This window comes from Aphidius gifuensis, linkage group LG2, assembly GCF_014905175.1.
Source record: "Aphidius gifuensis isolate YNYX2018 linkage group LG2, ASM1490517v1, whole genome shotgun sequence".
Lineage (NCBI taxonomy): Eukaryota > Metazoa > Arthropoda > Insecta > Hymenoptera > Braconidae > Aphidius > Aphidius gifuensis.
The window spans coordinates 19,481,020-19,553,108 of record NC_057789.1 but is presented as its reverse complement, the minus strand read 5'-3'; the positions used below and the strand labels follow the sequence as shown (position 1 = coordinate 19,553,108).

Genomic DNA, 72,089 nt, shown 5'->3' with positions numbered 1-72,089 from the left:
GAAAAAAACGATAAATATGGGAAAATATCAGTAAATATAAAGAAGAATATAGGAAAATATCAAAGAAAAATCGGTAAATATAAACAAAAATATAGAAAAGTGACTGAATATAAAAAAAAAAAACGATAAATAAAGGAACATATCAATTATGCCCCCCCCCCCCGAACATTTTCTAAGTCCCTTAATTAATCTAAACAAGATGAATATGGAAAATAAAGAAAAATATAGAAAAATAAAGAATATATAAACGAATAAATGAAAATATAGAAAAAACACTGAATATAAAGAAAAATACGATAATTATAGGAAAATATTAGGAAAATATGAGTAAACAAAAAGAAAAGTATAGCAGAATATCATGGAAAAATCATATTTAACAACAAGATTTTTCAACAAAAAGATTTAAAAAAAAATTATTAACATGATAAATTATTAAATATTCAAGTTAAACAAAATATATACGATCATTGGAGGATTAGTGAGAAAAATTAATGAAAAATACCCATCAATAAATAATAAAGAAATCATGATACCAGTAGAAGCTAATATAAAATTCGATGACGATGAGGAAAATGAAAATATACCAAAAATTAATTTCGAGATTAAAAAAATACAAGAAATTGTACATCTACCAATTAAATCATTTGCAGGCAAAATAATTTTAGCGAAAAAAAAAAAAAAAAAAGAGAACTATTCAATAATAATAATGACATTATTTAGATATCATCGCAATCATAATAGCAATAAATAAAGTGGAATTTATATATGCAATGTCAGTACGGTTATTAAAATAAAGAACAATAACATTAGAAGACGACAGTGATTATGAAGTAAAATAAAATTTAAATGAAAAAAAGTTTGATAAAACAAAGATAATAATTTTACCAAAGGAAATATATTTTAGATTGGACTAACTTTATGGAATGAAGAGGCAGAAAATTTCTAGCGAAAAAAGGGTGATGTGATAGCATCAAAGGAATTGAAAATAAATGAATATAAAAAAATTAAAAAAATAACGACGACTTCAGCAACAACTAAAACGTTAAATCCTTATTCAACCGAGAGAAAAAAGTAAATAAAATAAATACAATCAAACTCGACAATTTTGTAATAAATATTTAACATTGACAGGCTAAAATCATAGTACAACAAAATGAATAAAAACGGAGAGTTTAAAAGGTTAGAAGAAAGCGATTCTGGACATGGAGAGTAGTATAGTTATACGGGTTCTGGACCACGAATTAATTTAATCGGCGTTTGATAACAGCGGGTGGTCTCGCGGATTAAATTCGTGGTCTGAGCGGCTAGTGGTGTCATTCGGTGGTGGGGATTTGTTTTGTCGCCATCTTGGATTTTCTGTCATAGAGGCCATTTTGAATTTGGGATCGTTGCGCCCTCTCGTTGTTATTTTTATTATTAATATTATTTTTTTTTATTTTTGCAAAAAATTTTTCCCAAGCGAGATTTGAACCCGGGTCTCCAGCTTGGGAATCCATTACCTTACCTTCTTGACCAAAGAGTCATTATACTTTTGCTGTGTATGTAATTTGAATTTACGTTGTTGGTATTTGAATTGTTTATAATAATTAAATAATATTATTAACAAATATGTCACCTTCAGTAGCTTCTCATAAATTAATAATAAATGATTAAATTTAATATAAGTATATTCTGAGTATTTTTTAATATTTATCTAAATATTCATCTAAATAGCATGCGCATACGCATGCGTAGAAGGTTAAAATGTATCACTTCTATCATAAATAATCAACAAACCCCTCCCCCACCAACCAAAAAAAATCATACCATTTGCGTAGATCTTTTTAAAATTTTTTTCCCTGAGAAAATTTTCCTGAAAATCTTACATCATGTTCTAGAATATGCGCAGAACATATACAATTGTAATTTTGTGGAAAATTCCCCTCAAAAACATACGATCTGCGCAGTGAACAAAAACTTACGTTTTGAGTTGAAAATCGAGTATTCTTTTCCAAATAATTTTCTTCTCACATTTAATATTTTATTCTTTTACATTTGTCTGTTCTTCTGTAAAGGTTGAAAAATATTAAAACAAAAAAAAACAAAAAATGGCTTCCAAAGTGAATAAAAAAATTTTATCAAGAATTAACAAAAAAAATAAAAAAATAGACAAAGTGTTATTACCACGTAAAATGTTTTTAACAAAAAAAGTAAGTTATATTGTTGAGAGATTATTATATAATTTAACATTGTTGAAATAAATCAAATAATTAATTTTTTTGTTTTTTTTTTTTGCTTCAGATGAATACTGAAATTACTCTTCTGGAGGAACGGATTGCAAAGCATAGAAAAAGAAATGCTCCATTCAAATATCATTCTTTGATAGGTGAATATAAATTAGAAGATGATGTGTTATCCATTCCTCCTGTTTATAGTGTAAGTATTTTATTTTTTTCAATCAAGCAAATAATTTAAAAATTGGCCAATTTTTTCATAAAAAAAAAAAAAAAAACGTCCTAACCTCTTAATTTTTTTGTTTTCAAGGTTGAATATCATTGCAGTAATATCAAGGAAATACTTCGAGAGATGAGAATTATTAGACAAGCTGAAGTTACCCTCAAGGATCTAACCTCACAAATGGAAATGGAGAGCATAAAAAATCCTGACCACAATCCTGAAGATGATGATAATGATTGGGAAAGTGATAATGACTGGCATCTCATGGTTAAGGTAACGAGCATTGTATGATGGAGAAGAAATAATAAAATGTAATAAAAAAAATGATTAAAATAAATAAAATGACTGAATTATAATTTTTTTATGTAGTTGAATTATTAATTAATAAAACCATTTATTATTGAATTTAATTTTTTTAATTATATGACGAAATTCCATTTTTACAATTAAAAAAAAAAAATATATATCACAATCGTTGTATTATTTTATTTTATTTAAAATTATCAACACAAAAATTAATAATACAAAAATTATCAACAAAATTTCAATACTCATTTTTGAGAAGATGTATTTTAAAGACGACTTCCATGCAAAACTCATTATGATCTTCAGGATTATGCAAACTATTCAAAAAAATTAAAAAAAATAAAAAAAACACAAATTCTTCATTTAAAAAATATTTTTTTTTTTATTATTCTTCATTAACATGATTATCAATGAAATCAGCATTACCAGAAGCAGCTATTTGACCAGGAAAATTAACTTCTTCATCAGGAACGAAATCATTGGTGCTGCTTATTGCTGTAGGTCTTATTCCAACTCTATGAATACCAGCACGGTTCCATTTAGCTAAAACTGATAAAAATGAAATCAATTAAAATTTTGAATATATTAAATTGTTTAATAACACTTTTTTTTTATTTAAAATTATACATATTCAGAGATAAAAACTTATATATATATATATATATTGAATTAATGATAAATTAATGGAAACTTTTTTTTTATTTATAAATAAATCAATTTACCTGTCTTTGATATCTTCCAATTGTTATATTGTACGGCCTCTCTCGTACTAGAGCAAGTGCCTGTGCATGACTAATTCTCCTTCTTAATATATCAATTGCATCCATGTTTTTTTCATTCTAAAAAAAATAAAATAATAAAAAATTAAAGAAAACAATAAAGAATATAAACATTTTAAAGAAATGAGTGCAAAGAAGTGATAAAAGAAGCAAAGATTATTTAATCTATATGCAAAGTTATATTAGAGTTTATTTAACAATTTAAAACATAAGCGAAAATGCAAAAATTCAAGATGCATAAGAAAAATATAACCCATGATAAGAAAATTAAGTAACCGCATGCAGTAAAACATGTGCAAATAAATTATAACCTTCAACGGTTCAATTAAGTTACATCATGCAAAAAAAGAATAGAAAAAATATAAACCATACTAATTATTAATAAAATTAAATAAAACACTGAGAAAAAAGATTGAGAAAATAGAATGATAAAACATTTAAATAATTATGATGAACCAAATAGAAGAAATAGTTTGTACTTACTCTTTTTATCAATCCTTCTCTAATTTCTGGTAAATTCCGTTGATATGCGATTTTCATGATTGATTAATTTATTTTTTAAATTTATTTAATTAAATTTTATAATAATTTACAAAAATAACACACAAAAAAACTAACAAAAAAAAAAATGAGGATGATGCAAGCACACTGTTTGTGAACGTAAAAAAAAAACGTGTCTTAAGCTTGATTCGAAAATCTGAAAGACCGAAAAATACTAGATAAGTTTCTATGGAAGTTGCGAATTTTGCTACCAATTTCTGATTGGTTGATTCATTTTGTAGTGTGAACAGACTTAAACTAGCAAGTCTACCCATCCATTATTCTATGTAAGATACATGTAAAATACATGTAATATACATGGTAATGTAATAAACTAACGCTACTGCACTCGTATTCACGGAGCATTACAATTTAGGGCTTTTTTCCTCCACCAGTGGCGCTTGTGAAGCTTCCAGATGTAAAATCTATATAAAAAATTTTGACAAGCGCCATCAGTGGCAAAAAAGAAGCCCTAAATTGTATAAAATTTGCCCTGCGAATACGGGTGTTGTAAAAAAGGCCACAATTTATGTGAGGAATCTGTGTTACCGATGTGTAATGATCTGATTGGTCAAATTTTCCTCTGCTGATCAACAGCTGCGCACTTATAGCCAATGAAAACTCTAGAATAATTTATTTTTCGCAGGATTTTGAATATTTTCTCGGAATATTTTCTCCCCTCGATTATATTTTTTTTTCTAGATGTCAAGTTTTTTTCCAGGCATTTTGCTTCTAGCACTCTACGAATAAACAACAGGTTAGTTGAGTGTAATTTGACATTTCTTTTTTCTTAACCTAACTTTTACAAAGAAATTTTTTTATTTTTTAATGTTTACATTTTTTTATTTCATACAGTTGACAATAAAAGCATAATTTTAACGGAGAAAAAAATGGATAGACGAACGTCACATACGATTCTACGAGAAAAATATAATAAAATCCTACGATCAATTGAAATAAATAACGATCAATCAGAAATTCAGTCAACAATTATTGATATTAGACGGGAAATTTCCAACTTCAATTCTCAGCTTCGGGATTTGCCAAGTGCACATCGAAAATTAACACAAACAACGGTTATCATATTAACAAGAATTTTAATAAAAATTGAAAACTATCAAAGACGTGGTGCAGGTGCAAGATCAAACGCAGTTGTGAGTCAATCACTTCAGTCAAATGAAGCAAAAATTCAGTGGGTTGAACAAGAAAGTGTGTTTAATAACCGTATGTCAACAGCTGCAATTATTAATCTAAATCACAAAGATGTCACTACTTTTCTAGATGATGCAAAAGGTCTTCTTATTCAGAAGGTAAATGCACATTTACATGAAAAAAATTCACTTAAAATTAATACAGTATTAGCTGCTAATTTTGAGATGATAAAAGATGATGTTATTCAAACTGTCACTAAATATTTTAGTGATGGTAGTATAACGATTTTGCAGTCAACAGATCTTGACAGTCAATCTTCTGAAAACTTTGAAATATTGAAAACTGATTTAGAAAATATGGAAGATAAAGGCTCTGGTTGGACATTGAAAGAGATTATTCATTTGGAAGCAAACATGAATATATTCCACTGCAGGAGGAAATTCATCATACATTGATCTTCCACAGTGGATTATAAATACACGCCTGTTGTTAATATTCAAAATTTAGACAATATGTGCTTCTGTTTGGTCTGTATTAGCTGGATTGTACAATGTTAAAGAACATGCCAACAGGGTTAGCAATATACCATCAGCCATATTTAAAAATTTAAATTTGGTTGACTAAATTTCCCCTTATCATGGAAACAAATTCCTCAATTTGAAAAAATGAATAACCTGAAAGTTAATATATACGGAATTGAATCCGATCTTAATATTGATGATGATGAAAATAATGAATCCGATCTTAACCAAAAAAAAAAAGGATTCAAGCGAAGATCAAAAAGGATAGTTCCTTTTTATATTAGTAAAAATGAATCAGATAAAAATACAATTCATTTGTTAATGATTGAACGAGTTGATTCTACTGATGAATCTGATGATGATGATGATGATAATGAATTATTTGAAGATAATATAAATCTAAAATCACAGATTGATTTATCTTTATATCATTTCGCAAGTGGACCAGAAATCTTCAAGATTAGTTTCTCGCAAATTTTGGTACGAAAGGAAAAAATAATTTGATCGTTGTTTATGTTATTTTCTATACAGAAAAAGCACAAATAAATCATTCAGTGCAATGTAACAAGAAAAGCAGCGAAGCAATGTCATTACCATCTCAAAAAAATAAAATTTTAAAGTTTAAAAATTATAAACATCAATTGAATGTACCATTTATAGTATATGCTGACAGTGAAAGTATTCTAGAAAAAATTGATGATACAAATGGATTAAAACAAAACACATAGTTATCAAAAGCATATTCCCAGCAGTATTGTATATTATTTAAAATGTAGCTACGATAATTCACTCTACAAAGTTTGAGCTTAAACGTAGTTCAGATTGTATTGATTGGTTTTGGAAGAGCTAAAATATAGCCTTTACTGTTGATAAAATAATACAAGACATCAAACCATTGTCTTTGACATATGATGAAAAAAACAGAAATTTTGAATGAAACTAAATGTCATATTTGCGAGAAAAAGTTACGTGATTGATGACGTTAGATGTCGTGACCACTGTCATATCAGTGGAGCATACAGAGGTTCTGCGCATGCGTCATGCAATATCAATTATCAGGACTCATGTACAATTCCTGTGGTATTTCATTCTTTGCGCACATATGACGGTCATCATATTATTAAACGTCTCCAGAATAAATTTGTAAAGAATTGATTTATTAGCTTTAAATAAAGAAAGTTACATTTCTTTTACTAAGTGGGTTGACGGAACAAGAATTAAGTTAAGATTCATCGACTCATATCGTTTTTTGGCCAGTTCCATTGATTCATTGTCAAAAAATTTAGATAATGCTAAGAAAGAAATAACAAAAAGTTTTTGTAAAAGTGAAGAAGAATTCAAATTGATAACAAAAAAAGGAGTGTTCCCCTATGACTATGTTGATAGTTGGGAAAAATTTGATGAAACAACACTGCCATCTAAGAATCACTTTTATTCACAACTTAATGAAGAAGATATTTCAGATGAAGCATATGAGCATGCGCATAATGTTTGGCAAACGTTTCATATAAAATCATTGGGGGAGTATTCAGATTTATATTTGCAGACAGATGTCGCTCTGTTAGCAGACATATTCGAGAGTTTCAGAACCGATTGTTTACAAACATATAAACTGGATCCTGCGCACTACTATACGCTCCCAGGGTTGAGTTTCATTACGTATTGCTGATATACACAGATTGAATTAGAATTACTATGATCCAGAAATGATGTTTTATTGAGCAAGGCATACGTGGTGGGTTATCTCAGTGCTCAAATCGTTATGGAAAAGTAAAATAACCGATTTATGGGCAACGAGTATGATCCTGAAAGAAGAAGAGTCATTTTAATGTACTTTGATTTAAACAATATGTATGGAGCTGCAATGATGGAAGAAGTCTTCCTACACATAACTTTAAATGGGAAAAATTTTTGACCCAGCGATCCTCTGATTCAATTTCTGACGACTCAAAAGATTGGTTATATTCTTGAAGTAGATTTGGAATATCCTTCATATTTACATCATCATCATAAAGATTTTCCGTTAGCACCGGTTCATGAGGAAACCACCATAAAACTAGTAAAACAGAAAAATTATTAGCGACTTTGAACTCAAAGAAAAATATGGTATACACTATCGTAATAACAATATATTTCATTGGGAATGAAATTAATAAAATTCATAGAGTTTTGAAATTTGAGCAAAACAATGAAACAAACCATACATTGAATTAAATACAGAGTTAAGAAAACAAGCTCGTACTGCATTTGAAAAGATCTTCGTAAATTATTTATCAATGCAATATATGGAAAAACTTGAAACAGTTACGAAATAGAAAACAAATAAAAAGTAGTATCGAAATATGGCGGCAGAGGGAGCTAGATCATTAATTTCCAAACCAAATTTCCATAGTGCATTAATTAATTGAAGATTTCGTTATATAGTGAGATGTTTCTAATGGATAATGTTTGGTAAACCAATATGTATTGGAACTTTCCAATATTGGAAATTTCTAAAACTTTATGTATGATTTTCATTATAATTTTACATAAAAAAAGGAATATGGTGATAAGGTCAAATATTTTATATGGTGACACTGATTCAGCAATATATCATATTTTTAGTAATAATCATATATGAATTAATTCGTAAGGCACAGCAAAATTTGATACTTCAGATTATCCTGAAAATAATATATATGATTCCGCTCAAAAATAAAAAGTTATTGGCATCATGAAAGATGAAAACAATGGAAAAATAATGAAAAGAATTTATTATTGGTCTACAGAGTAAACTATATACATATATAGTAGATAAGAAAATAACTCTTCAACAGATGGCGTTCATAAACGAGCTAAAGGTGTCAAAAAGATCAACCCTTCGACAAATTACGTTTTGAAGATTATAAAAATTGTCTTGAAGATCATGTTATTCTTTCAAAAAACAAAAACTCTGATTAGATCAAAAACATGACATTTATACCATAAATACAGAAAAATTGCATTAAGTTGGAACGATGACAAAGCGTCGTTTAAAGAAGCAGGAGAAACAGACACATTACCATGGGGTTATATAAGTATAATCAACAAATGTGTCTTAGTAGTAAGTATTTTCAAAATAAAATTTGTATAAAACGATTAAAAACTGGTTTCTTTGTAAATAAATGAAATTTTTCACTAAATCTTATTACTTTCAGACTTTATATTTTTTATCCTGTCAAATAATATGTATAATATGTCTAATACGTTTATTTTCAGCAGTCCAAACTTAGAGACTTTTTTTTTTTGCCGCTGATGGCGCTTGTAAAATTTTTTTATATAGATTTCACATACAAAAGCTTCACAAGCGCCGCTAGTGGAAGAAAAAAGCCCTAAATTGTAATGCTCTGAGTAGAAGGTGGCTCTTCTGGGCGAATTCCGGGAATTTGGTTCCCCCTCCTTTCCCCCTCGTGTGTGTTGTGCATTAAAAATAAAATAGCATAGGAGTGAGTGAGAGGTATGTGTGTGAGAGAGAGGTATGTGTGTGAATGTATATAGGCATAGGTTGTATATAGAATGAATAAGCGTAGTAAAAATGCATGGGTGACGTCACGGGGCAACGGTGAAGTACATAAGGACTCGGATAGAAAAACGTCTTATGGAAAAAGCAATGCGTGGGAGTGAGAGGTTTTTATAGTTACATAGTTGGGTCAGTTTCAGACATGGTGTATAGAACTTTTCTTAAAATCTTTTTTGGTTGAAAACAAAACTTAAATATAAAATAGAATATATAATGCTATTCTTAACCTATGGAAATAAATTTCAAGACTTTTTTTTTTTTTTTAAATATAAATTAAATTTTTATTTTCTCAAATTTTTATTTTTTACAATTTTTATTTCAAACATCAGTTTCATCCACACTGTGTATGTTTCCAGGATAATCTATTTCAGGCTCACGAGGTGTACGTAAATGTTCTGGTATAGCAGCAGCCTCCTCATAATTTCTTTGTTTAACAAATTCATATCTATTGTTCATCCACTTTTTTATTTGTCGCGCAACTTGGAGGGCGCATCCTGTTTCTTGCTGTAACCCATGGTGAATACAGGTTGTTGACGGTGGTAATTGTTTGATAAATTCAGGCCAAAATTTCTCTTTATCAACATCTCTGATTGCCGTGCATAGTACTCTCTCGAGATATTCACAGGATTCATTGCCAGAACTCAAAATAATTCTGCTTTTTGAGGCAAGGGTCCTTAAAACTTTGATGACTTGTGCTTCCTCAGACTCACCATCGAACCAATTTATTTTTAGTCTACGGGTACGCTTCAGGTTTTCATAACGACCATACGCTGAGAGTGTTGTAAAGTCGCAAGGTGGCGTTAATAGCCAATGACCAGCTATTTTTTCATTTATACCAATCACAGAAATTTCTTTTGGTGAAAAAGTAAAATCTTTTTCTACAAAACCAAGAACAACAATAGCGATATCCATGACGACCAAATAAAGACTGAAGTAGTTTTTCGAAAACACAGATAAATCCAAAATTCTTATTATTATTATTATAGAGGTGGGGGGAAAAATATATACAAGTCAAATTATTTTCAAATACAAGGAATTAATTATTATTATTATTTTTTTCTTTATTTATTTATTTTTTTAAATACAATCATTTATTATTATTTATTTATTTATTTATTTATTTAAAATACAAGGAATTTATTATTTTTTTTTTTAAATACAAATCATTTATTATTATTATTATTTATTTATTTATTTGGAATACAAGGCAATATTTTTATTTATTTATTTTTTTTCAAATACAATTCATTCATACATTATTTAAAATTATTTTTTTATTTTATTCAGCGTCGTTCTCCATATGGTCTACATAATGGGAAGGTGTTGGTCCACGATACTCCACAGGATTTAAACTGTTCGGTGCAGTTGCCGGATAAATAAAGTCGTATAACTGATCAAAATTCTTGACTAAAATATCATTATACAATAAAGGCAAACATGGGTCCATAAAACCCGGCTCAAGTTTTGTGTCGTCTTCAACGGATTGCTGTATTTCCACAAATAAATGGTTCCTAACAGTCATCTGTAAAAAATGCTGAAGAGTTTCTTTATGAATACGTACACCTCCAAAGTTTTTTCGTAGATATTTTATAATGGCATCTGAGTAAATATCTGCAGGATAATGAGTCAATATTTTTTGACAAGCTGCTACCCATGTTCCGAGAGAGGATAATGTCCTCAAAGTTTTTTTCATAAATAATAAACGGACATTCCCTTGTTCAAAAAGAATACCTCGCTCGCGTTTATGGTCTGTGGCTGGAAAACTTATAGTTAAATCTCCAAGATGTACTGGTTGAGTGTAGTTGAGTTTGAAGTCCGGTCTCGAATCGTCACCATCATAATAATATGAAAATGATCTACACATTTTCGTCAACGGTATCCATTGCGTCTCGTTATCCAAAAAAATACTTCTTTTGGTATCACTGGCTATAATTTGTATTGCAGATTTAAAATACTCGCCACTTGTCCACTCAAGACCAACACACAATGATTTTGTATTAGATTTATTAAGAGCCGTTGTATATGGTAAAACGAGAACCCTGTCGTATTGAGCCATGTTGAATAACTGATGAAATAAACTTTTTTTCGAAAGCTTTTATACTTTTTTAAAAATAAGAGTGGGAGAGCTTACAGATTTTAGTAGATGTCGGTGTTGGTTGGTCTGTCTGAGGATCCAACATCATTTTCAACTTTTATGTCGTTGAATTTTTTAATTTTTTTTCTTATTGTGTAAAAACAATTCAATGTTGGTTTTTTTAAAATATGGTACAAAAGAACAAGTCCTAATAATATTTGACCCAGTAAAATTTTTAGGTGTGTATCGTGAATTTTTTCTTTTTCAGTCACAGTAAATTTCACCGCATTTAATGTTTTCACAATTTCTTTAAGACTCAGAGGACTTGAGTTGACAATCATTTTTTCAATCGCTTTTTTCTTAGTTTCATTTATACCTTCAACTAAATTTAAAAAATCATATCCACCAATATAAAGGTGGAGGACTTTATCATTATTTTGGGATATGCCGGGAACACCGACTAATGTCACAGAGTCGATACGAGCTCTACATCCACTATTGACTGATTATTTCTGTGTAATTTAGTTTGCGGGTTTTCACGTCATCACCACAAATAACTCGTAACTCAGTATTTTCAACCATGCTATATAACCATTTTTTATTATATAATTGAATAAAATTTGGTTGAGGATTTTCATAAAATTGAATATCACAATCTAACATATTATCTTGTTTGTTTGTCATTAATAAATTAATTTCACATGAATTTATATTTCTTGTATCTTGTAAAGAAAAAGAGTGAGTACAAAAAGATGTTAGTACGACTGGGGGAAATTGACATGCCTGGATATTAACGTCGGTACTGTATTCACTTTCATCTTGGGCTATAAGAATCAAAGAACTTTTAGGTTTAATGTATGCCGCAATATGTGATTGGAAAGTATGTTGTTTTATCGGTGATGGATGGATTTCATATATTGAATAAATTTTTGGTGATAGTAGAAGTATCATAATACTCAGTAAAATTCGCCTCTCATGGTAGGCAATAGATATTTTTGCAATTTTCCGCAGACCATCAATACCCGCTTCATTTATTGATAATGGTAGTACAGACTGATTATTATTATTTTGTAAAAAAAGACGCAAAGAATCTTCAATTTTCTTACTAGACATTATTCGAGGGATTAATCCGAGTCTAGTAAAATAGTCGATTTGAATTACGAGTTCTGAATTGTATATTTCATCATAACTCAGCTCTATATATTCTGAAGCCAGGTACGACCGAGGGTTTACCATAGTTTCAAAGTGAACTTTCCATAAAAGTGTATCCTTGCTTTTCCATCAACACTAAATTCTTCCATTTGTGCACGAAAATAATTGATAAGTCCGTCATTGTTTTTTAATCGAGTCTGCACTGTATGTAGCTCTGTTTGTAATAGATGGGTTGTATTATTTAAAACAGAAATTGTTTTTTTATTATCACGTTTTAATTTATTGATTTCTTCGTTAATCATCTTGGCATCGTCTTTATTCAGAATCCCAAATAAAGAGCTTGATATTGCACCCACGATAGGGTAGATCGGTTCATTACGTTTTGTTTTTATAACGTCTTTATGAAATAATGAATTAATTTGTTCTGTATACATTGCGATTTTTTTTCGTTGCTGCTCCAAAAAAGGAAGGCGTCGTGATACAAAGTCACAATTATTTTCTACAATTTTATCTGCGTCATACTTTTGACATATTTTATGTAGACCAGCCAATCCTGGGTCTTCTTTAGTATAATTACCTCCCCCGCCCAAATCAGCATCAAAGTAGCGCAAGGTAAATATTCGGTAAAAATGAGAAGATCGTCAACATCGATATACGTTGTAAGTTGCAGACTATTACTCGTTAGACGCACGTTTTCGATATGATCATAATACAAACCCGTGTTTGTATTCTCGATTCAATTATCTTCACAACTACAGAAAAAATCAAAATGCTGTAAACGCCATGGTATTGACTGAATCACGGCTTGTGATTGACTAAGTCGATTAATTTACAACATGGGTATATGAATAGGTAAAATAATTTACAAGACAGGTTATATTTGTTTAAAAAATTATTTTTATTTTTATATTTATGAAATAATTGGTCGTACAACTTTTTCAATATCTGCTCTACATATAACACATTTTTTTAAATCAGTTGAACAATTTCCACAAGAAACAAAATGTCTACATGGTAAAAATAATATACCTAAATTTTTCAAAACAAATTTTACATTTGAATTCAATATCTTCATCTATACTGTGGTAATCCGTAGGTATATTTCTCATAATGACTATTGAGTTCGATTCGATTGTCAAACTTTCTGCTTCCTCATCGTCTGATGGTTGATCATCGGTTTGAGGTATTTTAAAATGATCAATAAATTCTTGTCCTTTGATAACACGTACAAAATAACATTCTTTAAAATAACGTGCATGTTCTTCCCATGGATCTTCATTTGGGAGCCAATCTTTTATACCATTACCACAGTGATAACACTGAACGTAGTCACCAATACCAGTGTAGAAAAATCCGGCCTCAGCTAGCTTTTCTTTTGTCTGGCTCATGTGCAGGCCAATATCCATATGATTTCAGGCGTACGTCATAAGTCAAGTATTGTCGAACCTTGGCAGTTTTAACATCAATCTCAGGGTGTGGATCAGGGTACGGTGGTGGTACATAATCAAAAGACTTAAAATTCTCGATGTTCAAGTCTTGATACCGCCGCTGAATAATATGAATAACGGAATGACGGTGAAATTACAGGAGAAATATTTTTCCGATAAGGGTAGAAAGTAGGTACACCACGGTGTCAGGGGTGGATGCCCACAGGGACATTTCCACATGGTATTCGGCGTACAAATCTACAGCTTGGTTTGTTTCGATGATGTTCAAGCCAAGGATTATCACCCAAAGTCAATCGTTAATTTTAACTCCACATTCAAAACAACATACAAAGTTACCAACTCCGGTATAATAGAATCCCGCAGAAGCCAATTCAAAAATATCTAAAAGATGAGCTAACGGCCATGTTTCAAAACTTTCACGGCGATTGGATTCTACACGATACAATAATCTTTCACCACGTTCAAACCAAGTACGTTTTTCGATGTGTTCTGCCATCACCATGCTTGTTGATGAAGCCATTTTTTTAAACTAAACATCAATTTTAAAATTCTCTTTATATATATTTTTTTAAAATTAAGGAGAATAATTCAAACAAAAAAACAATTTTATTTATTTTATTTATTTATTTATTTATTCAACGAAATTTACAATAAGAATGTTGTACAGTTGCACCACTACCTCGGAGAAAATGGAAACGCTTATTTTTAAATATATTTTTTTTTTGAATCAGTTTTTTATACATTGTCATTATAGTATTGTCGTTGAGTTTAGTATCGTCGCCAAACAGGCGTTGGAAACTCGAAAGATTTCCGCCATTGGAAAACCAATGTAGAGCAACAATGCAATAGCAACCACACACATTAGACGAAAAATCTTGAAGCCTTTTATTATTATACTCGTAACAGACAGTGTTCCTTCTAAGGACATAGCTGAAGCGTGGATCGGTAGGTCTTTGTCCAAAACTATCGAAGTATATTCCATAGCCAAAATGATCGATAAATAATGCGACCCAATGAGATCCTGGCTGGTTATGATTGTCTGTATTTGCAATTATTGCACACGGCTTTGGCCAGACAAAAGGAAGTTTGTCTACAGGATAAATTCCACCAACAGAGATATCTGTATACGGTAAAGCTCTCTAGCTAGCTGTTGAGTATCCATGAGATGAATCACGCTATCCTGCGCTGCTTAGACTAATATATATTTTTATTTTCACTCTTCTTTATATTTAATTACTATAATCCATTATAACTTGACGGCTGGAGTCTATTTCGATAATATTATCATATTCGGCATAAACAAGACAATTAACGACTTGCGCCAAAGCTTCACTGAAGCGTACTTCAATACGCAGGCTACCACTCTTAATTAAGTTCCAATGACCAGCACTATGTGCGGAAAGATCTGGTGTTAAGTCAAAGCAAATAACGTATAACCTTTTCTATAGCTATCTCTATCTATTTGCATGCCATGGTCTCCAAAATGAATACCAGTACCAGAAAAAAGTGTATGGTATGCCTCAGCATCAAATATATTATTGGAAAATGTAGGCTGCAACGGTTTTCCAGGTATTTGTTTACCATCGACGTAGAGACATAGAAAATTTATATTAAAGTGTTGGAAGTAGAATGGATTATAGAGCCTATTACCATTGAAGCCCCGGTTATCAACAAATCCAATAACAACTCGCTTAGGCAAAGTACCAATAATAATATTGTCGAGACAATTTCAAGGATTCCTGCGGTGAGTAAAAACTCTTGACCTCCACTCTAGTAAGGGGATATTTAGCTGTCGTTTTGCTAAGGCTTTTGCATGAGCAATCATAATATGAGGATTTAGCTTGACTCGGCGTACAATCAATGACGCTTCTAATATTTGTATTTTATAATCCTTGTCGTTTGAGGCATCCATTAAACAAAATTCTTGTTTTGACCGTGTGAGATTAATTTTCATTTCAATCCCATTCAATAAAAATTTTTCCTGGTTAAATACATCAAAATGTAAATGCCCAATCATCTCAAATTGTTTTCCGGCATTTGTATGAACACATCTGGCAACTAAGCCTTCATTTTTTGCATCTGCAGCAACAACACTATTTGTATTCATACGTCCAGGAGTGTCAGGATACCATAACGCAAGTTGAAGATGACTATTTGTTGCATCATATCCATAATTAAGAATTGTTTTAATGTATGCTCTGTAAGGATATGTGCTATTTGAAGCTGATACTAATTTTTGATTGAATAATACATCAGCTTTTGAAAGAGACTGTGGAGTGTTAAATTAACTGGGCCTACAGCGTCAGTTGCCGGTGCTACTGCCCCATTTTTATCCACAATCTTAGCACGAATTTTAACAGTGTATGTGGTAAGTCTATATATTCCTCACTTGTTCCAGGTACATGAAATTCGATTTGCGAATCATCACTCATTGAACTAATAGGATTGTAATAAGCCCATGTAGAATCTTCGATCGTTGTTTGTGTTGAAGGTATTGTAAATAAGTCAAGCTCCGACTTTGTACACTCACACGAATTATTATGTAAAAGACATGGTTATTTAAGAAAAATATCGTACACGTTACGTTTATTTTTCTTTTTATTGATCTTTTCTTTTATTATTTTTCTTTATATTTTCCTCTTTTTTACCACCACCTTTCTGGACTCTAGAACGAGATTTTTGCTTCTTGACGCGTGGACGACCACTACCTTCTGATTACGTTTTTCTTCATCACACCCTTTTGTTTATTAATACCAGAGCCTTTTGAATATTTTTCGACGCCGCTTTTTCTTATGACTACTGCTACCACCCCCACGGTTATTCCACAATGTTTCTAAATTATCTACTGCTTTACGTTTGAGTCGGTGACCAGATTCTTTTAATCGTGTCTCTAATGATTTTTTAAAATCAGATTTATGGGTTAGTACATCATCCAATACACTAACTCCAGCCTGCCACAACTCTTCACCAACAGGTTTAGCTACTCTTTGTAATATAGGATATACTGTTCTATACAATCCTTGAGAAAACCAACACCGTTTCCTCGCTGATTATAAGTAATGTATTGACGTTGATGAGTTGTTACACCACCACCGACTTGATTGTCATAATACTTTAAATACATTGACATAATTAATCAATTTTTTGAAAATGAACCGTCATGGTCAAAGGGTCATCCCCAAATAAGACTATGTGGTCATTAGAATCTTTTATAATACATGATATTGTTTGAAAAGTCTGTTGAATTACTGGTAAATAATAAGGCTGGAAATTCACATTATAATTCCCACCATACTTATATTCATTACTATCAAAAGGTACAATTCTTAAAATTTGTTTATTTTTATCACTTATAATATATGGTGAACAAATATCACAATAAACATACAATAAGTTTGGCAATGCTCTCAACAAACTGGCTGGTTTTTCACTAAGACGTATAACAATTTTTTTGGAAAATAATAATCCACACTCTATGTAATTAAAGCCTAGAATATCTGACAATTTTTTTGTTAGTGTTATTGAATGTGAAGCACAGGTTTCACCACAAATTTTTTTTATACTGGTAAAGCGTGTTTGGGAATTAAATTTGAATTCAAAATGTTGATTCAGTATTTTATCTCCATTCAAGGCATTAATTATTGCCTCAGTATTTTGATAAACGCCATGAGGTAAAAATATCGTAATACCCCCCGACTGTGTTACATCAACACCTATACAACCTTCTTGAGGGTAGACATGTAAAAAACCGATAGGTATATTTATATCACAGAGACCAACAACCCACTCGCCCTCCAAATTGATTTCACGTGGTAGTTGTATACTAAATTCTGATGCATTATTATTAGGATAAAATTCAGTACTTTTGTTACTAACAAGTGTGAGGTAAAAATTTCTGTCATTATTCATTGTAGATTACTTGCAGGAATCCAGCTATCAAATTTCGATGGCCAATCCAGCCAGTGTACAAAATATTCTTTTCGCTTGCCTTTACCACGTGTTTTTAGAATTTTTTCGATTTTAAATACACTTTCTTCAATGTTTTTGTTGACTGGAGACAATTCAACCTCATAAAACATACCATCAATAACTTCACCAGCTAAATCGGCTAACTCATAAATTGGTTTGCCTTGACGTGATGTAGCTTTCGTTATTTTAAATATTTCCTGAGACCATGAAGGTATAACCTTTCTGGAATTCACCTTTCGCTGTACTGATGCGCACACGGTCATTTACTTTATATTTAAATCGATCAACTATTTTTTCATCATCATAACGACTTTCTATATTTTTTCTAACGATTTCTAAATTATTTATCGTCACTGCAGCTGGTGTCATTTTAATCGATGTATGAATAGAATTATTGTACCCATCGACAATTTGTTGTAATATATCTATATATTTATGTGTTCTTTTATGTGTAAAATAACGCCAAATACGTTCTTTTATTGTACGTATTACGCGTTCTACAATTGATGCTTTTATGTCAGGATTTCTTGCCACTCGAAAATAAAATATTAGCATCGCTTAACATCTTTTGGATAATTTTGTTTTAAACTCACTTCCAGAATCGGTCTGTAAAAACAGGCATACGGCCATTGCTCTTTTAAATATACGTTCAAATCCTGAACATACTTCAGGACCGGTTTTATTTTAAATGGTTCAATCCATAAAATTTACTAAATACATCAATAACAACAAGTAAAAAGTTACACCATTATTTTCTGATTTTATACTTTGCAAATCTGCTAAATCAGCTTCCCAAACAGAATCGATGCCTGATACATTATAATGTAAACGCGGAAATTTACGTTTGACAGGTTTGTGTAATGTATACGCGTCTTGTGAATTTAAATACTCTTTTATTTTATCGCTTAAATCTGGATATTTTGCTACAATATTACGTGCACCAGTATAAGCAACAGGATTTGATAAATCATAATAAATATTTGCAATGGGTGTATTATTTTTTATATTTTTCTCATTAGTATTTATGAGGTCTTTTTTGACTTTTTCTTTTCGGGGCTTAGTCTTTGCCATGATACTTCAGGTTCACCACTAGTAGTTGGTTGCTCACCATCCGGAAATTGCGGCTCAAGTCTTTTACTAACTCTGTGATTTGGGCGGTCGGCTAATGGCGTTGAAAACAATATTGTCTCTTCATCATCTTCATCTTCTGAAATGATAGGTGACTTCCAGAAATTGTCATTACCTACAAAATTACGTGGAGTATTTATACCACGGAGAAACTTTGCAAATTCTTCTTGACCAACATTATGACTTTTACGATAACGTAAAGCATCATTTAATAAATCAACAATATTTGTATTGGGTATTTTATTGTTGTTTATACTTATGTGTCCAGATTTATCCCATTTGAAACGCTTATCTATATCCGCAGTGTTAATATGATCAATTAATGCCTTAGCTTTTTGCTGATATCGCGGAGGAACACTTTTTATTATATTCTCGACAGGGTACGATGAATCCTCTGTAGTATCATCGATATCTTTATATGTTAATTTTGTATGTGGTCTGTCACCATCACTATTAAAAAATAAAAATCGCCTAAATAACTCACGATATTCACTCCATTTTTCAGCATCATTTTTAGAAGAATTTAAAATTTTTGTAAGTTCTTTATCAAGCCGTGATGTTGGATCCCCCGGTGTTTGGATACTTGTTAATGCATGATTTTCATTTTCAAGCGACTTGAGTTTATTTATAGAATCGTGAGGTACGAGGGCCATCTTACGTGTATGCTCCATATTTTACGCCAAATTTTTAAATAAAAGATTTATTATAGGCGTAATTAATAAGGCTAAAATACCAATACAATGCTTTATGATAATTTTCTTTTTAGATGCCCAACTTATTTTTGAAATTAATTGTCTCAAAATTTTCTTATATTTTTTTAGCTTCCTTTTTTCCTTATCTTTTATTGGTAAAACCCCTTTCAAATAATTCAAAATGATTTCACAAATACAATGAATAAATTTAGAATCACTGTGTTGAAGTATTGCTCGACGCTGTTTTGGATTAGCATGAACAAGTGATGTTAATAATATTGTATTTTTCCGATCAAATGGTATTCTCAAAGGCACCCGCTTTGGTGTGTTGTCAGACATTATAGATGTACAACTGGTAAATTTAAAGATGGATCACTATTATTTATATCACGTACTTGTTTTGGGACATACACATAATTTACAGGGTCACTAGGAAAAATACATGTTCTAATACGAATGTTTTCAGGTGTTGACTGATTCAAATCAATTAATAAGTAACCATGTGGCGCTGATGTAGCATCTAAATAAGCTTCTTGAATAAATTTTGTATTCAATGGGGATATTTGTCTAGCAAGATGAGAAATTTGAGCTTTGTCACGAGGATTTTGTCACGAGGAAAACAACAATATAATTGGTATTCAAAGAAATTTCCCTATAAAATTTTCCCCCATGGAATAAATTTTGTGATAATAATAATACACTTAAATTACGGTGATGTGAACCCTTGGTAAATATATCTAATACAGATGAACCACTACTACTTTCACGCATTAAATCATCCATTATGATTAACTTTTTTTTTTTAATATCATTAAAATCTTTCATGTCTGGTAACCCTTCTTGAAATTCAACATTTTTATATTCAGTATACACAGGTTGCCATTCGGCGTAATATAGAATAATACGGTCAAATTCAGTATCACATAATCCCGATAATTCTTTTAAGAAACGTTTAGTCCAAACACTTTTACCAGCCCCTGACGGTCCTGAAATAATAATTTTAAATGGATGTGTCATTTGCCAAGCCATGATGATAACTGAAAAAAAATTTGGTGTGGGTGTATATTCAATAAAAACATTAAACAGTTCATTTTTATTCAAGATTTATTCATATAACATATTTAGCACGTTTATTTACAGTATTATTACATGTATTATACTCAGTCGTTAAGTCCCTAGGTCTTTTTTTACTGGTATTATACAGGCTAGTATTATACTCAGTAGTTAAGCCCCCATGTCTTTTTTTACCGCTATTATACATAGTATTATAACCATACGGTAATGTATTATTCATGTTAGCCGTAAATTTCCGTTTCGGTCCGGTAACACGTACAATTTTCGATTCTGATATTGTATGTACATCATGTTCTTTAGTTCTACGTATTGAGTCACAAGTTACAATAATTTTGTCGTTTTCACCATCAGTTAAAGTCTTAATACTATCATAATTGACTAATTTTTGAGCATTAACGTCAAGGCGCACACCTTTTAATTTACATACTTTACTTATTGTACCATCAGGTTTTTCAGCAATATAACTATAAAATTTAGGGCCCCCAGAAATAAAAGTTTTTATGTAACCACCATCAAGCTCATCAGTGAGATCACCTAAATAATTACCTAATGGCAGTTTATCATTTTCATTCTCAGAAATAAAACTATAGAGTCAGTATCAACATACAATACTCGTGACTGAACTTTATCAAGATATTTGTATAATTCTAAGCGCGCATGCGCAGTCGTGAATGCGCCTAGAACTGGATTAGTTGAGCTATCAGTTCTATCACAACTTTCAACATATTTCCAATTGACAAATAGTGTATCATCATCGATAATAGTTATGCAAGAAACTTTAATATTGGCATTTTCAATAATTTTATTAAAATCTTGAATATTTTGAATAATACTGTACATATCCGAAATATTATCCATTGCTAGCCTACCCCAAAGCGAATTCAAGTTATTTTTACTAACTTGACGTAAACCAGGATTTTTTTCAATTTTCGTAGGATCTAAATCAATTCCCTCTACTTTACTATAATTATCTATGTATGCTTGTTTTGATGCGTCATCAACGCACTCTACAGGCCAACCACTAGCTTCTTGTTTTATTTTTAAAAATTTATTTATATAACCTGTAAATAGACCACCAGTTCTAGTTTTCGGGTCATATTGAGTTGTTTTATCCCAATGCCATATTTCTTTTATTTGTAAAATTTTATACCCTTTCTCAACCGCTACTTTCAACTCTTCAGATACCCAAGTACCAATAAGTGCTCGTTCTGATTCATTATGAGTACAATTTTCTTGATTTAAAGTTAATGTACATGCGTTACAAAGTGGAAAAAATAATTTTTTATGACATCTCATTGGCAATACTGGTATATATAAATCGGGCGGTGGCAAAACTCGACATTTAATTAATCCTATCACATTACTTATGTTATTATCTGGACAAAGCTCACGTATATCATCTAGAACAAAAACTTTAGGGTGGCCGAGAGGGTAAATATTTTTCTTTAACGTACTCGGATAAAGTGATGTGACGTCCACGTAGTATATCTTCTGAGAACCCGTAACAGTATGTGAGACACAAAAATTTTCAGTTCGCCCACCAAATAAAGCATCACGAGGCAATATTGCTTCTTTATAAAAATTATTATCAATTGTTTTCAAGAAATTCTTTAAATCTACGTTGTTTTGACACATTCTTTTAAAATCACATTCCCAAATAATAATCAATTCATAACCTTCTTTTTTAAAATATGTATTTATGTATTCGGTATTCTCACGCCTCGTTCTAAGCGTTGTATTATCCCCTAAATCCGCATCCACATCTTTAATCAATTCAAAACAATCACAACCATGATAGTAACAACCTAAAAAAGAGTATATGGTTTTGCCATCTTCTGAAATGCCATCGACCAGATAGGGACCTACTCTACGCTCACGCCCTCTACCAGCATGAATTATTTTGATCCCTTGAGAATGTTCAAGCCATAGTAGCCATTGTATAGCTATGGTAGATTGCATGTCACCTAACCTATATCCATTCTTGGGAATCAGTGCCACCTCATTTTCTTTTAAATAATTTCTACGATAAATTAATAAACTAGTCGATGCAGCAGTTAAAGCTTCGGTGAATGGGCAAACATTCCCTACTTGCATCATTAATTTTCTATATGTTATACACGCCTTCTTAAGTAATTCTACATCAGATTTACAATACATCGCCATTTCTCGTTTGAAATCAAATGGTGGGCCCTGAAGTCGTTCATTATACCATTTATCAAATTCTTGTTGTTTTTCAATAGTCAGCGCGCGCACACCAAAGTCTTCTTTAGGTGGCAAAGGGCCAATATAATTTTGGTTTTCTGGTTTATTGAAGAAAAAAGGAAAAAAACCCTTAGTCAATTCTTTGATTCCAAAAGCTTTTGGTAGCGCACTTAATGGCATGAAAAAATAATTCAGCGAGTCTATAAATTTGACGTTATCGAAAGATATTAATGTAAGTCTAGTTCCTTTAACAATTGTTTGAATATTTGTTATTGGTACTCTCTTGATTATTTCACGTAAGACAAATTGAGCATCATAGCCACCGCCATTATGAGCTATACAAATTAATTTTGAGTATCTTGATTTTGACTTTAAAACTAAATCAACAAATTTTTCCATGGCATCATCACCCTGGTGTGTAAATTCGTGCGTCTCACTACAATGACAATTTTCTGTACCGTCTGACTCCGAACAAATTTCACAAACTATTTGCGCACAAAAATAATTGACGATATGCATTTTTAATTGTTTATTATTTTTATATGATCTCAGCTCAGACCGTGTTTCAAAATCAAAAAATAAAAATCCATTAACTTTTTTTTCTTTACGGGCACTCTGCTTTATCGGCCGTGGCTTCATATAACACAGGTGGTTTGGTTGTTTATGGTCTTGACAGGGTGCACAATAATAATAACCACACAAATGTTCACTGTCACGGACGTAGACTTTACGACAAATATTACATTTTTTAATTCGATTACAAACTGAAAAATTTTTTGAATATGAGTCTGTTTGTAAATGTTTTTCATAACACTGTTCACTATAAAATACTCGATTACATATCAAACATTTTTTAAAATCATCATCATTACTGTTATTGATTTTACATGCCGGGAAATTTAAGCACTTGTCACATTTTGTCCAACATTGTTTATGATATTCATTTTTTGTAAACCCGATACGACACCAATCACACCAGAATTTTATATTTGTAGCCATAAATACATGCATATATTTTATAGGCGCGAAATGTTTGTCATCAGGATAATACACAATATTCAAAATTTTCATATTTTCACGCGAAACACCACGATTGAGTAAAGTTTTTTTACCATCAAAAAAAATTGTATGACTATCATTAATATCGAAATTCCAGATAACTAATGCGGCAGATTCAGTAACTAAATAATTTTGAAATAAAATTATTTCATTGATCCCACACCCGCCAGGGGGCACACTAATGTTAGCTTTTTGACAAAGTTCGAGACCCAGCTTTTTACCAGCAACTATAGTTCTTTTCTTTTTTCTTATTGATAAACACGTTACAATAGAACGTGGCAAACATAAATATAGATTATCGTGGTTCAGTTCCAGAGCACCACGAGCCTTTTGTACCACTTGGTGCGGGACACTACCACCAGTCGTTGATTTTAATACAACCAAGTCAATAGTAAATAGATCGTTGGCTTGCACTGGATCATTACTTTGACAAATGCTACTTACAATCTCCCATAACCGTTCAAATGTAAAATTATTGACAGGTGTCAAGTGAGTATGCGCCTCAGAGTTCATAGAAGGGGTTTTGAAACTGAGAATAACTCGATCACGCGCATTATTTGAATAATTTCTGATCAGCTTGTATACTTCTGCAAATGCTTCTTCAATCCATGTTTCAACTACAGTATTTTCCGGTATTTCTTTCACTTTAAAATTTATTAAATGTTTATTTAAATTATATTTTGCCACAAATGTCTGTGTTTCATCAACAATATCTATACGCTGAAAATTATTATCACTACCACCACCTGTTTGTAAAATTTCACCTAAATGATGTTGTTGTAATGGCGATTGCATGATTCGATTTATTATATCCATATCGATAAAATTATCGTCAGCAGCATCCAAAAGAGGTTGTTGTTGTAAAACTTCAGATTCTTGTGGTACACGTAAATGCTGATCCAAATGCTCTTGTTGTAACCGTGGATCTATAATATTGTTCGTTAAACTACCATCGAGTAGACTATCAATAAAAAACTCACACTCTGCACTGTTATCAACTCCAACATCATCATCTAAATCACGCTCCATTTTTTTTTTTTTTTAGCAACAACTTGAAAAAGATCTTCACACTGCAGTGGTCACCGCAAAACTGATTTTTTTTTTCTAAATTCACCTGCTTCGTAAAATATTTTACCCGACAAAATTGAAAATTTTTCTGGCCCTCTAGTGTGAAAAAAATATAGCAAAAGAAATAACGAATTTTTTTTTTTCTAAACAAAATTATATTTGATAGCTGTAAAAAGAAAACAAAAAATATGATGGGTAACCTGAAAAGTTTTTAACAATAACAAATATATCTGTAAAAAGAAGACAAAAGGAAAAAGGTATACAAAATTTTTATTTATTTATTTATTTATTAATTTTTTTTTTTTGCGATACAATAATACCTGTAAAAAAAGACATACAAACAATTTATTTATTTATTTATTTTTTCATTATTTATTTATTTATTTTTTCTATACAATAATACCTGTAAAAAAGACATAAAAACAATTTATTTATTTATTTATTTTTTTATTATTATTATTATTATTATCTATTAATTGGGCACAGCCTTCACAATGACCAAATTCATTTACAATTGGTTTTCCACAGCAGAGATCACATTTAGTTTTGTTTAGTGATTCTTCGAGCTCACGGATTTGGTTTTGTAAACATTTTATTATTTTATCATCACGTTGTTGTCGTTTTTCAAAATTGGATTGGGTATTGGTGATGGTTGTGGATATGTGGTTGTTCACCCATCCGCCATTTTCATGACAGCCTTTACAAAATGACGATATGGCGTTGCTGCTTTATTTGGGCATTGATAACCCTGCAGTCACGCAGAAATCTGTAATATCTACGGAATCTTTTAGGTTTTTCGACGTAAATAAAGGACCCTGCTTCAGCCCGATATTTATTTTTTTTATCATACTCCTCAGCAACATTATTTTCGTTCATAATCGGGGGTGGTCCCGATGACGATGACGATGACGATGACCCCGATGACGATGATGATGACGAAGACGTTGACGATTGGCTTAATATAACCACGTCATCTACAATACAAAAAATATATATGATTAATATTATTATCATTATTATATTTTAAAATATTTTCTATTTATTTATTTTATAAAATATTTACCTTCATCATCATCTACGGCTATTATTTTTTTTCCGTGTTTCCCGGATCGAATAGGTAATACTGGATCCTCTTTTTTTGTATTGTAATCTTTACTGTCTTCTGTAATAAAAAAATATATATGATTAATATTATTATCATTATTATATTTTAAAATATTTTCTATTTATTTATTTTATAAAATATTTACCTTCACCATCATTTACGGCTATTATTTTTTTTCCGTGTTTCCCGGATCGAATAGGTAATACTGGATCCTCTTTTTTTGTATTGTAATCTTTACTGTCTTCTGTAATAAAAAAATATATTTTATTATTATTATTATTATTACCATAAAATTTTTTTCTATTTTTTTTTATTTTATAAAATATTTACCTTTTTGTTTTTTAGAATTCATTGTAATTCGTTTAGTTGGTGGTAATATTTTCACCGACGTAATTGCAGGTTTTTTAATTTCTGAATACGTTATTTCTTTAAGTCCATTTTCTTCAAGAGCACTTTGTTCTAGATCTGTAACATAAAATTATTATTATCATTATTATTATTCTATAACGCGTAAAAATATTATGAACAAAAAATATTTCACCTGCAAAAAACTTAGCGAACTCCTCATCAACTGGTTCATTTTCTTGTATCTCCAACTGTGCATTGGCAAACAGTTCCGCCGCTGTTTCATATTTTCGGGTTGTGTTAGCCATGTCATTATTTTCAAGAGGTACATTGACTGGTATTTCATTATTTATCACAATTTCGTCAACTGGCATTTCATATTCTCGGTCTGTGTCAACCATGTCATTTTCCCGTTCAGCCTCATTAACCAGGATTTCATTGTTTATCACAATTTCGTCAACTGGCATTTCAATGTCTATAAAAAGTATTGAAAAATTATTTATGGAAAATTTATTTGTTGAAAAAAAGTATTGAAAATTTTTTTTTTTTTTATTGAAAATTTATTTGTTAAAAAAGTATTGAAAATTTATTTGTTGAAAAAAAGTATTGAAAAATTTTTTTTTATATTGAAAATTTATTTTATTTATTAGTTAAGAAAAAAGTATCATTGAAAATTTATTTACCTAAAAACATCATATCATCCTCATCGGTCTTCTCAAAATCCTTCACCACATCTTCACACTGTATAGAACTTTTTTCAGACGCTACACTTTTTTCACTTCTTGCAATATATTTATCTTGAACTCGTTGTATAATTTTTTTAAATTGCACTTCTAATTCCGGATACTCTTCTATATAGCGCATATCTGTCGGGTTACCGAGTAATTTATATCGAATAAAATCATGAAGTTCCCTATCTTTTTTGGGGAAATCTTTGAAAAACCCGGAGACCCAATATCTGCGGGCAATCACAGTACACTTTAAATTTTTCAGCTCGCTTAACAGTTCAGGATATTTATAAATTTCATGTTCCCATTTTTTATCACGGCTATCTTCTACTTTTTTTTTTTTACAAGTAAATGCAACTTCGTTACTTTCAAGTCCGCGTTTCATTTTTATTTTAGTAGTTAAGATGTGACTTAGTAGACCCGGAAAACACAACTGACACTTGTCGTGAAAATTTTTAGGGTTGATAGTCAAAATAATTTTAGTCAGGCCCATTTTCCCACCACCATAAATACTTATCATTTCTAATTGGTCCATTTTTGCTAAGATGTTGCCAATAGAAAATCAGAAAATCAAAAAAAAAATAACAGGTGTATCTTAAAATTTTCAGAAATTTGTCGGTAAAACTTACTTAAATACAAAAAAATAACCCACTGTTTTTATGACTCTTTTCCACGTACAAAAATCTGTAAATACCCATCGCAAGTCGCTCGTAAAATTAGATAATAAACAGCAGGAACATTTAGAAAAAGTCTATCGAAAAAAAATTAACCCTCGGCATGGAAATCTGAAAAAACATGCAACTCGTAAAAATAAAATAACAAAAGAAACATTTTAAACTACAAAAAATTTTTTAGAAAATCAGTTCATAAAAAATCCTATACAACATCTTAAAATAAAAACTTACCTTTTTTAAGTCGTAAAAATAAAATAACAAAACCAACATTTTAAACTTCAGAAAAATTTATGTCGTTCGTAAACTAAATTAACAGCGGGATGATTTTTTCTATTCTACCCTTATACGATTTGAATACGAAACTAAAAACTATATTAAAAAAAACTCCTTTATTCTATGTTTTCTCAAAACTCTATTCTTTTTTCCTTACTATAAAACTAAACACATGTATTTCAAAACTAACACCGAAAAACTATACTAAAAAAACTAAACAGAAAAACTATATTAAAAAAACTACTTTTATTTATGTTTTCTTGAAACTCTATTCTTTTTTTCCTACTATATAACTAAACACCTGTATTTCAAAACTAAAGCAAAAAAACTATACGAAAAAAAACTCTACTGAAAATTCTATACTAAAAATACTAACCCAAAAAACTATACTAAAAAAAACAACTGAAAACTCTATGCTAAAAAAACTATCTACCTGTACGATTTCCTTATTCTATACTACGCTTACCTATGCTCTATTCTTATTCTATTTCTATACTACGCTTACCTATGCTCTATATGTACTTCACCGTTGCCCCGTGACGTCACCCATGCATTTTTACTACGCGCCCTTATTCATTCATCCTATACCATACAACCCCATGCATCCTATACTATATACATTCACACACATACCTCTCTCTCACACACATACCTCTCACTCACTCCTATGCTATTTTATTTTTAATGCACAACACACACGAGGGGGAAAGGAGGGGGAACCAAATTCCCGGAATTCGCCCAGAAGAGCCACCTTCTACTGCTCTGTGAATTAGTCTGCAGCATAACATGTCCGCCCTGTCAAATAATACGTATAATACATATAATATGTATACTAAGTATAATAAGTAAAATAGTTTAGAATGTAAATTCCCAAGATTTGCTAGTGATATCAGACTTTTTTTAGTTGGTAGTATATATTAATATTAAAATAAACAAACACAAAATATAGAATTTTTTTATAATGCTGATTTATTTAACCATTGATTATGCGTGTTATCAAATCCCAAATATTTTACATACACTTCATTACCCCTTCTTTTTAAAATTTTTTCTATCAAATAAATATCTTTGTGTCGAACTTTTTGTAACTCTGGTTGATAAAAACAACCATTTATTGGATTTTTTTGATAGTCTTCAAGGTTATATGTGACAGGAGATGTTTTATTAACCTTTACAATTTTAAATATTTCATTTGTCCAGTTTGGAATGTAATTTTTTTCAAAAACATGCTTGTATTTACTTATTCTAACATGATCATTCAACTTGAATTTAGGTTTGATATAACAATAATTCAAACTTTTGTACACTGTTCTTTTCAAAATTGAAATTTTTTTACCATCAACTTCTATTGGTTTCATTTTAATAGTTCTGTGTTTAGTATTATTATATTTCTCAATTAACTTTGGTAATAGTTTTAACCATTTATAATTCCCTTGCATGCTAAATTCGAAATACATTTTGTTTTTAATGGTCCTATTGAATCTTTCAACTATTGATGCCTTTAAATGAGTAAATGTTGAGTACATATGAACATTATATTTTTTTAGCATTGATTTAAATGTAGAATTATAAAACTCGGTTCCTTGATCCACATGGAGATTTTTGTCAATTCTCCCTTTTTAAATATTGATTCCATCGCTGATGATACTTCTTTTCCAGTTTTATTTTTGAGTCCTACAGCCCAACTGAATTTTGAAAAAATGTCGATAACTGTTAAAATATATTTAAATCCAGAGTTTACACTTGAATATTCAATCATTTCGACAAGATCTGCTTGCCATGTTTCATCTTTGTCTCTGATATCAACTTTACGACGTAAAAAATTTTTTCTTGCTGGAGCATGTAATTCACGCACAACATCTTTTTTATAGTCTGTCATAATTCTTTGACTGATGACTACTGACTGTTTTTTATATTTATTTTTTTATATTAATATATTAATCCTCTTTCTCTTAACTCTTCGATAATTGAGATGATTTCATTATCGTGATTTGGATTACCAGCTGCTCTCGATGCAATTAATAATCGTAAACGATCAACAAGCTCATTCGGATTATCCCAATATACATAATTCACTGTTGATGAGATATTTTTGTCAACTCTCATAGCTGTTGGTAATAATCCAGTACCGTAATGCTCATTATTACTTTCAGGTGATGCAATAAAATCAATATATTTTTGAGATGCTAGATTTTTTATTGGCATATTTGATCTATGATATCGATGATGTGCATTTGTGTTATGAATAATTTCACTATAATTTTTTTCATCAATATCAGTGATGATTCTTTTATTTGGTGACTTCATGAATAATAATTCCATTAATCCAGGTGTTATCTCGTATGATGTATCAAAAATATTTATTTTATCATCATTGAATAATACTTTAGCATTTCCGATCTTGTAGTCTGATTTAACTAGTCTTATTCCGTAATCTTTATCCCACTGTATACTATTGATTTTTTTCAAGTATTCATTTATTAAATCATTATTTGATTCATCTCTCACAAATGTTATGTCACCTTCATTAGCAGTATCATATTCAGGTTCTTGATCATATATTGTATCATCAATATCTGAAGTACTATTATTGGACTCATAAATTGAATTATTGTCCTCATAATTTGTATTTTTTTCATTCGGAAGTATTTCATCATCAATTGTTGATGATTTAATGGTTGTTGGTATTTGTGCTGCTAATTTGTTAAGCGGTGTAACAACTGGTTTTAAATATTCATTCGCAGTTTCTGATATATTTTCTTTGTCTAATTTTAACAATTTATATTTTTTACGAATAACATTTTGTACTTTTTCAATTTCACTTAATAATTTTGTTTCATCAACTAGTTCTTGTTCACAAAGAGGCATGTTGACCCTTCAAGATTTTACAATTAACTAATAAAATTTAACAAATCGTTTTGTTATTTATAGTTATAAAGCAGTCAAAATTTTTTCTATACCTTCCTTTATCTATATCTCTATCTTTATCAATACACAAAAAGCAATATTTTTCTTTCCAACAATCCACACACATTTGACGAAATTTACTGTAGTCCATGTCAATGTTAACATGATCGTGATGTATATGTTTTAGATTTGTATCATCTTGTGGGAAAACAATTAAAAAATTAATATTATCACGTATCAAATGTTTAGGGATCCGTGCGTATGATTGACATAAATAAAACGAATCAACAGCTTTATGTCTTCCCATGCAAAAAAAAGCTTTAATATGATCCTGCTTTTCAGTCGCAACATCATCAAATGTAAACAATGAATTCGGTTTCGCTTCGTCAACTGGTACTACTTGATCATTATCAGAAAGTTTATAATAATTTATTTCTTCAAGTGGTTCAAGTAATTTTTTCAAATATTGATATTTTGGTTGGTATAATGATTTACTATAAATGTAAATATTAGCAAATCGTAAGCCATTTGGATCAACAATTAAACTCATTAAAGCGTTTGTTTTACCACAATTACTTCCTCCAATAATTGCACATCTTATTGTATTTGGTAGTAGATCACCGTGACGTTTTTCTTTGAAACCATCACCACTTTTTAACGTAATTAAATCAAAGTTGATAACTGGTAATTTGAGAGCTTGTTTCTGATATTCCATCGTGATGAGTACTGAGCACAAATGATATAAATTCATCTGTTTTATACCACAGCAAATCAGTCTCTTATGAACTATGATTGAGCATACATCACAAAAGAAAAAAAATAAAAAACGACGAGGCACAGGAATACTCAATAAAATAATAAATAAATTGCCATTTGAACTTCATCTGCCTGGTTATTCATATTGCGGACCAGGTACCAAGTTAGAAAAACGTTTAGCAAGAGGTGATCCAGGAATTAATCCTCTGGACGTAGCCTGTAAAAATCACGATATTGCATATTCGAAGAATCGTAACGATATTAAGGCAAGAAACGCAGCTGATGATATTTTAGCTCGTGAAGCAGCCAAACGTATATTTTCCAAGGACGCAAGTTTAAGTGAGAGAGCAGCAGCTACATTTGTAACTGGAGCAATGAAAATAAAATCAAAATTTGGTATGGGTTGTGTTGAGGAGAAAAAAAAGAAATGTATAAAAAGAAAACAAATGTCTTCGCTAAAAAATAAAAAAACGAACAAGAAGACTGGTAGAAAATTAATAAAAAATAAAAAAAGCACTAATAAAAAGAAGAAAATCAAGAAAAAAAAAATATCATTTTCAAAAATTGTACAAGCAGCAAAACAAGCAATGAAAGGATCAAATAATTCAACTACTGCAATTCAATCAGCATTAAAAGGAGCGAAAGCAGCTATCAAAACGAGTGGTGGTAAAAAAGCAATTACTGTACCCAGAGTATTACCAGTTGCTAAACATATTGGTGGTGCTTTACCGCTTTTGATTCCAATTTTCTCAGCTATATCAGCATTAGGAGGATTAGTTGGTGGAGCATCTGGTGTTGTTAAAGCAATCAATGCAGTAAAGTCAAGTAAAGAACAATTGAATGAGAATGTGAGACATAATAAAATGATGGAGTCAATTGCCATAGGAAAAGGGCTTTATTTAACACCACATAAAAGTGGAATGGGACTTTACCTTTCTCCAAAAAACTTCAACTGATGCTACCGCAGAGAGCTTTAACTGACGGTGATTTATTATTATTTGCTAAACAATTAAAAATTACTAATTTCCGTGGAGTTTTTATGCGGAATGATATGCCAAAAGATGGACCATGGGAACAAGAGTGTGGAATCATTAATTTAGATGATAAAAAAAATCCTGGAACACATTGGGTAGCATATAAAAGACTCAATAAAAATTCTGCATTATACTTTGATAGTTTTGGCAACTTGCAACCACCAAAAGATCTCGTCAGTTATCTCAATGTTGGTAGCATCAATTATAATTATAAACGTTATCAAGATTGGAATACATATAATTGCGGACATTTATGTCTTGCATTTCTCACGGGGAAACTATAAAAGCATAAGAAAAAAATTTTTACAATCAGTTATTCATCAACCTTGACAATGAATGATACTTTTACATTAACTTTAACCGGTAAATCTTCAGTCTTAGAAACTGATTATTTTCCACCAATACAATTATCAAGTGAAAAAAATTATTCTTTAGCACTTATTTCGTTTTTATCATTTAATTCATTACCAAATATAGATCGTGATAATAATATAATTTCATTTTTGAATAGTGATGAAATAATTGAAATACCGACTGGAAGTTATGAGATTGCTGATCTTGCTGCTTACTTAAAAGAAAATTACATCAATATTACGTATAATAAAAATACACTACGTTCATATATCAAAAGTGATCAAGACATTAATTTTAACGAATCAAAATCACCAGCGGATTTACTAGGATTTGAACCTAAAGTATTAAAAGCTAATGAAATACATGAATCAGATCACCCAATTAATATTTTAAAAGTTAATTCATTAAGAATTGAGTGCAACATTACAACAGGAGCATACGTGAATCAGCAAAAAGTTCATACAATATATAATTTTTTTCCTGCTGTACCACCTGGTTATAAAATAATTGAAGTACCAGCAAATCCAATTTATTTACCAATTACTGTTAAAAACATTGATCATTTACAGTTAAAAATTGTTGATCAAAACGGAAAACTAGTAAATTTCCGGGGAGAAACAATAACTATTACGTTACACATAAAATCATAGGAATGGGAATTTGCTTTAATTCACGAGCTATAAAACGTGGAGCTTCGTATAAAAGCAGCACATCATGGACACCTCCAGTCAGTCTGAATCGAGCAGTCAAGAAGTTGACACCTCAGAATATAAATTATCTGCAAAGTCTAGGTCTAAAAGTAAAAAAAAATTTTGGAACTTTAATTGGATAAATATAACTTGTCTCAATTGTTTTACACGTCAAAATGAGTGAGGAAAGTATTCTTGATATTAACGCACCAGTTCAATTTAACAATGAAATATCCAACTATGAGCTACATGCTCATCAGTCATTTGGATCAACCAGTTTCGATAATAGTGATGAAATAAGAATATCAATACAAAATCAAGATTTGTTTGTTTTGCCTTCGAAAAGCTATATTCATATCAGTGGAAAATTTACCCATACACATGCTGTTGTCAACAATGGAAATAATGCAGGTAACGCTCCTGTTGATTTTTCTGTTTTGAAGCTTGCCAATAATGCTATGTGTTTTTTATTTGATGAAATGCGCTATGAATTGAATGGAGTTCTAGTTGATAAATCAAAGAATGTTGGTATAACATCAACAATAAAAAATCATTTATCATTAAGTTCACAATTAAATTATGAAAATGCAGGATGGATAAATAATGATACTATAAAATTAGAAAATGATGATGGATATTTCGATATATGTGTTCCATTAAAAATGATTTTTGGCTTTGCTGAAGATTATCAAAAAATAATTGTCAATGCTAAACATGAACTTATTATGATACGTTCACGTTCGGATACTAATGCAATTGTACAAGATGCTGTAATGGATGGTGATATGCCAGAATTCAACTTAAAAATTACAAAAATTGAATGGCTTGTACCATATGTAATGTTATCAAATAGAAATAAAATTGATATTATGAAATATATACAAAAAGATCCTGTCATATCTATTGGATTTAGATCTTGGGATTTATATGAGTACCCATTGCTGCCACAAACAACTCATCATATATGGACAGTGAAAACTGCAACTCAACTGGAAAAGCCACGTTACGTAATTCTTGGTTTTCAATCAAATAAAAAAAAAAATTGGTTAAAAGATGTAACACAATTTGATCATTGTAAAATAACAAATGTTAAACTATATCTTAATTCTCAAATTTTCCCCTATGGAAATTTGAATCTTGATATTGAAAAAAATCAATTTTCTTTATTATATGATATGTATGCTAATTTTGCAGAGTCTTACTACGGCTCAAAGATAGATTTAATGTCAAAAAATACTTTTATTACAAAATTTCCATTGATTGTTATAGATTGTAGTAAACAGAATGAGTTTTTAAAGACTGGTGCTGTAGATGTACGCTTAGAATTTGAATCAAAAGAAAACTTTCCTGAAGGAACGTCAGCATACTGCTTGTTTCTACACGATAAAATAATAGAATATAAACCAATAAGTGGTTTAGTACATAATGTAACATAAATAAGAATAATTACAAGTAAAAATAATGTTTTTGGTTAAATAAATAAAAAAACAATTAACGAACAAAGTATTAATTTTATTATTGTATTTATTATTCCATTTCATCATCAAATCCTTCAAAATCATTTACAGAATCATCTAGTATTATTTCTTGATTATTTTCACCGCTGCAAGTCATAGTTAGTCTTCCAGCCTTCATAGTATTTTCTAATTCCTTATATTCGACATCATCGTTATTGAAATGCTCAGCAAACCTCTTTGGTAAATATGCATATGAGTAGTTCCCCAACTCAACAGTGACTGCTGGACCATACTTTGCATCCGGGTATCTTCTTACACCAGTAATTTTATATATTACATTTTTTTTTAAATCTTTTAAAGGTATGCGTTGCTTTGTTTTTTGTAGTCGTTTTGCTTTTGAAAATGCCATTTTTTTGTTTTATTTAATTATTAATCTAGAATATGCATATTTATTAAATAATAGAATAAAATAAAATAAACAATGTATTATAAAATTATTTAAATAAAGAAAAAACTTACATATTTTAATATTGACTGGTGGCTTGTAGCTGGTTACACTTGATGAAGAAAACGAATTCTGATGCTTCTTCGATGTGGGCAAGAATATATACTCAGATCGTAGTTCTCCCACCAAAAAACATAGAAAATTTTGTCTTTTCTATTGGATCAGAGTTAACGAAGGAAGGGAGAAAAAACATTATAATTCGTTAAAATTATTTAGAGAGGGGCAAGTCGAGGTTAGGTTTTTCTTAGAATCTAACCATTAACATTTGTTCTTTTGTTAAATATTTGAAAGTTATTTCTCAGAAGAAAGTCATTAATTTTTCATACAACTTGTAAATTCCTATGGCTTAAATATTTTAATCTCTTTTACAAATCCAATTTTCTAGAGTTAAGTGGTTGAATAACTAGCTCTTTTACAACAAATAACCCTTTACGTTCTTGAAAACCTTGGAAATCAATAAATGCAGACATTTTCTTTTTTTTGACGTGGAGGTTATGTGTTAACGTCTGTTTCAAATCAACTAACAATATATTTCTTGAATCACTTTTCTCTTATAGATTTCATGACTACTCCCTCCACTAATAAAATTACCCCCACACTTAAAACCATTAAATTAGCTTTAGTACGCATGCTCTTGCGCATGCTCAAAAAAAAAAAATTTTTTATAAAAATAACAAAATTTATTCTTATGGTTTTTGTAATTTGTCTCAATGGTGTGACTAATCAGGTTTCAGCGCAGCAATCTTAACTTTCTAGGTTCAAAACACCATTGAGACAAATTTTTTTTTTTAATTTTATTAACATTTTTTTTTATAAAACAAAAGAAAAAAAAATTCCTTCGAGCTGGATTCGAACCAGCGACCTCTGGATATCTCTTATATTTAAATCAAACCAATTACAGTCCCTTGCTTCTGCCAACTGAGCTACCGAAGGTGATATATTTGTTAATAATATTATTTAATTATTTATTTAATTATTATAAACAATTCAAATACCAACAACGTAAATTCAAATTACATACACAGCAAAAGTATAATGACTCTTTGGTCAAGACGGTAAGGTAATGGATTCCCAAGCTGGAGACCCGGGTTCAAATCTCGCTTGGGAAAAATTTTTTGCAAAAATAAAAAAAAATAATATTAATAATAAAAATAACAACGAGAGGGCGCAACGATCCCAAATTCAAAATGGCCTCTATGACAGAAAATCCAAGATGGCGACAAAACAAATCCCCACCACCGAATGACACCACTAGCCGCTCAGACCACGAATTTAATCCGCGAGACCACCCGCTGTTATCAAACGCCGATTAAATTAATTCGTGGTCCAGAACCCGTATAACTATACTACTATGGAGATGACCCATTAGAAGGAACAATCAAAATGAATGAAAATTAAATAAATTTTAGTTGTAACAATAATCATTGTAACGATAGAGAATGAAATAAATTTGCAGTCACGAATTTCGATATATATTAAAGAAGAAATTAAAATCCCCCCAGCAGGGAAGGCACAGTTGCTTCAGCAACTGTATGATCATTTTTTACATCATATGTAAACAAAAATATAAAATATAAAATATTTTTATTTACGAATATCTAAATCAGCTGCTAAAAGCATCTGTCTATAAAGCAAAAAAACTAGCATATTTAGATGGTGTAAAAAATCCTTTATATATGTCAGTATAGTATTTAATATCGCATCGATGGTGCGCGCGCCATATGTTGTTGGGATATAGGCGTGAATCCCAGGTCTGTAAAGTTAGCACATACGTTTATAGCACAATCAAACCAGACTATAAAAAACAAAAAAAAAAAGCACAAAAATTGCGGATTCCGCACCAAAAACGTATATAATTCGCACCTAACTCCTGATATAGTTCGGTTTGATTGTGCTATAATGTATGTGCTAACTTCACATACCTGCAAATCCTGTCATGCTAATTATGCTAATATATACAACATACACATGTTTCCTGATGAACGTAACCTTTTGTTTATAATATCTTTTCGTATTTATTTTGCTTTTGGGAATATATATATATTTTTATGTTATTATATAAAAAATATTCATAATTATATATTTATTCAATTTGAATTTGGATATTAATTGTCAAGGTAATTAATATTATAATAATACAATAAATAAATAATATCAATATAGATTGATGCATATAGTAATTAAGTAAATTTTATAAATTTGTATTGTGTGCAATTGTGTGATATTTTGGTGACAATTCATTTACATTTACAAATGAAAAACAATAGAAAAAAAGAATGAAATTGAATGTAACCAGTGCAATAAAATTTTTAGTGGAAAAAGAAGACTTCATGCTTATACAAGTTGAATTCATAAAATTGAGCTAGTTAAGACAATAACTGAAAACGAAACTTGTGGATACTGTGATAAAGAATATGCAAATAAAACAAACTTCTATTATCACTATTCACATTGTCATCAAGTCTTAGATTATCAAACTATAAATTGTCCATTCGTAGGTTGTGATAAATCTGTGAATATATAAGTATACTTTTTTAAAGCTGAGAAAACACATTTGAAACAAGCATCATTATCCAGTGAAGATGGTAGAGTTCGCTTTTCTTAATGATGATAGTGATTACTATGTCATTTGTTCATTTAATTAATAATAATTAGTGTGATATTTTCTAATATAAATTATATTTATTCATTGTAAAATATATTATTTATACAGATTTCATGGATTGGAAGGGTAGAGTTAAAACCAAAAAGGTTGCACCTTTATAATCAAAGATACAAAGAGCAGAGTTTTGGTAATTCCAACACCAAAAGACAATACATCTGCAACTGCAACTTTAAAAAATTTAAAACCACTGTATGTCCATCTATAATGGATGTTACAGGTGTTAAAGATCCTGACAATAATAATCAAAGTAAGGGTGTGAACTCACGACAAGCTAAAATTTCCGCTTATAAACATGGCAGCTATAAAAATAACCAAAAAGTAATTAAATTCACTAAATTATCACTGAATTAACTACTATTTACTGAATCAACTGCAAATCCGTGGTGTCTCTCCGTGACTGCAGAACAAGCTTGACACCACCAAGCTTGTTCTAAAATCACGGATTCGCGATAAATTTAGTAAATTTATTTAATTTTTGGTGATTTTTATAGCCGCCATGTTTACAAGCGGAAATTTCAGCTTGTGATGAGTTCGCACCCTATAGTTGATGTTGAGTATTGGTGATTTGATTGTAGAAAACCTTTAATTTTCGAAAAAAAACTGTTTTTGAAATATTTCCATGTTAAATAAAGTGTATTTTATATTTTGTTATTTTTGGTTCATTAATATTATTTTATTATTGTTTTATCAATTATCGATATTTTATATATTTTTTCATTGTTGTCAAGTGTATTAAATTTTAGAGCGGTGTGTTCACACGCAAGTTTTTGCTGCAATGCTTTATGCTTCATGAATGAGTGCCCTCACCGGTAAGTTTTCTCGCTCACTGACGAATCGAGTCTCCGCTCGGTCTCTACGACTTCACAGCTCTATGGTGTTATTTATTTTTCATTAGCAATGTACAATTGTAGCTACGAACAAAAGTATTTAGAAAAATGTGAATCGTGTTCATATGCAAATGTTTCCTTGTCAAACGAATTCATGATAAATCTTTTAATACCAAATAAAAATAACACATTCACTTTACAAGAAACTTATTGATAAATCACTAACATTGTGGCACGAAGAGGTTGGTATATGTGTCGATTGTTTTAGATCAACGAAAATTCTAAGAAAGATCGAAGTCCTCTAAATTACTGATATCATTGTTTTAAATCTACTCTACATCAATAAATTTAAATGGTCAAGTAAAAATGATAATTGCTTAATAAAAGGAATACCCACTTCTAAAATTCACATTTGTGGTTCTACCAAAAAGACTAGAAAGAAGGAGAATAAACTCCGTACATTGGAAATGGGACAAAATGTGTCCTGTACCTCGAGCTTCTCAAATTTGCCAATTTTGCGCTGATTGGGTTCTACGTATGAAGTTAGTTATTTTGTCAGTTATTTCCGCAAAAATACTAGCTGGATAAAAATTGATATTTTGTTCGTTGCTAGCAAAAACTGGTGAAGTAATGCAAAAAATGCTTACATATTTTTTTTTTTAGAACGAACAAAAATTAATACGAATGGTACCAAGTAATTTTATATACTTCTTAATATTATAGTTTTTTCTATCGAATGATTGCAGGACTTTACAAAAAGATGTGATATCTAAACAAAAAAAGAAACACAGTTTTTTTTACAAAAAGGAGCGTCAAGTATTCGAAATCCCCACTAATTATGTGATTATAGTAATTTTATTTTATATTGATATTTATTAATTTTTTAGATACAAAAAGATATAATACCAAAATAGGTCAAGAAGGAAATATTTAACGCATATAATTAAGTCTTAATCTTTGACAAAATTTTATACTTGACCCCGCCCGGTTCTTCCCAAATAAAATTTAAAGCCTACACACGTCTCGACAACAGAGTTAATGGTATTTTCCAATTATCCATTATTATATATATATTAGACCTGTCCAAAAAAAAAGAATTTTTTTTTGTACCCTCTTGAGGTCTAAATTTGTTCTTTATGATGACACAAAAAAAAAAATAAAAAAATTTTTTTTTTAGGATTTTTTTTGAGCCTGCTCATCGGGTTTTTGTATTTCCCATTTGATTAGCACGCACGCGTATGGCTGTATATCTTTGACTTTGCATGACTCAGTCAGTTTTAATCCTAGAGAGTTGATATTAGTCTCATTTTGTAGCTTATGAAAATACCTTCAAATTGTCATTGTATATTTTTTTTGTACTGTTTTTTGTTTTTTCGTCTCAAAAAAAGCTTGTAAATCATCAGTCTGGTACGACGCCGCACGGTTCACACCGTCTCTTATATTCATCTTACAATTTTGCTGATTTTTATTAATAGTATTTCATATTATTTAAAATAAATCACATCAAAGTGTGCGCGTATACCTGCTTAATTAATATTAGTAATTTTCTCAACGGGTTTCCATTAATTATTTGATATTTATTGGGTTTGTTCTACTTGGGTGATATTACACGTGTACATAACCTATCACGCGTCTTTAAGTTCGGTATAAAGTTAAAAAAAAAAAAAAAAAAAAAAAATAAAAAATAAATAAATCACCAAGTCTATGCTAATATAACGGTGCTACTCCAAAGTGTCCAATAAGACTCAAAAGATAATCAATTTGATTATCCGATATACGTCTATATATAGTGAAATATACGTCTACAGAAGTGAAAAATCAACGATCATTGTTGCATCAGATTGTGGATCAAACATTATGAACATATTAAAGTGTAATTAATACTGATTTTCCCAGATAATAATTACTGATTTTATCAAGTAATCCATAGTGTGCTCAATTTAGAAAAAAAAAAAAAAAAAAAGAAAAGGATACATATATAATAAAGTATTACCGGGTCTTATACTGCGTCTCATTAAAGCGTGGCTTGCATCATCTCCTTGACCTGGGGATAGTTGTGGTTAAAGTGGTAATACATCATATCGACATAGTCTTTGCTTAACCAGAGGTCATCACAGTGTTATTCAATCAGCTGTACTTATCCGTAGTTACACAATGTGATGTACAGCGCTGCTTACTTGGTAATAACTATACAAGAGGTCACTACTACATAATTTGAACAGCTGTTCTTACTTGTTTGTATACATATAGACAAAATGTCTATTATAAGATCACCAGCACGGCGTAGCTTGTCACTCGATCTTGGTGTCAACAACACAACTGATACAGACACTTCTTTGATGAGTAAAATGCAACAATCTAACACTACTACAATGTCTCAAGAAATTAACAAATTATTAGCTGGTGCATCAAGTACTGTTAGTGATCGTAAACCCATTGGTCGTCCTAGAAAAAATGTTTCTGTTAACACAACAGGCAATAATACTCCTGTTAGTGATGTTACACTTGACCAAATAAAAACTCTAATTGAACAACAATCAATCAAACTTAATAATATTGTGGAACAACAATCAATCAAACTTAATAATATTGTAGATGCATTAACAACATTTACTGCTTCAGTTAATAAAAAATTTGCAGCCGTTGACACCGAACTACGTGATGCAAATGATAATATTGTCGCTCTGAATCAAAAAGTTAATAATAATTCTAAAAATTGAGCACACCACTCAAATTACACACCTGATGCCAACAACAGTAAACAACTAATTGAACGTATGCCAAATATCATAGTATTCGGCATACCTGAAGATACAAATGAAAACATTACTGTTACACAACGTGTCCTAAGTGATCGAGGTAAGGTTGATCAACTTATAGATACAGTACTTGAGACTTACACCAATATTGGCACTGTTAAAGTAAACTCCTCACGCATACATCTTTATTCTGGTACTCTTACAAAGCCCAGAATGACCAAAATAAAATTTAACAGTACTTTTTATAAAGACATATTTGTGCAGAAAGTCTTGGAGTTGAAAAAGGCAAAGCAATTAACAAACTGGATGAGCAAAATCGTGATATCGCAGGATTTCACACCTGCTCAATTAGCCCAGCGGCGACAGCTGACAGATCAGCTGACACAAGATGGCGTAACCAATGCTCGAGTGAGATTTGTCAACGGTGTCTTCAAGGTTGTCAACAATCGTCAACAATCAATGCAACAACAACAACAAGAAACTTGAAATTATTGTATAATAACAATAATAATAATTATCATAATATTAATAGTATTTTTAAAATAAAGCCTGTAACTTCCTCTTTATCAACTTGTTCACCTGTGTCTACATCATCTTTCTCTTCCAGCTCTTTCAGCTCTACAACTAATTATATACATGCTACTCAATCTTTGGATACTACTGGGAATATGTTTAATATATTTTATCAAAATACTAGGAGTATTAAAAATAAATTTATGGATACTTATTTAAATTCTCTAGCACTCAACTATGACATTATTCTTATTACTGAGTCATGGCTTGAACCAGGTATTTCTTCCTATCACTATTTTGATAGTAATTATTTTGTTGTTTTCAGAACAGATAGACACGTGAAGTATAAATCTAAAGGTGGTGGTGTGCTCTGTGCAATAAAACTTAACAAGTTTAATAATATACATGTAATTAACCTACCGGAAAAAATTACTGATATTATTGAAATGGATATACTTGGCATTTACCTGGATTACTATGGCTCAGCATATCGTATTTTTGTTATCTACATTCCTCCTGATATCATAAATAGCAAAAAGACAATATTCTCTAAATTCATTAAACTGTTTCAGGAATATTTAACTAAATTTAATTGCCACTTGATCATTGCTGGTGATTTCAATTTACCAGAGTTCAACAACATGTTACCATCTGCACATAGTAAACTTTACTCTATTATTTCTCTATTTATGTCAACATTGAATCTACAACAGCTTAATACTATTCTTAATTCTCATGGAAAAATTCTAGATCTTATATTCATTTCTAATTTAACGTGTTTAATCTCACCAGCTGATGCATTAGTTCCTCAGGATGACTATCATCCTCTTCTACTTGTAAATACTATATTATATTATATCTACACCTAATGATTGTTTTGTATCAAAAATCTCATCAACTAATTATAAGATGAAATACCTAGATTTAGAGAAATTCAAATACGACCTAAGATCTTTAAATTGGGATAGTTTGTTCAGCGTGAGTAACAGTATGTTTTCAGTTGATCATCTCTCTGATATTTTTTATAATACATTCTTTAAGCTAGTAAACAATAACTATTATCCACCACAGCGTCCTTACGAAGCTTCAACTTATCCATGCTGGTACTCTGCCGAACTAATAGCACTCATTAGGATTAAGCATAAGTATTTAAAAATTAATAAGAACAATAAATCAAAGTCAATTAGTACAAGAATTAGAGATATTACAACAGCTGTTAAAGATCTACTGCGTAAAGACTTTGCTAGATATAATTATAATCTAGAGAATAATATAAGTACAAATCCTAGGCAATTTTGGAATTTTATTAATAGTAAATTGAGTCAGTCTAATACAATAAGCTGTATACTCATAAACGATAACATAGTTTATAATCTACAAGAAATAACAAATGCATTTGCTACACAATTCTCAATTACATGATTTTCAATTTAACTGCTAAACATATTTTATTTAACATAAAAATGTTTTTCTCTATCAAGCTCAACAATTTTATACTTTTGAATAATACTACTTATCCTACTAATGATAATAATAAAATACGTTTACAAGTTAAATTGCATATACCTGCAAAGTCATGATTTTTAAGGTTTACTTGAAACAAAACTATTAACAGTACAAAAAAAATGTACAGGGACAATTTGAAGGTATTTTCATGAGCTAAAAAATGATTTAATTAACAAATTTAGACCTCAGGAGGGTACAAAAAAAAAACTCTTTTTTTTTTGGACAGGTCTAATATATATACCCTTCATAATTAAATTAAATTAAATTAAATTAAATTAAATTAAATTGAATTAAATTAAATTAAATTAAATTAAATTAAATTAAATTAAATTAAATTAAATTTTGATTATTATTTAATTTTGTATATCTAACTCCAGAATAAATCGGAGGCTTATTCCATTTACTTTTTTCGTTAAAAATCGGGTAAACCCGGTAATACGTATTTTGATTTATTATTATTATTATTTGAAATTCCAGCTTAATGTGGAGAGTATACAAGTCAACTCACTATAGTAAAAAGGGGAAGGGGAGTAGTATAAGATTTTCACGATATATTGTTTTAGAGTATCACAAACTCTCTCTCTGCTTTGGGACTCCGAGCTGAACAGTCGTTCTCTCTGAATAAACCAGGTATTCTGAGCCTCTATGGGTTATCCCTGAGAGTAGCCTCGTGTTCGTTTTGGTTATGTTTGACTTAGGTTAATCCTGGTCTTGTTTAGCTTTTGATTGTTAATTTCGCGAATATCTTAAATTTCAATTCGATTATTGGAGGTTTGTGACGACGAACTACGATTAAGTTGATTTAATTAATTCGGATTTTTGGTAGAATAACGCGTAAATTAATTTTCCCATCACGATTTTAGTTTTGCTTTTGTAAACGATTATCTTTTGAGGCTATTTACAGATTTAGAGTCGATTTACTGGCGGTTTGTGTAAGCAGATTTCGATTAAGTTGAGGTATCCTCGATTCTAGTTTTCGGTTATAAAAATATGCTTATTTTGGATTTTCGATACGTTTTAATTATGTTTTGTATTTTTTTATTGAGATTTTTGAATATAAATTTTGGCTTACGGCTTTGCTTAAATATTTGTTTGTAAAATTTATTATTTAATTAATTCTCCACACAACTTTACCCGTCCCTCTCTCCATAACCCACATACTGAGCGACTCTTGGTTTTCCTCGAAGACTAAGTCTATGGAAGGTTTGTTTCGATTGAGTTTCTGGTGTTAATTTTGTGTTTTTAATTTTACGATTACGACTACGTTTAAGATTATGTTTGAGTTTCCGTTCAGTTTCCGTTACGTTGCAGTGTTGCAGTTGGATTTACAGCAGGTTTTATGGTTTTACTCCGATTTTACTCATTTTCTAGTTATTATTGTTATTATTGTGTTTGAGAATTTATTTTATGATTTTGAGCTACGAAATTACGTTTCAGATTATTATTAATATTATATTTTGTCATAATTAGTTTTTTTTGGTATTAATATTTGGCCTAAAAATCGAATAAACGAATTATATATTTAATATTTATTTATATTAATTTATAAATGTTGGTTATGTGAGGGTAGATCATAAATAATAACAAGTACAATTTAATATTATTGGTTACGTTTATTTAATTAGCAGTCAGACAATATATAATGCGAGACAAGAGTGTAAAGTGCACGGCGGCCGGAACTGGAATGAGTATATTATATAGGGGTGCATATAGTGTGTGTGTAGTGTATGGTTGTGTATGTTTGTTTAGTGTCAGCCTGTAAGTTAAGATTTGTGTCCGGTAGTGTAGCAGTTGTAAATATATTTAGTCAGGGACGTGTCATCAGACTTTGTATCTCCAACACCTCCTCTCAAAGATGATGGCGTAGGACCTGTTGTTTACGTTATTTGTAGACCAAGTCCTTGGCTGCAACTTGTCAGTTTAGTGGATGTTAACCCTTTGAAGCAACATGTCTGCTGGCATCTTATCAGTTGATAGGTATGATGGTGTTACTCGTCCTTGTTCATAGACGTCTCGGATGAAATGATGTCTAATGTCAATATGTTTAGTGCGAGAATGATATGCTTGGCTAAATACAAGTTTTTGAGCACTTTGATTGTCATTGTAAATAGTTGTATGTTCTATTAACATACCAATCTGACGAAATAGCTCTTGCAAGTATAACGCTTCTCTGGTTGACTCTGATAAAGCCATATATTCAGCTTTAGTGCTAGATAAAGCGATAGTTCTTTGCTTTCTTGATTTCCATGATATACTGGCACCAGCCAATATGAAAGCATATCCAGTATATGATTTTCTATCATTTCTGTCACCTGCCCAATCAGCATCAGCAACACCATACAATTGTTTACCAGTTCTTTTATATACAAGCTTGGTATCTATACTGCCTTTTAAATATCTGAGAACTCTTTTTGCTGCTTTCCAATGTTCAGATGAGTAACATGAGTTAAATTGACTAAGATAGCTTACTGCATATGAGATGTCTGGCCTGGTAGAAATGGCTAAATACATCAGAGCTCCAATGAGTTGCCTGTATGGAAATCTTTGGAGTTCATCATTATTTATATTCTTTGGTTTCTCTAAGTTGCAGTTAGCCTCGATAGGAGTCAAGACTGGCTTGCAGTTTGACATATCAAATCTTTCAAGAATATCCTCTATGTATTTCTTCTGATTTAATTGTACTACATCATTTATTTTAGGCCTGCTAAATTCTATACCTAAGCATCGTTTTACTTCACTAAGATTTTTCATTTCAAAAACTTTGGAGAGTGACGATTTGATTTCATTTATCCATGTAATATTAGCAGATGCAATGAGCATGTCATCCACATATATTAATATTATCATGATGTCGTGTTTGTCTCTGGCGACAAACATGCATGGATCCTGAGTAAGCTGTTGTAGACCAAGTTTCTTCAATTCAGTTACCAGTTTCCTGTTCCATTGAACTCCAGCCTGTTTAAGTCCATATAGTGCTTTTCTTGATAAACAGACTTTGTTGTTCTCATTATGGAGTTCATTTTTCCAATTTTCTGCTGTTTCTAAAATGCGTGTGTCTGACATGACCTGCCTACTCGATCCGACAGGTTTGCCTGACAACATTTTAGTCAGCATATCTTCAAGCCCTTCAGGGACTTTCATGTAGACTTTCTCATTCAAGTCACCATTCAGGTAGGCTGTTACGACATCCATTTGTTGTATCATGAGTCCAAATTCTGCTGCTAGTGCAGCCATGACTCTTATTGAAGTGAGTCTTGCAACTGGTGAGAATGTTTCAAAATAATCTTCACCTGATTTTTGAGAGCATCCTTTAGCTACTAATCTGACTTTCTTTTTGCCAGAAATTGAGCTAGGAATTTCTTTTGTCTTGAAGACGTATCTATTGCCAATAGCTTTTCTGTCTTTTGGTTTTGGTACAATATCCCATGTTTTGTTTTAATTTGAGATAGTAATTCATTTTCGATTGCTTGTTGCCATTCTTCGGCATCATCAGAATTTTTGGCATCTTGAATTGTAATTGGGTCTTCAGTTAGGTTTGCCATTTCATCAGCTGCTAGTTCATTTGGTAGCTCATCTTCAGAGTCATCTACAATTTCTATTGTATTGTTTCTTATTTGTTGATATATTTTTCTAGGTCTACCTTTACCACCTGTTCTCAATATAGTTGGTCTACCACGACCTCTTATTGATGTATTATTTGGTCTATCTGGTATATTTTCTCTAATAGGTGTTTCTGGAGCTAGTTGGAAATCATCAATGGATTCATTGTCTGAAACATATTCATTATTAATTGATGGTCCATTATTAATTATTTTGAAGGAATTCGATGGTGGATTTTGGTTCACCATGTCCCCACCTTCACCTAGAATTTCTTCATACATATTATTATAATACTTATCATTCATGAATTTTGCACTGCGGCATATTATTATTTTTCGAGTTTCTGGATTCCAGACTCTGTATGCTTTTGATGTATCTGAATATCCAACAAATACACATTTGTTTGCTCGTGAATCAATTTTGCCTTTGTTTATTTTGTTATCTAAGGCATATACTGTGTAAATTTGAAAATGGTCAACGTTTGGAATTTTATTTGTCCACAGCTCGTGAGGCGTTTTGCCATTTAAAGGTTTTGTTGGACATCTGTTACGAATATAATTGGCTGTATTGATTGCTTCAGCCCAAAATGTACCTGGTATTTCAGCATGTCGCATCATGCACCTTGCCATTTCATCCAGGGTTCTATTTTTTCTTTCAGCTACGCCATTTTGTTGTGGTGTATATGGTACAGTTAACCTCCTCTTAATTCCATTTTCTTGTAGGAATTTATCAAAGTTTGAATTGCAGTATTCTTGACCATTATCCGTCTGTAACATTTTAATTTTCTTGCCAGTAAAATTTTCAACCATAGATTTATATATTTTAAATTTTTCTAACGCTTCATTTTTATGTTTTAAAAAGTATACTTCACCCCATCTTGAGTAGTCATCTATGAAGGTGATGAAGAATCTGTGTCCACTGTGAGAAGGGCATCGAACTGGACCGCTTACGTCACTGTGGACTATTTCTAGTCAATCTGTTGTCCTCCCGTCATTGGATTTTGGAAATGGTTGATTGACAGCTTTTTCTTGAGCGCACACTTCACAGTCTTTAATTTCTTGAAGTGATTTTGGTGTATTTAATATTCCTTGTTTACACATGAGCTTTATGTCTTTTTCGTTGACATGGCCTAGACGATGATGCCATTTTTCAAAGTCGTTTTTGGAATTAAATTCGGCAAGATTTGCAGCGTTTTGGCTCTCTTGAATATAATATAGATTGCCAATTCGCTTTGCTGTTATCAGTACATTATCATTTATGTCAGATATTGTCGCTTTTTCTTTTTCAAAGAGGATTTTATAATTTTTATCTGTCATTTTTGACACTGACAGTAAATTAGTTCTTAAATCATTCACATATAAAACACGATCTAATTTCACTGTCTTTTGTTTATTACCATCATTTATATTTATTTTAATTTCACCAACACCACTTATTTTTGTTGAATCATTATTGGCAAGGCTTAATTTTAAATTTGCTTTTTCAATTTGTTTAAATAGCTTATTGTTTGCAGTGATATGTGATGTACTGCCACTATCTAAGCACCATAAATTTTTATCGTTTGATTTGTTAGCATTGTTTACATAATTCATTAATGCGATTTCTTCATTTGTTTGAGCACTTGCAGCGAGTTCAATATTTTCATCGTATTCATCTTCTTCTTCTTCTTCTGCATAACTTGCATGTTTATAAATATTTTTCGAATAGCAATCTTTTGCATGGTGATTGTAACCATTGCACTTTTCACAGCGTATTGTATTGCTTGACTTTCTGTCAAAACCTTTGTTATTGTTGTTGTGCGGGGTCCATCTTCTCTGTCCATTCGTTCCCCCACCTCTGTTGTTATTGTTATACCGGTCATCTGTTTCTGTGTGTGACAGCGGTTTATGTGCAGGTCGTTTTCCACCTCGAGAAAACGAGTTTCGATTGCTCGGGCCTTTTCGGCCAAACGAAGATTTTGCGTACATGGCTCTCTGACCTTGACTGTTTCCACTATTTTCTGTAATAGATTTTCTTGCATCTGACTCTTCTAGAAGTTTCGAGCGCAGATCTTGCAATGATGGAAAAGTCTCTCTAGTCATAATTATCATTCTAAAATTTTCAAATTCTTTAGGCAAACTATTTAATAAAAACATGGCCAAAATTTCATCTGTTACTTCCAAATTTATTTGTTTGGATTTATTAACAAGATCAAAGTATTCATTAATATTATCTCGGATGCTTTTTGCGCTATCCATTTTAAAACGAGTAAGCATGGCAAGTAAAGTTACTCTATTTATTGGTGCACTTGACTGATGCTCATTTTTAATTTTGTCCCATAATTCTTTGGACGTATTTGTAGAATTAATACTTTGTAATTCACTAGCTGAAACGGCTAGGATTATTTCACATCTGGCCAGTTTATCTTTTTGATTCCAATCATCACATTCTGTTGGAGGTTTTGTTTTAACGCCTGATACGATATCCCAGAGATCCAATTTATATAAATATGATTCCATCCGGACTTTCCATATTTCATAATTATCATGTTTTAATGGATCAATTGAGATAACGTGAGATTTCGCCATTGTCACTAATTTTTATATATATATGCACTCACTGTTCACACGCGGTTTCTGATGCAATAGACGCTACACGTTTTCACTAGACGCGTTGTATGTTAAACGAGAAAATTTATTTAAATGCTTGTTATTTAATTTTTAGGCTAAATGCCTGGGCCCATAACCTGTTGGTTATGTGAGGGTAGATCATAAATAATAACAAGTACAATTTAATATTATTGGTTACGTTTATTTAATTAGCAGTCAGACAATATATAATGCGAGACAAGAGTGTAAAGTGCACGGCGGCCGGAACTGGAATGAGTATATTATATAGGGGTGCATATAGTGTGTGTGTAGTGTATGGTTGTGTATGTTTGTTTAGTGTCAGCCTGTAAGTTAAGATTTGTGTCCGGTAGTGTAGCAGTTGTAAATATATTTAGTCAGGGACGTGTCATCAGACTTTGTATCTCCAACAATAAATAATGTTTTGAAAATATTAATTCCCATAGCAACAGTCCAAGAAGGTAGCTGACTCAAAATGTGTGTTATTTTATATATTAATTGATTGTTTATTAACTATTAAATTATTGTTGTAGTTTTGTCGAAAAAAAAAAAATCATCGGGCCTTTGTTTGCCAGAGGCCCTTTGTCGTGCGCGTCTCTCTCTCTCTCTCTCTGACTGTAAGTACAACAAGACGTCAACTTTGTACTCTCGTACTTTGAACTATTTCTCTACACAATGAGATCACTAATATTAGAGTTTTGCAAAAGAAAATTCGACAGACTGTAACCTCGGCTGATTCTACTGCCACAAATGCACCAGTATCAATTGCCTTAACCTGCACAAACTCACATACTGTTCGTAGATTGCTTAACACTGCAAAAAATGCTCCACCAGTAAAACTTTCTTCGCTTAATCTACCTGGTAGCACAGATCATGCTAATCAAAATATTTTTAGTAGTGAGTTGCTCTCTTCACATTCCTTCAAGTTGCTTGGTAAAGCAAAGCACTTACTTAAGCCAATTGGCTTTAAGTATGTCTGGGCCAAGTGTAATATGATTCATGCAAAAAATAGTGATAACTCAATCAGACAAACTTTATTAAATGAAGATGATATAAATAAGATTATCCAACTGTACTCAAATGATCAAGCTGCATCTACTAGCACATCTACATCACAATGATGGTCTACTGGCAACAATATGGCAACTGTTATAAATAAAACAACTTGTAACATAGACAAAGTAAAAAATATCAAAAACAATACACTCTCTTACTCTGTACCCTCTCATAATTTACTTAATCTATGCTGCATCAACATCAACTCACTCAGAGCACATCTAGACGAACTTCGTACTTTTATCGATCAAACAAATATTATCCATATTATTGCTGTAACTGAAACTTGGCTATCCAATGTAATTCCTAACTCAATCGTCAATTTACCAGATTATAATTTCCATCGTAATGACCGTAACAACAATGGGGGTGGGGTAGGATTATACATCCACAATTCACTACATGCTTTTGAATTACTAAAACCTAAAACTTCTTGGCAAGGCAAACCAGGTAATGTTGAATTCATGACTTGTGAAGTTAGACCACATGGTTCTGAACCATCTGTTGTGGCTGTTGTTTATCGACCTCCTCATTCTCCTCTCTTGAATTTTACCAATACTCTTGCTGAATCTATGGATGGCTACAAGCATAGAATCGTCATGGGTGATTTTGATGCCGATCAACTATCTTCAAATGCAGACTCACAAACAATACGTAATTTTATAGACGATAATTCACTGCAACTAGTTGAACATACTTTCTCTCACTCAACAAAGAATTCACAAACGTGGCTCGATCTCTGTATGATAGATATAAATGATGTTGTAGCTATAAATCAGACACACCTTTTGCAGCTGGTCACCATCTTCTAACATTTGAGATGTGCCTTCAAATAATCAAACCACAGCCAAAGAAAATTAAAACTCGTCCCTATGTAAACTTGAATCAACCTGAGGTATTACAGCAGCTAACTAACAGCCTTTTCATCAACTCCTCTATACCTGAAAGTAATTTTAACAATAGTGTCAGTACCTTTGTCTCGAACTTTATGGGTTTCATTGAAGAAGTCGCACCAATCTCTCTAGTCACTGTAAATAAGAAGAAATCTGCACCATGGCTGAATGATCAACTTCGTCTTGACTATAATCAAGTACAAGCATGCTATAGAAAGTCAAGAAGAACTAACCAGTACCAAGATTTAGCAAAATATCGTTCATTAAGGTCACTACATCGAGCTCAAGTGGCAGCAGCTAGGGTAAATTACTATAAAAGCAGACTAAGCAATCTTGGTTCCAGTCACCTGTGGTCTGAACTTAGAAACCTTGGACTACTCAAAGAAAGAGCAACACAACATATTGCACTCGACGACTTGAATCAATATTTCACTTCATTATCAATCGATAGTGTCTCCACTTCGTATAGCACCACCATTCATACCGTGTCGCAAGGTACCCAGTTTCAGTTCCAAGAAATAAATGAGGCATCAACAGAACTAGCACTTAAAAATATTGACTCAAATGCGATTGACTATGAACAAATTCCTAAAAAAATGGTAATACCATTTCTACCAATACTTGCAGATAAATTAAAAGCACTATTCAACAAGTCACTTCAAACAGCTATTTTTCCTGATGTCTGGAAAAAAGTTCTTGTTGTAGCCATCAATAAGATACCTAAACCAACACGTAAGGAGGATTACAGGCCAATTGCTTTACTCAGCTACCTATCTAAAGCACTTGAAAAAATAGTTTATCAGCAGCTTGTAAATATCTGAATGCTCACCAATTAATTGATGAATACCAATGTGGTTTCAGAAAAGGACACAGCACCCAAACTGCTCTAATCAAGCTTTTGAATGATATCAGACTTGGCATGGATGAAAAGAAAGTAACTCTACTGGTACTTTTTGATTTTTCAAAAGCATTCGATACGGTGCCTCATGACATTCTCTTCATCAAATTAAGAAGTTTTGGACTATCTCCAAAAACCATTGAATGGTTTAAATCGTATCTGTCTGGGCGTAGTCAAGCAATTAAAGGCCTAGATGACGTACTATCTTGTTGGCTACCAATAACATTAGGTGTACCGCAAGGTTCCATTCTAGGTCCTCTACTTTTTACACTTTTTATTAATGACATTGGTGGGTCGATCAAGAACTGCCATAGACTCCTGTATGCCGATGACCTTCAAATTTATAGAAGCTGTTCACCACTTGAAATCAATCAGTGTATCAAATTAATCAACCTTGACATCCAAAGAATTAGTGACTGGGCCAAAGAGAACAATCTTACACTAAACATTAAAAAAACTCAGGCAATTGTCTTTGGTGCAAAACGTTTCATCAACAACATCAACTACTCAGAGCTCACTCAACTTGGTCTTCCAGATTCTCCAATCAGTTTTTCACCAACCATAAAAAACCTAGGTGTAATTATGGAGTCCAAGCTGACGTTCTCTGACCATATCAAACAGATCTTGTCCAAGAACAATTCGGCTTTCTACCAACTGTTTAACATAATGAAATACTCAGATCAAGGACTTAGAGTTAAACTAGTAACTGCACTAATCTTACCGCATATTAACTACTGTCTGGTTGCACTCCATGGACTTGGTATTGTACTTGATCTCAAGCTTCAACGAATCATCAATAGAGGTGTGAGGTTTATCTATGGATTCAGACGGGATCAATCAATCTCTGTACCGAGACGTCAACTTGGTTGGCTAAGTATTGAAAATATCAGGATGTTGTTTACTGCATCCCTTGTTTTCAATATTCTCAAGGACAATAAACCACAATACCTTGCTGAATTACTAATGACTCCAATCTCAACAAGACCTTCAAGAGCTCAACATGATCAAGCTCTGTTAATTCCAAAGTACAGGACAGATACGTACAAGCAAGCATTTGCGGTTGCTGCTTCTACTATCTGGAACAACATTTCCCCACAAATCTGCAATTCAAGTACCCTCACTTCTTTTAAATCTCAACTCAAGTCATGGTACCTTAACAATGAATCATCTGAGAAATAAGTCAAACCTAAATCTAAATTTTACTCCTCAACTTTTGTACCTTTATCACATCTTACAAATCATCTCAACCTGTTACCTCATCAATCATCGATAAGTCTAAACTCTCTGTTGCTACTATGATAAGTAATTTTCGATTTTACCAGATACAATACTTTCTTTATATATATCAAGGTCGTATCAAATACTTGCTGTACTTACACACTCTCATTTAACAATATTATTAATCATAAAAATGTAAATTTTTCCTCGCTACCACTGTACTCTCTTTACCTTTTGTTTAAAACTTAAACAATAAAAATTTTTTATCAAACAAGTCAATCAATCAATCCTACGCGTCTATCTGGAAAATCAGGCGACACAAAGGATCTGCTTTGTGTTGCTTGTCGGGCACGTATTGCATCATTTCCTTTGGGTTGCTTGTCGGGCACGCATTGTTTGAAAATTTATTTGACCGGGTTGTTAGAATAATTATTATATTAAATAATAATTCATTTCAAATAGTTTTGCTTTATTTAGAAAAATTTAAACTGTTTATTGATTTAGCTTGGATTAGCTTATTCGTTTGAACAAATAGATTGCATTGTTTGACCAGAGCAGTCTAGAATTTGTTTAGTTGAAAGTAAATTATTTCCAAGATAGTCAGTCTCGCATAAAGCTAATTGTGGAATTGTTTGGTCAATTGATTTAGTTATTATTTAAATAATATAGCCGACTCGCGTATAATTAGATTGTTGGTAGCTGGTCACTCAGACACCAAATTAATCATCTTGATTATTGAAGTGAAACTTCTTTAGAATGGGCAGTGAAAAAAAAAAAACAAAAGATGGATGCAACGAAAGTAACGGTATGAAGGTAAGTAATTTTAAATTATTCTTCATCTTGTTTTATTTATTTATTCCCTTGACAACGATACAAAAAAATTTGTTTAAAATTTTAGTTTCATGAAAGATTCAAAAGACAAAGGTGAATATTAAGGTTAAAACTTTTATTATATACAATATATAATTTATTATGTTATTTTTGATCAAATAATGAGTATTTAAAATTAATCTGTTAAATAAACAAATAATACACAAGATAATAGTTATTCAAGTGCTTGACATAATACGACAGCAACATCATAATCACAATACCAAACAACAATAAATAATATGTGAATGAAATGTGGTACCACGTGAACGTAAAGATAGCAAAGATGGTAATTTAGATTGTATAGGATTTCAAGAGACAATTAATGACACTGAAATATTATTAAAAACATCTGATAAATGTACTGGTAATCCTAAATCAGTAAAATTTAAAATAGGACCAGGTGCTATACCAATGTCTGGTAATTTTCATGAGACTTGTACTGGTAGTTGTAATAATATTTTAAATCAAATAATGAGTATTTGAAATAAATCTGTTCAATAATCAAATCATACACAAGATAGTGGTTATTCAAGTGCTTGTGCTTGCCATGATCGAAATAAATTCAAGATCTTGAATGAATTTGTTAAGGACAAAAAAATGGAACAGATGATTAAATATTGAATCATTCAATGAAACAACAACAACAGGAGTAAATAATAATTTAATAAATGATGTACCGAGTGGAAATCAAAATAACAATAACAATATATAAACAGCAGCAATCATAATAGAACAAATACATGGTGGCGGCGATGAAGCACCATCATGTGTTTGTGGTTAATTCGCTTATAAAAAAGATGTTAAAAACATCGATCATTATTTGACATTAAATTATTTTAACATCGAATAGTTCGTTTTGTTTTTTTTTTTTTTTTACGGAGGCTAGGAGCCATAGGCTCAGCCGCAGTCTTAAATTCATCGGCGAAAAGAAAAAAAAGGCTCATAACTTACGAACTAACTAACCGAGAGACTTCGTACCAGGCTCAAAAGAAGCGCATTAAAAAACTCTATCGCCCGCGTTATAGGTTTTTTGCTCTATTGATAATACTTTTTGATCAAAAAACTAAAATGTAAATTTTGAAAAAGATTTTTCTTCTTAATTAAAAATTTGTGGTGTCTAAACTTTCCAATTTTTAGAATTTCTAAAATAATATTTCCGAAAAAATATAAAAAGAAAGAATGTTCGAAGTTGAAACTTTAAATTTTAAAAATCAATGAAGTAGTTGGACAAAAGACTTTAGAAATTTCATAAACAAATAATAGATTTTTTTCTTTTTTTCTCTTCATTGATATGTATTTTTCCCTTTCCACGAAGTAAAATACTGCTTTTAAAATGTCAGATACAAAAAATATCAGTTTAGGAAAATATAATTGGCGTAACTTTACAATTTTCATAGGTACATAAGGCTTGTAGATATCTCGTTGTGACTGTAGCGTCAATGTCTTACTGTGCAGTGTCTAACTGTGCAGTATTGTACTGCATAACAGTTCTTCTTTTCAATACGATTCGTTACAAAAAAGAAGAAAAAAAAAAAAAAATTCGATCTGAAATTTTCAAAGTCTCGCGATACCGGCGAGACTTTCAGTCGATACTCTCGGTCTCGGTATCGGTATCGTTTTATTGACTGAAGGAGATCTCGGTCTCGGTCTCGGTCTAGCGTCTCGTGAGACGACGCATGCGAGACCGAGACTAGTCTTAAAGTCTTAAGTTTTAAACTGTTATTGAGAGAAAAAAAACCGTAATGCCGTCACTAGATTTTTTTTAGGCGCATAATTTGAGCCTAATACGAATTCCCTATCTTGATTATAACAAAAGTTATGGCTCGCCGAAAAAAAAATAAAAAAAACTGACCAAAAAATGTCATCATAGAGTTGAAATAAAATGTTTATAAGGCTCCAAAAAAAGCTTTGAAAAACTCTATTGCCTTTCTTTTAAATATGAATAATGTTTTCGTTAATTAACGGTTAAAATATGTCTAAGCATTAAAAATAACAATGGCCCTAGCCGGAGTATTGAAAGTTTTCAATTTTCAACAGGTAACGCTGGCCACATGACTCAACAAATGTTACCAGGTCTTTTTTTTTTATTCAAATATTGAAGAGATAGCTACTAACTTAAAATTAAATTTATTTCCATTATAATTTGTATTGATTTTATTTATATTTTTCAGGCTGTAACATGTCAGATTACGAGGCTGAAATTGACTCAATATTCAAAAATATTGAAAGCTTAAGTCATCTAAAGTTGATATATTGGGAAAATATTGAAAGATATCATCCCGACAAAAATCCTGAAGATAAAAGAGCAACTGAAAAAACTCAGTATTTCATGAATATATACATAAAACAGAATGAATGTATACATAAAATAGTAATAGAAGTGTTCATCTGACTAGTGGTTCAATAAATAAATATTTATATAAAATTATATTCTGTGTTAAGTTTTTAAATTAGAATTTCATTTACATAGAACCTTAATATTATAACTAATCAATAAATTTAAAAATTTCTATTATAATTGTTAATGACTGAATGAACATAATAGTCCACTCGGAATGAGAACGAAAAAGACAACTAGTCAAAAATATATTAATGCAACGAGAGATCTTTCAATTACTATTTATTAGAATTACTAAAGAAGTTTCACTTCCCTGTGCGTACAATAACACGCATCTTTTTTTTATTTAAACGGTTGAGTTTTAGAGCAGGTTGTCAGAAGATAAATCAATTACGGTAACTGGCCACTCAGATACTGTTTTAAGTGATTGTTTTATCTGTTCGGTCGAGGTTTAGAATAGAATTGTTTTTAGGATAAATTAATGAAGGTAACTGGCCACTAAGATACCAACGCAATTAATCGATTTATTAGACGGGTAAAATATCGGTAACAATTTGATTAGCCGTTGTCTTGGCCGACTCAGGACCTAATCAGCTAATTTTTGTCTATAAATTGTTCGATTGGATCACTCATTCGGAATTCTCAGCATAACAACTGTTCGATATTAATATACGGTTGCTAAATTCGTGATTTCAACCGGGCCGTGTTATTAGCTAGCTTGATTAATAATTAAAACTCGTTTTTGTCAATAAATCGAATGTTCGATTTATCGAGCTACGAGATATTGACCAATCTTATTATATTCAAATTTATTATCGATTATTTCCAATAAGAATCAGGGAATCACCTCTGCGTTGATCAAAAGGAATTTTGACCAATTCTGACGTAAAATTCTGATAAGTTAAAAATATCAACTTCGATTTTGATTCACGTAATTGTCTTTGGTCCACCATATCGACCCAACTGTTGTTGTTGATCAATCAACATGTCGAATAGCGTAGCAGTCTTTAAAAAGCGAGGTAGGCCACCGCGTAACCCCCCAACTTTAGGAAGCATGGCTAGTTCCACCACTAAGTTGAATGAAGATCTGGCTGCTGGATCCTTGATTGGTGATGATGTCCCAGTGGTTACGCTGACACAGGCATCACCGGAGGATCAGGCAACTGGTAATTCCGGTCGACTCCCATCTCGTCCAGGTTCTTTTCTCTCTTCTATAGGAAGTATTGGAGACTTATTTGGGGATGACGTTGGCCCCAGGAATAATAACAATTCGGTGGACTCTCCTCGGCTCCTTAATGAACGGATTACCACACCGACAGGTCAATTTCCGCCGACAATGCCCCGCGTCGGAGATCCGTTTCTAGGACCTTCAGGTGGCGGATCTAATCCACCCCTGGCTAAAGGATTCACCAAGACTAACAAAAATGCAAAAGAAAAACCACCAGTACCAACACTACCACGTTTTGTTGACCTGCCGCGAGATCATGAAGGTCCAGTCCTCCGTAGTAAGTTTAGCTCGCGTAGACCGGCAGATGATGATCTACCAAATCGTCAGGTTGATCTTGATGATGATCTAGGTAGACACATACCACCATGTCAACAAAAGACTAAAACATAGGCGGATGACCGCCAGGTTTTGAGCTCAAATTCGCGTCGTCTTTCAGAGGCACCACCATATATTTCAAGACGTCAGGATTATCCTGAAGACAACTTGGAGTATTTGGAGCCTCCACGTCCTCAAAAGACCAGAAACTTGTTGTATGATCAACGAGTTTCTCGTGCAATCTCGCGTCGTCTCCCAGAGGCACAACCATATGTTCCAAGACGTCAAGAATATCCTGAAGACGAATTTGAATATGTGGAGCCGCCATTTAGACAAAGGACCAGAATTTTGTTGTATGATCAACGAGATTCTGATGTATATACTCGCCACCAACCAACAGAGCGTCAACGGGTTAGTTCAAGTCATCCAGGTCGCCCCTATTACGACTCGGGGTATTATGATGCTCCACGTCGCCAAGTAATTAGCCCGTCATTAGAAGACCTTCAAATTGTAGAACCGGAACCACGGCGTTAAAATCCCGTGATTAGGATACTTCTAAATTGTCACCTCCAATTCTCTGGTAAACCAGGGGAGGATGTAGAAGAATTCCTTTTTAGAATTGACCAAGCGCGAGAAATCACCGTTCTCTCCGACCAAGAAGTCCTTTCGGCTCTCTCTTTTTGTTTACGTGGTCCTGCTCTAACGTGGTTCATGACACACCTCGAAGATTCGCATAGTTGGGAAGCTGCTCGAGAAGCTTTTCGTGATAGCTTCGCAGATCCCAACTATCAACGTGCTCTAAGAGAAGAAATTGACAAGCGCACTCAAGGTTCCACGGAATCTATTTGAAGCTACGTTTCATGCATGCGAAGTTTGTTCCAACGAACAAATCCACCACGGCCTGAAAGTGAACGCGTTATCTATACAATTCGGAATTCGTTGGTCCAGCTGCAACTCAGTTACTGGAACAATCAGGACTGGAGCAGCAGGCCATACCTCCGAGACGCGTCGTTACGGCAAGTGGACAAGTCGAGACTATATTGTATTCAGTTCAGCTAGTTTTGGTGGTAGCAGATAAAGCCACAAAGATAGAAGTTCTGGTACTGCCATCTTTGTCGGAAGATTTTATCTTAGGTATGGATTTTCTTCAGACATCTGGAATGGTGATTGATTTTGGGATAGGTCGTGGTTTTACCGAGACTGTCCTGAAGTTAAGCACTTGTTTGTACCAACTCCCAACGCGTCTAAAGCTCTCCATTGCCACGGGCTGAAAACTCTTGAACCGGACCAAGATTTAAAATTAAACGAACTTTTGTCGAGTAAACTTCCTGAGGCACCACCACCTGGTTCCCCATTTCCTGTCACTCTGCTTACTATGCACCACATTGACGTTAGTGGACACTCACCAATTCGTCAAAAACCTCATCGGGCAAATCCGGCGATGTGTGGTGCCATGAAAGCGGAAGTTGATAAGATGTTGGCTACGGGAATCATTGTTCCATCTCAAAGCGAGTGGGCAAGCCCAGTGGTTATGGTGCCAAAAGGTAAAGTTAGTTGGCGTTTTTGCAAAGATTTCAGTAAGGTCAATGAAATAACCAAAAAGGCTGCGTATCCTATACCGGACATGTCAGCCATTCTGGATGAGCTTCGTCTAGCTCATTATATCACCACCATTGATCTTAGCCAGGCTTTCTTTCAAATCGCGCTCACGTCTGCTTCTCAGGAGATAACAGCCTTTATCGGTCCAGGATATGGTTTGTACAATTCCCTTCGGATGCCCTTCGTTATCCTGCGACGATGCAGCGGCTGGCCGATCAGCTGCTGGGTCACAGGTGCTATCCATCGGTATTCGTGTACTTAGACGATATAATTATTGTGACCAAAACTTTCGAAAAACACCTCGTTTACCTCGAGAAAGTATTGCAAGACCTCAAATCAGCTAATTTGACTATTAACCGTGATAAGAGTCATTTCTGTTGCTCAGAAGTCCAAGGTTTGGGGTTCATCGTGAATCAGAGCAGTCTCCAGGTTGATCCGGAGAAAACCGCTGCTGTGATGGTTTATCCACCACCTATGAACCTCAAACAACTGCGTCGTTTCCTCGGTATGGCGTCCTGGTATCGGAGATTCATACCAGACTTTGCGTCTCTGGCAGAATCATTAACCAGGTTAACAAAGAAAGGCGTACCTTGGACGTGGGGAGAGTTACAAATAAATAGCTTTCGCGAATTAAAACTCCGGCTTACCACCGCTCCCACCTTGGCGTGTCCAGATTTCTCGGTACCTTTCTTTTTGCAAACCGATTCAAGTAGCGTAGGTTTAGGCGCAGTCTTGACTCAGACGATTAACGAGGAAGAAAAAGTTATTGCTTATGCTAGCCACACGATGACTGACACGGAGACCCGATATTCAGTCACCAAGCAGTACTCTGGTCGATCCGGAAGTTCCGCTGCTATTTAGAAGGCTATACTTTCACGGTAATAACGGATCATAGTAGCATGCGTTGGCTAAATAATCTACGAAATCCAAGTGGTCGCCTTGCACGTTGGTCGTTGGAACTGATGCAATACAGTTTCAAGATAATCCATCGCAAAAGTGCTCTTCACCACGTACCTGATGCACTATCAAGTATACCTGAGAGGATAAACGTTATCGAGGACACTAACATTACGAAAGATTATTGGTATTGTAAAAAGTTTCGCAAAGTCCACCATTGCCCGGATAGCCACCCTGACTGGAAGATAGTTGGTGACTACTTGTATTTCCACAGGCCCCATTCTTTTATTGTCACGGAATTTCAAGACCTATTAGCCTGGAAATTGGTTATTCCAAGGGAATTACACGAACAAGTCATTCAATCATGTCATGATCCACCCCATCAAGGTCACCTGGGAATTGACAAAACATACAGAAGAGTTGTTATGCAATACTTCTGGCCAAATATGTTTCGTGAAGTCACTAGGTTTATCTCTCGTTGCCAGCGGACAAAATCTGACTTAGCCAAACCACGCGGTCTAATGGGTGAACGTTTAGTACAGGAACCATGGTCGATTATAGCTGCAGATATTATGGGACCGTTGCCTCGTTCACGTAATGGCAAATCTTATCTTCTCGTCGTTCAAGATCAGATGACTAAGTACGTCGAATTGGCTCCTTTACGAGTAGCTAATGGTCATGTCATTCGTGAGCGACTTGAAGATTTGATAATTTTTCGCCACGGTGGCCCTCGAACATGAACCACCGATAACGGCACGGAATTCGTGAATAAAGAGATCAAATTTTTAGCAGCGTAGGCTGGTATCCACAGACCACCCCTCCGTACCATCCACAGGCCGATCCAGTGGAACGAGTAAATCGTAGTCTAAAGTATATGTTAAAGGCCTATCTCGATGGGAATCACCGGGATTGGGACCAATTTCTTCCCGAATTCCGTTTCGCTTTGAATACCGCATACCACGACTCACTCATGACCTCACCAACCTTTGCGAATACTGGTTGTGAACCTCGTCCACCAAATTCTCTTCGGCACAGATTGGAAGGCCAATCCGATCTGGTACCGGCATTACGCGGCTGGACTTGAAAAACGTTTTGAAGGACCCTTTGTCATCACTCAGAAATTCTCAGCTACTCGCTAAACTGAAAAAATACTCAAAAAAAGTAAAAAAAAGTAAACGATTCTTATATTGCCGAATTGAAGGACGGTGGAGTTTTTAGTTTTAAAAAAAAAACTAAAAAAATACTCAAAAAAAGTAAAAAGAAGTAAACGATTTTTATATTGCCGAATTGAAGGACGGTGGAGTTTCTAGTTTTTTTTAAAAAAAAAGTAAAAAAATACTCAAAAAAAGTGAAAAAAAGTAAACGATTTTTATATTGCCGAATTGAAGGACGGTGGAGTTTTTAGTTTTGAAAAAAAACTAAAAAAATACTCAAAAAAAGTAATAAAAAGTAAACGATATTTATATTGCCGAATTGAAGGACGGAGGAGTTTTTACTTCTTAAAAAAAACTAAAAAAATACTCAAAAAAAGTAAAAAAAAGTAAACGATTTTCAATTTGCCGAATTGAAGGATGGTGGAGTTTTGAGTTTTTGAAAAAAAAAAAAAAAAATACTCAAAAAAAGTAAACGATTTTTATATTGCCGAATTAAAGGACGGTAGAGTTTTTAGTTTCTAAAAAAAAAAAAAACTAAAGCCGGCTCGTTTGGTGTAGTGGATAGCGCTCTTAACTCTCCACCCAAACGTCTCGAGTTCGATCCCGGACTACGGCAAACAAAAATTATTGTTAGATAGTGCAGAGTCTATACAGTAATTTTCCATCGAAAAAGTTGTCATTTAAGGCAACTCAGGGCGATGTAAAATAAAGGCTCGTTTTCGAGAATCTGTACAATCTTCTCGAAACTCCAATAATGATCATCTGGTTGTGGATCGACGTGGAAGTCTATGTGTCACTCCACTACAGCCGTGAATCGTCATATACATATGGCACTCTGTCACAATCGTAGATCGTCACGTGGTCATCAGCGACTGTCTACTACCACATGTTCATCTCATCAATATATACTCATCTCTTTACATATATAATAATACATATTATTAAGAAACAAAACTTGTAATTGTAAAACTTATATAATGTAGCCCATAAGTACGAAATGACAAGGGCGTAATACTTAACCAATAAATAAATAAATAAAGAATCACTCAAAAAAAGTAAAAAAAAGTAAACGATTTTTTTATTGCCGAATTAAAGGACGGTGGAGTTTTTAGTTTAAAAAAAAAAAAAATCTAAAGAATCACTCAAAAAAAGTAAAAAAAAGTAAACGATTTTTTTATTGCTGAATGAAAGGACGGAGGAGTTTTTAGTTTTTTAAAAAAAAATACTCAAAAAAAGTAAAAAAAAGTGAACGATTCTTATATTGACGAATTGAAGGACGGTGGAGTTTTCAGTTTTTTCAAAAAAAACTAAAAAAATACTCAAAAAAAGTAAAAAAAAGGAAACGATTTTTATATTGCCGAATTGAAGGACGGTCGAGTTTTTATTTTTTTAAAAAAAAAAAAACAAAAAATACTCAAAAGCAGTGAAAAAAAGTAAACGATTTTTATATTGCCTAATTGAAGGACGCTGGAGTTTTTAATTTTTTAAAAAAAAAAAAAACTGTTACGTACCAGGCTCATTAATTTGTATTATTCATGAAATAACAAAAAAAAAAGAAAGAATATTAAACAACAAAAATAATAATATAATAATTTAGCAATAATACAAATTAAAGAGCCTGATATTTAACGTAATTTTTATAATCCTCTTGTTTTGTTATTCCCTACAGGGTAACGGGTTAGGAGGGAATGTGTAATTTTTGTAGATTCTACCTTGTTGTTGTGGTTTATTCAAAATTAAATTATAGAGAGCGTGTCGATCCGCATGGTCGCCTGATGATGTTGATAATTTAGAATAATTCAATAGGTAACACAAACTCGTAGCACAGAAAAACAACACCCCGGAAAAATTCACAGTCAATGTTAGGATTTAGGAAGGGTAAAATTTGTAGGAATAATAATTTGTCACAGTTAATAATAATAATAATAATAATTAAACTAAAAAAATACTCATAAAAAGTAAAAAGAGTAAACGATTTTTATATTGCCGAATTGAATGACGGTGGAGTTTTTAGTTTTAAAAAAAAAAAAACTAAAAAAATACTCAAAAAAAGTAAAAAAAAAGTAAACGATTTTTATATTGCCGAATTGAATAGTCCGTAAGCTGATGGCTAAAAAAACTAGACACAACCTAAATGGTCAAATATTTGTTCAGTGGTAGTTCTTGAGTTCCAAAACACGTTGCACCTATTCCCTACTGTCCTGATTGGTAACTATCCACAGGTAAGCCAGGTGAAAATCCGATAATTCAGACAGCTCATAATTACTTAATTTTTTGTTTAATACTTTTAATTTTATTATATTAATTCAATTTTAAAATCCCTACCAAATTCATTGGTAACCAACGGAGATATTAATTTTTGAAAATTGAAAAAAACACGAATTATTACTATTATATGAGGCACGTTAACCTTGCAGTGGTATGTAATCATTTACTTGGATTTCAAGATGAAGAATTTCAAGCAGTTTCCAACCAGATCCATTTAATTCAGCTTCCTCAACATCTTCTATAAAATGTTCAAAATTTTCTTTGAATAATTGGTTTTGATCTGATGATTGCAACACCTCAAAACTGCCTTCACTGAAATATTTTGTTTCAACTTCTACACTATTATTCGAAGGTTTTTCGATTTTATAGTTTAAAGCTAATACAGTATTGACTTTGAGTGCATTTTTATCTTGTGAAATAAGAGCTAACTGACTAATTAACATTTCTTTCGCATCAGAAAGGAAGTCTTTTACATCTTTATGTTTCAAATTAATTATAATGCTTGTCTTCATCCTGTTTTAAAATACATTTTCTAATCCTTGCCATTCAATGTATTTTTCAGTAGTAACATTTGATACATCAACTGATGAAGATGCACCTGCACCTCGTACTTGCAAACTTTGTAATCTGAATAAATAAGTTGTCAATATTCCCACTGTTGCCTGAGTGCATTTTTTATAAGCACCTGACAGACTTGCATATGATCTGTTATAATTTGCAATGTCTCTGCGTAATGAAATTATTGTAGAATTGATTTGATCATGATCTGGGACCTCGTGTAAACGTTCAACAATTTTGCTGTATTCCTTTCAATGTAGTTTGTATTGCGTATTTAAACCCATTTTATTTGAATCTATTTTATTTTAATATTTGTTTGGTTAACCTAGAAAAAATATCAATAAGATTGTTGATAATTAATAAAATTATTGAAATTATTGTTATTATTATTATTTATATATATGCATAGTATAAATAATAATAATAATAACGATAATTATATGAATAATAATAATATTGATAATAATTTTAATAATATCAATAGTATTAATAATAATAATAATATCAATAACGATATAATATTGATAATATTATCAATATTTATAGTTTGGATATTATCGCAATATGATCGATATTATTATTATAAATATCATATTGATATCATCATTTATACTATAATAGGGTTCTTCGATTCTTAGAAAAGGAATCGATCTTCAAGAATCGAACCTGTAAGAATCGGGTAGCCGATATATCGCCACAAAAAGTACTCGATTCATAAAGAATCGATTAAAAAATCGTGTTTTTATAATTATTTTTTTATTAATTTTTTTAATCATACATTATTTTTTATGTATACACAATATTAATAGAAAAAAAAACGAATGAAATTAAATGAAAAATATGATGTTAAAAAAGAGAATATTATAAATACTAATAATAAATAATTAAATATTATTATTATTCATTAAATATTAAATATTAAATAATATTCATATTTATATTAATATTTATTATTTATATGAGAACTGTCAGAAGCCAATCCCCAATCATCAAGTGTAAACGAACTTTGTTGTTTCTTTCTAATTTTTTTTCTTTTTTTATTTTATATTAAAAAATAGTTTAAAATAAATACAAATGATGGCCTAGGTTTATAAAACCTAAAACAATGCGCTTTGTAAGGAAGAAAAACAAGACCGATTCTTTTGGCGATATTCGGTAAAAAAGAATCGTGAATCGATTAATCGGCTCTGAAAAGAATCGGATACTTGTACTCGATATGAATCGATCCAGTACTCGAGTACTTAAAAAATCGCCGAGAATCGAAGACCCCTACACTATAAACATTATCAATATTATTTATATCATCAATAATATCATCATTTATTAATTGATTGTCAATATTATTGAAGTCGTTACGAATATCTTGACGAACTGCGAAAGAAGTTTCACTTCCTTCGCGCGTACTGCTAACACACACAAATTTTTTTTTTATTATTTTTAAATAATTTTTATTTTTCAATAGCAAGAATTCCAAAGTATATTACATGAAAAATTTGATAGATATCACTCCACAATTTCGAGAACAATGAATTTTATATCAATTGAAGGACTATTAGAATTAATATAATATGCAAAAATATATTCATTCTCATTTAATTATTTATTTTTAATAACAAAAACAGATAACAAATAACAAAAACTGGTAATATAAAAAAGGCAAATCAATTTTTATATTTTCAATTTGAAAAGTGGTCAGTTTAGTCAGATATATTAGTCCATGCCTTGACTAATCTGGTACTGAGTCATTCCCAAACTTATTTTGCCTTACTTTTGAATGCCATTCTTTAAGTCAACGGCCTATACACAATAGACTTAAAATCCTACTGTGTTTTTTTTTTTTTTTTTTTTTTTATTGTGTATGTCCGAGACGAAAAATTTTTCATAATAAGAAAAATAAACTTTTGGTTTTTAATATTTGAAATTTAAAATTAACAGAACATGAATACATGCCCCGAGCTAAAAAATCTCAGTCTTCCGAGGTCTTCCAAGTCCTAAAACGCGCTTTATTGAACTTAAACTATCTTCCAAATCTCAAAACGCGCTTTATTAGTTTTCCGAAGTCTTCCAAATAAAATTACAATTTTTTTCGATAATTTTCAGAGCTTCCGTAGTCTTCCAAATCAAGCGAAAACTTCAGGTTTTCTAAAATTTTTTCATGTCACAGCGGGGTTTATTTTCGGGTCCACCCTCAAATTAAAATAAAATCTAAAGAAAAATGATTTTGAAAGCCTATGGTCTTGAAATTAAAGACTTGAATATTCATTTTAACAAAAATTAAGGAACTTAGAAAAATTTCAAACTACCCGATGAAACAACTATATCTCGCAGATTTGTATTAACATATTGTTATTATCACTTAATTCATTTGATTACATAGTTCTTTTAAATTTATATATCTTTTGGAAAAAAAAAATCAAGTTCTTTTAATTTTAATAGATCTAGTATTAAATTCTACTCTAAATATTTATTCTAGTATTTATAATATAAAATGGATTCAAATAACAAAAATTAGAAGTCAAAAGTTTATAATTTAAATAATCTCTACCGATAACAATTGAACAATTGGCTGAGTGGTTAGCCTATCTAACTTTCGTACAGGAGGCCTACGATCGATTCTTCGTAGATTTTTTTTTTTTGCTTTTTTTACGGCTCAAAATAAAATAAAAATAAAAAAAATGGAAGACTTCTTTTGTAAGCTTGAGGTCTTTAATCGGAAGTCTTCCGAAGACTTCCTAGTAAGACAAATAAAGACTATTTTAAGACTTCGGCATTTTTAAGACTGAGATGTTTTTAGCTCGGATGAATGAAAAAAACAATCAATAGAATTAATTTGTTGGAGATACAAAGTCTGATGACACGTCCCTGACTAAATATATTTACAACTGCTACACTACCGGACACAAATCTTAACTTACAGGCTGACACTAAACAAACATACACAACCATACACTACACACACACTATATGCACCCCTATATAATATACTCATTCCAGTTCCGGCCGCCGTGCACTTTACACTCTTGCCTCGCATTATATATTCTCTGACTGCTAATTAAATAAACGTAACCACTAATATTAAATTGTACTTGTTATTATTTATGATCTACCCTCACATAACCAACATAATTAATACATGATAATAGCGACATATTAATTGAAATTCGCGAAATTTATTTTTTAAAGATAGGCTTTCTTGGTCGTATTTAATAAAAATTTATTTTATTTTATTTTTTTGTAAATCGAAGTCGCTTTCAAAGTATTATTATTTTATTTTATTATTATTATTATTTTAATTATCTCTATCAATTTGTTGTTTTTCATTTTAATTTTTAATGAATGATTCTTGGTCGTTATGTTTATCGTAATTTATATTTTATCATTATCATGATTTTAATATTTTTTTTTTATCATCACAACTTGATACCTCATCAATTTTTTGTATACCAGTCCTCACGTGCAGAATTTGAAAAGGTTGTCTGCATATGGGGCGAGTTCTGGTTCGCAAGCTCGATCGTTGGATGCAATCATGACAGAATGCATGATTGCATGGCACCACTCTGTCAGGTTGCGTGTCTTCGTTGGTACATATGTAACACAAGTCATTCTCATTGCTTACGTATGGTATACCAACGTTATTAACCATTTCTGGTGCTTGCCAATCATCATGATCATGATCTGTAATATTTGAAATATATATATGTGGCGTTCTGGGGGTTTGCGGCCACGGGGTTTGCGGCCTGACCCGCGGCGATTTCGCTCATTTTTTGATATGTTGTAGATTTTGGCCTAAAAAAAAACCCGTATTTTTTTTTTTTTTTCTTTAATTTTTGGGGGCGCCACTGTCGAATTTCATGATATCTCAAAAAGCGCCATTTTTTTTTTGCTGAATTTTTTATCACAGATTCGAGGACGCAAAACAAGTATTTTAAGCCCTTCACTAGAGTGGGCACTCAATAGAAAGTATTTTTTTTTGATTTTTGAAATTTCAATTTTTTAAAAAAAAAATTTTTGTTTCGTAATTTTATTTTTTTTTTAGATGTAGAACGAAAAAAAAAAACGAAATTTACTCTTATGACATTTTCAATTTCTTTTTCGTTTTTCCGAAAAACCACATAACAATTCGAGAGTAAAAAAGCAAACTATATGGTTTTTCTCAAAAACTAAAAAGAAATTGAAAATTTCATAAGAGTAAATTTCGTTTTCTTTTTCGTTCTTCATCTAAAAAAAAAAATAAAATTACGAAAAAAAATTTTTTTTTTTCAAAAATTGAAATTTTAAAAATCAAAAAAAAATACTTCCCATTGAGTGCCCACTCTAGTGAAGGGCTAAAAATACTTGTTTTGCGTCCTCGAATCTGTGATAAAAAACTCAGCAAAAAAAAAATTTGAGATATCATGACATTCGACGGTGGCGCCCCAAAAATTGAAGAAAAAAAAAAAAAATACAGGTTTTTTTTTAGGCCAAAATCTACAACATATTAAAAAATGAGCGAAATCGCCGAGGGTCAGGCCGCAAACCCCGTGGTTTGGCTAAGAACGCCACATATATATAATATATATATATATATAAAATCAATTTATAAGCAAAATATTATACCAGAAAAGGAAAAAAAAAATTAAAGAGCTCACCACCATTAACATTAAAAACAGGCAAGTTTTGAATAAATATTTCTATATTTTCCATTTCTTCTCGTTGGTGAACTTGTTCACCTTTTTGTTCTTGTTGTTCAGCCGGGTCATCTGGGACAACTGGCTGTTCTTGTTGTTCAACTGGGTCAATTGGTTGTTCTTGCTGTTGAACTTGGTCAGCTGGTTGTCGACCACCTCGTCGACCACCTCGTCTAGCATATTGTTGATAGACGTGTTCTTCATGACATGCCAAAGCATTGGCATTTTCACGAATTTCAAAAATATTTTCCACTGGAAAATAATTAAAGTTTTTTTTAAATTAAAATATATCTAAAATAAATATGATGTGTATATGTGTATGTGTGGGTATCGAATCGACGAACGATATTGATATTATAAAAATTAAACTATATATTTAAAAATCAAAATAGAACAAAAGACGTTTACCCAAATTTTATTGGTGAATAAAAAATAAAAAAATACCTTCTAAATAGTTTTCAGGATCGATGAGTTTAAAGCCTAATGCAAGTAGCTGAGGTTGATTCAACAAATTATGTAATGGACTTTTTAAAAATTTACTCAGCTTTGCTAGTGCTCTGTTCAATTATAACTGTTTGTACTCGTTAATTTCAATAATTTTTGGGCAACCAATTACATATTTGTCTCTATCACCTTTATTTATGTTTTTTAATGTATTTTCTGTGATTTCGACTATGTATCCTAGAAAATAAATTTAAAAAAAGGGGTCAATTATTTTAAAAAAATTTATATTATTAATATCTTACTAAGGTACTGATAATGTGTTGGATCCACCTGGCTTATGCCTGATGTGGTATCAGGCAATTTTTCATCATATATTTCATAAAAACCAAGTTTCAATTTTTGTTGTTCATTATTTATTAAATAACTCATTGTACCAGGACCAATTATGTTGAGACAAACATTTCGAATAAAGTCAAATAATGGTTGAAAAATTATTATTGTTTCCTGGTTCAAACCACCAATGATATTCAAAAATTCTTGTGCAACTAAATCTCTTGGTAGTAATGCTAGAGATAACAATTTGCGAATAACAATTTTATTATTTTCATTGATTATATCGATATTAAATCGTGCTATTTCATTGCGTATGACCTTGGCCAAAGAATACCAGGTCTTGTGTGTACAGTTTGACCAGTGTCGTTCGCAAGAACGATATAAATCAAGATCCCAATTTATAAATATGTCTGTGACATTTGCAAATTTTTCAGCAATGATATTAGTGATTTCATCATATACAGCTTAGGGTGGCCCTTAAAAAGGTCAATGATGAATTTTTATGAGTGCACCCTCTAGAATGGTTCCAAATAAATAAAAAAAAATCCTGACAAAATTTCAAAGCTCTATCTTAATATTAACCCGTGCTTCAAGTCACTTACTTTTTCCCGTTTAATTAACATGGTATATTTTCTATATTTTAGTAACAATACTGTAGCGTCGTCAAAAAATATGTAAAAAATCGCATATTATGCCAATTTCTTTATTTTTCTATGTAGAATTTAACCGCTTTCACCGCTCGCCGAAATTTTCAATATTGGACCTACTATATGGGTCGACCCAACTCAAAACTCTTTGAATTACATTGAAAAAAAAAAACTACAATCCATTTACACTGGATTCTTCTGTTAACATTTATAATCTGAAAGATAAAAATAATAGGTCATTTTTTTTGAAATATCTCATATG

General features: G+C 31.5%; 3 protein-coding genes across 3 annotated transcripts; 1 reads left to right on the top strand and 2 right to left on the bottom strand.

Annotated features, from left to right (window-relative positions):
- Nucleotides 1-13,262: 13,262 nt before the first annotated feature.
- On the bottom strand, nucleotides 13,263-13,904 carry LOC122850481 (baculoviral IAP repeat-containing protein 7-like). The gene is made up of 3 exons (XM_044149622.1): nucleotides 13,640-13,904; nucleotides 13,430-13,527; nucleotides 13,263-13,313 (listed from the first exon to the last, which is right to left on the bottom strand). Exons 1-3 carry the CDS (start codon nucleotides 13,902-13,904, stop codon nucleotides 13,263-13,265), a joined length of 414 nt encoding a protein of 137 aa, XP_044005557.1.
- An 11,933-nt stretch (nucleotides 13,905-25,837) lies between these two features.
- On the bottom strand, nucleotides 25,838-27,452 carry LOC122850480. The gene is made up of 6 exons (XM_044149621.1): nucleotides 27,272-27,452; nucleotides 26,785-27,063; nucleotides 26,574-26,708; nucleotides 26,389-26,487; nucleotides 26,202-26,300; nucleotides 25,838-26,112 (listed from the first exon to the last, which is right to left on the bottom strand). Exons 1-6 carry the CDS (start codon nucleotides 27,450-27,452, stop codon nucleotides 25,838-25,840), a joined length of 1,068 nt encoding a protein of 355 aa, XP_044005556.1.
- Nucleotides 27,453-34,728: 7,276 nt separating this feature from the next.
- LOC122850479 lies at nucleotides 34,729-35,439 on the top strand. The gene has a single exon (XM_044149620.1). The coding sequence runs from the start codon at nucleotides 34,729-34,731 to the stop codon at nucleotides 35,437-35,439; it is 711 nt and encodes a 236-aa protein (XP_044005555.1).
- Nucleotides 35,440-72,089: the final 36,650 nt, after the last annotated feature.

Excerpts from the sequence above, each read along its gene's own strand:
- LOC122850481 (XM_044149622.1), bottom strand. The coding sequence starts at position 13,904 with ATGGATATTGGCCTGCACATGAGCCAGACAAAAGAAAAGCTAGCTGAG. Across the intron at positions 13,528-13,639 it reads AGACGATGAGGAAGCAGAAA|GTATATTATTTTTACCATGT; the intron begins GTTTGACAATCG and ends TGAAAAATTTAG. Across the intron at positions 13,314-13,429 it reads GAGCAGATATTGAAAAAGTT|TCAATCACAAGCCGTGATTC; the intron begins GTACGACCAATT and ends TAATCGACTTAG.
- LOC122850480 (XM_044149621.1), bottom strand. The coding sequence starts at position 27,452 with ATGCGCTATATAGAAGAGTATCCGGAATTAGAAGTGCAATTTAAAAAA. Across the intron at positions 26,301-26,388 it reads AGCCGTAAATGATGGTGAAG|AAGACAGTAAAGATTACAAT; the intron begins GTAAATATTTTA and ends TTTTTATTACAG. Across the intron at positions 26,113-26,201 it reads AGCCGTAGATGATGATGAAG|ATGACGTGGTTATATTAAGC; the intron begins GTAAATATTTTA and ends TTTGTATTGTAG.
- LOC122850479 (XM_044149620.1), top strand. The coding sequence starts at position 34,729 with ATGATACGTTCACGTTCGGATACTAATGCAATTGTACAAGATGCTGTA.